Below are 71,268 nucleotides of genomic sequence, written 5' to 3' on the forward strand. Positions count from 1 at the left end.
CCTGGATTTTGTCGATACCAGAATAAATAATTAGCTGAACCTTTGGAGTAACTGCAGGTCAGAGTAACAGAGCTGCCCTCTGAACTGAACTCCTCAGTCTTTGCTGCAGTGAGTTGTTGGCAGTTTACACCTGAAGGAAGAAAGAACTGATGTAAGTGAAGAACAACAAGGATGAGATTATTCTCTGAAAGACTCCAACCAACCTGATCCAGTGATCAGAACCAGCAGAGTGAATCCAGATGTGAGCAGAGACAGCATGTTGAGCAGAGTTAATGTTGGAGAGTTGAGCTGAAGGAGGAAGTTTGAGTCTCTTTAGAGTTCAGGAACAGACCAGCTCCTCCTCTTCATCCTCCTCCCCCTCTTCATCCTCCTCCTCCTCTTCATCCTCTTCCTCCTCCTCCTCTTCCTCTCAGCTTCAGCTACTTTCTGATGGAAATATGTAATGATTTCAGGACATTCAGAACAATAATTTACATAAAATCCTAAATAAAACTTTGTTTTCAGGGTTTCCCCCAGTAAACCTGCTCAGCCTGGTGGTCGGTCTCTGAGGCGAACAATTATTGTTCAGTAGAAGTGTAATTACTGGATAATTATATGTTTCTCCAAAACATCACCAGGGAAACATTATTTAAGTCCACAATTAGTCTTAAAAACAACAAATCAAAAAATACATTTAAAATTAATGTTACTATTTTCCACTTCTCATTAATCTAAATTAATTCAGTGTCCATTAGGCCTACAGGGGCCATAAATAATCCTATTTTAACACAGACCAGATACATAAATGTAGCATTTATTTATTGAGATTTATTCTCTGAGTTCCTGGTGTAAGTTTTAGATCAATAGAATAATATTTAGGAAAATGCAGAGGGCATGCAGATATTGGCAGTCTATAATGGGCTTTGCCAAAAATGCATCCCCCTGCTAACATGGAGAAATGAAGAGTTAAGAGTGAAATAACCTTTTGTACATAATCACACTTGTTCTATGAAGATTTTTATGAATAGAAGAATATTTGGGGAAAATAAAAGCATGCAAATATCGGCAAGATAATATTTTGCTTTGCCAAAAGATGCATCCCCTGCTAACTTGAAGAAATGAAGGGTTAAGAGGCATTTCACCTTCTCTATGTAATGATTCTTATTCTCTGAGCTCTGCTATAAGTTTCATATCAACAGAACAATAGCCGGGATGCAGATATTGGCAGGCTCAGAAATTAAAATGCATCCCCTCCATTAATAGACGAGAGAGTTCAGGATGATGTGAAATGTTCTATTAACACAGAATCTGTTTTCTAGCTTTAAACTATTATGGTGTTGAAAGAAAAATTGGGGCATTTTAAACCATCCGCGGAAAACATTTTCATCAGACACTGAAAAACCTTCAACTCATTCGTCTCAATAAAGGTGTAAAAATCTGATTTATTTATCTGTGAAATAAAACCCACCATTTTAGGGCTTTACATGGTTAAGAAACGTGATAATGTTACCAATATCTTTAAAAGTTTGCTCTCGGTCAGTTTCCTCATCAATATGCGAGAGTTCAGAGCAGGGATGGGCAACTCCAGGGCCGGTCTCCTGCAACTTTTAAATGTGTCTCTACTTCAACACATCTCAGTCAAGTAATGAGGTCATTAGCAGGACTCTGGGGAACCTGGCTGCACTTAGGAGGTGATTCAGCTGTTGGATTCAAGTGTGTTGGACCCGGGAGACGTCTCAGAGTTGCAGGACAGCAGCAGGACCAGGATTGCCCGCCCCTGGTTTAGAGCGATGCATGCTCCTGCAACAGGGCATGCAGTTCTTGACAGGCATACGCTTCTCGTTATATCACCAGGCGCAGGGCAGCGTGTTGAGGTGGAACCATGTACAACAAACAACAAAATCATTCTCACTGCTCCTCAATGCGTCTCTGAAACATGATTACAGGTTAGAATTAGAAGAATTAGAATTAGAATTAGAATAGCATTTATTGTCATTGAACAGGATTCAACGAAATTTCTATTGCAACTCCCGTGCAAAAAGTCAAATATATATAATATTAAATAAACAAACACACAATAATAATAATATATACAACTAAAATTAACTAAAGGCACTCAACCACACCAAAGAAGAAGCAGCAGGTCCAATTATGGTAAAGTGCAGATGATGTGATATTCCAGTGTTTCACATAGAACTGTACTACCAAAGCAACGCGCTGGATTTTAAACGATTACCTTGATTTCTCCAAAGAAACACAATTCCTCACAGGAAGTGATGTAAATATCCACCCTGTGTCCAGTTTGAGTGAAGTTTGCCTGTATGAAGTTTGATAATCTTTCATAGACGTGCAGAAATAAGCTACATGAAACAGGAAAGAAGTCGGCCATATTAGATTGAAGTTTTACCCCGTTTTTGGCCTCCATATTTGATCAGTCATGTAGATAATGGTGACAGGGTGGCAATGCCGAAGTTTCCTTGCTGAGAACGTGGTGGTTGAAGCGCTGAGCTGCAAGTGTTTTCAGTAGGTAACAGCAGAAACATTTACAGAAACAGGCTGGGAGAGGATCAGACTCTTTGGAGCTTTTCAGAATAAAACTACTTCAATTATTTTAAACAAAAACCTTCACAGATGTTTATTATAAAGCAGAAGTAAAGAAACATTCACAGACTGTTGCATCAGTGTAAAAATTATCAGTGGAGTTAAAACAACTAAATCTATGGAAGTTTATCTCTCACCAGTAGGTTTCCTAACTGCTTCCACTGGTTTCCACTGACTTCTCCCAGTTTGAACTGTTGGAGAGAACCAGATGAAGATGCTGCTGCACCTCATGTTAATGTAACATGATGTATGTGGCCCTCTAGTGGCTGCTGTGCAGTACTGCAGGTTTTAGTGGGTTAACAGAGTGAGGCCCTCTAGTGGCTGCTGTGCAGTACTGCAGGTTTTAGTGGGTTAACAGAGTGAGGCCCTCTAGTGGCTGCTGTGCAGTACTGCAGGTTTTTGTTCAGGGTTCTGGTGTTTCCTGTCACTGTGGGCTGCAGAGCGCAGTAGTACACAGCAGAGTCTGACAGACGGAGATCCTGGATCGTCAGGTTGAATGATTTGTTGGTTTTATTGAAGTCAGCATCAAATCTTCTGCTGTCAAAATCTGGAGCTTTATATTTTGTTGATGTTTGTTGCTTCAGCATGTACTGAGGGAAACTGTTTTCCTCCAGCTTGTACCAGAACAGTGTTGGCGTCACAGAGATGGTATCATAAGTACATCCCAGAGTCAGTGATTCTCCTGCTGCAGCAGCAACTTCTCCTCCTGTCTGCTTCACTGAGTCTCCTTTACACTCTGGGAAGAACAGAACATGCAGAGGAAGAGACGGATCAATAAAGATGATTGATTAAAGGAGAACAATCAGCAGCTTTAAAGACTCCATGTAGAGGAAACATCTTTGTATCTTACCAGAGAAAAGAGCAGCCAGAATAATCCACAGCCAATGTTCCATCTGTCCAACAAGGTTTAAATCAGCAGGAGAAAGCAGCTGATGTTCAACATTCAGTCTGATTATTGTTCTCTTCACAGCACCACTTCTTATTGACACAATGCTGGAGCACAGAGCACAAGGAGAGCGCCGCCTACTGGAGCATGGCGACCTCTGGTGGAGGATCAGATGTTGCAGACCCTCCTTGTTACAAACCTTAGGAAAAAGTTACCCAGTCTGCATGTCCTCTGGAGATGGTTAAGATTCTGTGATTTAGTCCAAAAGGATGGATTTAAATTCCCCTTACAGCTGATTGAACCTGGTTTAGTAAAACAATTAATGTTCTGCTGACCACACTTCTTGATTTTCTGTCTGTTTAGATCCCAAAGTGGGTCCTGGAGGGCCGCCATCCTTCATGTTTTAGTCTCTCCCTGGTTTAACGCAGCGGGATCCAGTCATGGCTCGTTAGAAAATGGATCTGCTGAAAAGGTTGATGGTTCCAGGGAGAGAACTGAACATGCAGGATTCCGGCCCTGCAGAACCCCCTTTGGGCCCCCCGGCTATAGATGAACCAAGATAGAAATATGTGGAGTTTGCTGCTGGGGCGTCCCATGAAAGCCATTTTAATGAAACAATAATCGGTTTATGGCAGAGAAACATAAGTCTGCTTGGTGTGAACCGGCAGCAGAACACTGGAGACGCCACAGCTTCCTTTTATTGATGTTCAGATCAGGTACAGTCACAGGTGTGAGAAAACCAAAACCAGAGCTAAACAACCTCAGACATTTCTAAAATCCTCCTCTATAAATGTCTCAGTTGATTCTGAAGTTGCTTTGGCCAAATAATGCCCCTTATCACCTTGAAGGAAACAAAGCAGAGAGACACCATCAGTTTTTCCTTCAATGGTTTTTATGCACATTTCAACAGAAAAGCAACATTCAAATTAGCTCCTCAGTTTCATTGATACTATCATTAACTTCTCTGGAGCTGCTGGCCGTCCTGCAGGTGAGTCTCAGGTTCAAAACACTGGAATGAAACGGCTTCATCAACCTCATTATTCTGTTCAGGTTGTGCAGCAGAGGCTCATCTAAATGTTGCAGGACGCCGGATGGAGTTCAACACCCTGAAGATGGAAACAAGTTTTCAGAATAAGTTCCACTGGTGGGTCTGTGCCTTACCAGAGCCACGACGTGTTTCTGAGATATGTTGTCCAGCTGCCTGAACGTTACAGCTGTTCATAACGTAACTGTTCTCTCTTTGAAAGTTCACATGACGACTGGATGGAAATGAATGAAGAGATCCGGAAACACATTCACACATCTGATGCTCGGAACAGAAATCCAGGTAAATCCGCCCAAACACCATACCAACTTTATTTATAAAGCTCTTTAAAACAACCACAGCTGAAACAAAGTGCTGCACATAAAATAGATAAAAACAAATACAGTTTAAAACAACAAACATACAATATGAAACTAGATCTCACTGGAGTTGAAGGCCAAGTGAAATAAATGGGTTTTAAGATGAGCTTTAAAAGTGGACAGTGAAGGGGCCTCTGACCTGCAGGTCATCCATAACTTAGGACCCCGACAGAGAAAGCTCTGTCCCCTCTGAGCTTCCTTCTAGATCTCGGTTCCTCCAAGAGACCCATAAGGTATGTCAGGGTGAAGAAGCTCAGTGAGGTAAGCCGGGGCAAGATCATGCAGCGATTTAAAAACAAACATAGGAATTTTAAAACGGATCCTAAAATAAACAGGCAGCCAGTGAAGTGAAGCCAAGACAGGGTCACATGCTCTCTTTCCAGTTCCTGTCAAAAGTCTTGCAGCCGCATTCTGAAGCAGTTGCAGACGTGAGAGCAGTGACTGACTGACTCCCAGATATAGAGAGTTACAATAATCCAGTCGAGTCGAAATAAAAGCGTGGATCACTGTTCAAAATGCTGCCTGGAAAGAAAAGATTTTACTGATGCCAATCGCCTTAAGTGATAAAAACTGGACTTAACCACAGCTCTAATGTGGCTGTCCAATTTAAAATCACTGTCCACCTTAAAACCAAGATCTGTAATAACAGGTTTAAAATAAACTGGTTTAAAATAAACTGGTTTAAAATGCACCTCCAAGGGTCAAAGGTCAACAGAGGAGGACTCACAGGAGCCACTGGGTCCGAACACCATCACCTCTGTTTTCTTTTCGTTAAAATGTAAAACGTTCAAAGCCAACCAAGCTTTAACATCATCTAGACATGCCAGGAGATGTTTGATTGGCTGGACATCTTTCTGCTTCAGGGGCAAATAAATCTGGCAATGAAATGAAATCCCATGTTTGCTGAAGATAGAACCCACAGGCAGTAAATAAAGACAGAAAAGCAGTGGGCCCAGAACGGAGCCCTGTGGTACACCATATGGCATTGAAGCAGTAGATGATTCAGAGTCTCTAATATTTACTGAAAATGTTCTGTCCTCCAGGTTGGACCTGAACCAATTAAGAACAGTGTCATCAATACATACAATAAGCTGTAATCACGATATTAAAATGTCGTGGTCGGCTGTATCAAAGGCAGCAGTTTGGTCAAGTAAAATCAGAACATGATTACCAGAATCACATGCTGAAAGGATGTCATTAAAAACTCTTATTAAAGCAGATTCTGTGCTATGAAGAGTTTTAAAACCTGATTGGAAAACCTCCAGAATACCATCCTCATCTAAAAACTGTTTCAGCTGATGGTATACAATTGTTTCTAAAACCTTAGAAAGAAAAGGCAGCTTCGAGATGGGCCGATAATTTGCCAGAACAGAAGGATCAATGTCAGGTTTTTTAAGCAGTGGCTGCACTACTGCATGTTTAAAACTAGCAGGGACCACACCTGAGGACAGACTGCTATTTATAATTGCACAAACAGGCTGCACTATGCTAGATAAAATATCTTTAAAAAGTCGTGGAGGGACAGGATCACGGGGGGAACCTGCTGGCTGAATATGGCCAACCACATCCTCTAAACGTGAGACAGTCAGGCTCAAACTGAGTGAAAGCAGCAGAGCGAGGGACCGAAACGGAGCGAGGGACCGAGGGACCGAAACGGAGCGAGGGACCGAAACGGAGCGAGGGACCGAAACGGAGCGAGGGACCGAAACGGAGCGAGGGACCGAAACGGAGCGAGGGACCGAAACGGAGCGAGGGACCGAAACGGAGCGAGGGACGGAAACGGAGCGAGGGACTGAAACGGAGGGGACCGAAACGGAGCGAGGGACCGAGGGACCGAAACGGAGCGAGGGACCGAAACGGAGCGAGGGACCGAAACGGAGCGAGGGACCGAAACAGGGGGGTCAGAGTCAGGAGCTATGGTAAGAGCCCTGGCACTACCAACCTTCTCAATAAAGAAACACAGAAAATTCTCACACATGTCAGGAGAAGCTTCCAAACAGACATCCTGTGGAGTATTAAGCATAGAGTCAATGGTGTTGAATAAGACACGTGGGTTATGTCTGTTTGAGGAGATAATATTAGCCAAATATTCCCTTTTTGTCTCTGTAACTGTGCTCTGATAGAGTCGCCAACAGTCTGTTAAAATTTGAAAAGTAACCTGCAGTTTATCCTTCTTCCACCTGCGTTCAACACGGCAACATTCCTTTCTTATAGCACGAGTTCTGTCATTAAACCAAGGCTCAGGGTTAATCTTTGGTTGCCTAGTTTTTAATGGAGCAACCGAGTCCAGGATTGTTTGACAGGAGGAACAGAACCAGGACCAGAGCTCTTCAGTATCAAAGTGGAGGAAATCAGATGATCCATGAAGTTGAAGAAAAGCAGTAGAGAACTGAGTGGCCGTGGAGGGGTTAATAATCCGCTGAGCTGCAGCGCGGGTTTTAACTGCAGTAGGTGTCAACTAACCCTGAATAAAACAGGCAGGTGATCTGAGAACACAGAGTCACAGATTTCCAGGTGATCCACAGGCAGACCGCAGGACATAAGCAGGTCCAGTGTGTGTCCGCGCTCATGTGTGGGGCCAGATACGGCCTGTACCAGGTTAAAGGAGTCCAGAAGGTTTAAAAAGTCCTTTACCAGAGGCTTATCAGGACAACACACATGTATATTGAGATCTCCAACAATCAGAACATGATCATAGTTAGTTATAATCCCAGCTAAAAAGTCAGAGATAAAATCCTTATTATATTTGGGGGTCCGGTAAACCACAGCACAGAAGACAGGCTTTCCGTGTCTCATCTCAAATGACGTGAACTCAAAGCTGGGGAATGGCGTCTGTAGAAAACTGCTTACATTTATAGTCCTGTTTGGAAACAGTCGCTGTGCCTCCTCCTCTCCCTGAAGGTGAATTAAAATAAGAACGTTTGCTGGTAGAAGCTCAGACAGAGCACTGGACTCACCAACACTCAGCCACGTCTCAGTCACACACAGGAAATCCAGATTTTGATGAATGAAAAAGTCCCGAAGAATAAAAGTTTTGTTCGTAAGCGACCTGGCGTTTATTAGGCCAAACCTGACAGGAACTGGAGCATGAGCTTCAACAGGTTGGGAGACCTGGCACAGCGGTCTCAGGTTTTGAAGACACCGCCGGCAAATATAGGGGCGGGAGGGGCAATGGCGGCGGTGCAGAGGGGCTTCAACTCCAGCCACAGGCACCAAACAGACATCAACAGGATCCAAAAAACGCAGAGGTATCGAGAGCCTAGAAATAATCCACGTGATGATCGGGTAAAACAAGGACAGTGCGTCAGAAAGAACTTCAGCTTCACCAGCCGGCCGCTTCGTCTACCGCGACAACGATAACGTCTCCGCCGTGTAAGCAGCGCTGGTACCCGAAGCAGGTGACTCGGAATCTCCGACAGAAGGGGGCGAGGATTGTTGGTCACCAACATCAAATAACACCATATCCTGGGCCAAAGGTTGGAGGTCTAGCAGTGTGTTGCGATCATACGCCAGCAGAGATTCAGTTCCGTAGATGATACAAGTCAAACGTAAGAATGACAGACGAGCAGCCATACACACCGGCGCCATCTTGCCATAGTGAGGTCCAACAGAACCAGAACCAGCACTGTGGTTCTTCCACAGTCTGTGTTCATGTCATTGAACACTTTGACTAGGCCAGCCTCAGTACTGTGGTAAGCATGGAAACCTGTCTGTGTTGAGTTGACAGAATGTCTCTTTCCTTAAACGTTGGTTTGTAAGTTGTGTAAATTGGAGTTCAGGTGGTTCCGTCTCTGGACTAGCGATGCTGTTGGGTTTCACCAAACAATGTTTCCCTGCAATGCTTTAGTCATGAACTCAGAGTCGGTGCCAGAAACTCCCTTCACTTTCATGGGGCAAATGAGTCAAATATGACTGGAAAATATTTAGCAGTTCTCTGGTTTCAGGAAGTGAAGGTTAAAAGGTTTTAGCTGTGCTCTCTTTAAAAATGGTTTCTAATGTCTGGAAATGGAAATTGTTTGAAAATAACAAACAGATGAGCCAACTAGGAAATGTTTATAGTGTCTGAAACATGTTTTCCTCTCTGTCTTTTTGAAACATTCATTTAGATGATTCTCAGACTCTGACCCAACAAGTGCAGGAGTCTGAAGATGAGGAGAAAAGTCTACAGAAAGAGAAATCTAACTGGACTGAATGAGGAAGTAGCATTTCTACTGGCGTCTTTATTCTGCCTGTCAGTGATTAGCAGCTGCAACCACAGCGACTCTGATCAAGCAGGATGATCAGAATCCATCTGATATGACGCTGAGCTGTGAATACCACTTCCCTCCTCTTTGAAGAGGAGTCAGATATCTGTGTTCAGGTTTTTGTACAGCCTCTTCTCCACTTTGTATCACTGTGTTTCCAGAGCGCAGTAGCAGAGAGCCGCGTCTGCCGGGGTCAGCTCTCTGATGCTCAGCTCACTGGAGGAAGACGATGCTGCTGATCCAGGATCAGGAACCATGTTGTTTCTAGAGGACAAACAGGAGCCTGAAGGTCAGAACGACGTCTGGCCCAGTGCAGGACAGCAGACCCACATGTTGTCTCCTGCTGGACTGAACCAGAATCCCTGACCTTAAACTGACCTCTACTGAGAGACAGAAGCAACAGGAGGGAGAGCAACATGTCTGGAGTCCTGAGAGCCACACAGCAGATCAACAATGAAGGAAGAACAAATGATGGAGGAGCTGAAGGTCAGTGGGCGGGGCCACTTCAACTCAACCAATCAGAGAGTTTCTGCTTCCTCAGCAGCTCCGTCTCTGATCTTTGCTGCTTCATGTCTCTGTTGTCTTTGTCTTCAGTCCAACGACTCAACAACCAGTGGAGTGAGGCCCTCTAGTGGCTGCTGTGCAGTACTGCAGGTTTTAGTGGCTTAACAGGGAGTGAGGCCCTCTAGTGGCTGCTGTGCAGTACTGCAGGTTTTAGTGGATTAACAGGGAGTGAGGCCCTCTAGTGGCTGCTGTGCAGTACTGCAGGTTTTTGTTCAGGGTTCTGGTGTTTCCTGTCACTGTGGGCCTCACAGCGCAGTAGTACACAGCAGAGTCTGTCACTGCAGCAGAGGAGATCAGCAGATCCAGGTGCTTCTCTCCTCTCAGGTAAGTGGAGAATCTTGTTGATGATTTCAGAGACTCTGCTGATCTTGAGCTGTTGAGCCCTGAGATGTAGTAGATGAACTCTGGAGGTTTTCCAGGATTTTGTTGATACCAAAAGAAATCATCACCAAGAGCTATCTTGTTGGAGTAACTGCAGGTCAGAGTAACAGAGCTGCCCTCTGAACTGAACTCCTCAGTCTTTGCTGCAGTGAGTTGTTGGCAGTTTACACCTGAAGGAAGAAAGAACTGATGTAAGTGAAGAACAACAAGGATGAGATTATTCTCTGAAAGACTCCAACCAACCTGATCCAGTGATCAGAACCAGCAGAGTGAATCCAGATGTGAGCAGAGACAGCATGTTGAGCAGAGTTAATGTTGGAGAGTTGAGCTGAAGGAGGAAGTTTGAGTCTCTTTTAGAGTTCAGGAACAGACCAGCTCCTCCTCCTCCTCCTCCTCCTCCTCCTCTCCTCCTCTTCATCCTCCTCCTCCTCTTCCTCCTCCTCCTCTTCCTCCTCCTCCTCTTCATCCTCCTCCTCTTCATCCCCTTCATCCTCCTCATCCTCTTCCTCCTCCTCCTCCTCCTCCTCTTCATCCTCTTCATCCTCCTCCTCCTCCTCCTCCTCCTCTCAGCTTCAGCTGCTCAGTTCAACAAACTTTGGCTCAATAGATTCTTCTTCCTTGTTCCTTGTGTCCTTCCATTAAGCCTTAATTTTACTTAGTAAAGTTTTTAAGCAGATCAAACCAAGAACATTATCCATCTGTTGTCTTTGCTGTTATTCATACATTATAATTACTAACATATTAGGAGCTAAATGTTGAAGTGTCGTGTGTGAGTTATATTTTCATTAAATCATCAATGCTTACAAATGATTTTTTTCCACGACAAGCACAATAATGCATTTTCAGTTTATAATGCATTTTATTTATGTATTTATCTTGATATTAAGAAAACATATTTAATTTTTTGCTTTTTGCCTGTTGAAAATGTTTTCCCTTGAGGTTACTGACAAAGCCATTACAAAATATCGCTTTATTCATTTAATTATTCAATAATTTACACTGTGTCAGGTCCTGCTTCAATAGTTTATGTACAATAATTCAATCTGTTTTAATAAACATTGAACCAGTCCGGCCCTCGGCTTGCAGCAAATTAGTTGTTTTGGCCCTTTGTGTTTTTGACTTTGACATCCCTGGGCGCAGGTCTTCATGGACGGGCCCTGAAGACGTTTAGGGTCCATGGAGCCAAACCGGGTCCAGGGTCCATGGAGCCATACCGGGTCCAGGGTCCATGGAGCCAAACCAGGTCCAGGGTCCATGGAGCCAAACCGGGTCCAGCCGTGCTGTGACGGGCCGTCACAGCACGGCTGAGTCCAGAAACCTGAATAAATACCTGCAGCTGGCGATGGTGACGGGGAGAGCCTGGCTTCCTGGACTGTCATCGGGCATGTGAGTTTTGCTTCTGTTGACTCTTCTGTTCAATAAAGCAGATTAATATTGTGTCTGAATCTTTTCTGCTCTTCAGGCCAGGAACTTTGATCCGCCATGTCGGGGCCAGACTGTCCACCATGACACCCTCAAGTCAGGTGATTTGAACAGGCCATCTGACCAAAGGCCAAGGAAGGCAAGGATGAGCGATTTGTTTTTCATCCCTCAATATTAAAGCGACAGCAGAAAGACTACATAGAAGACGATGGATGATATTTTATCATATGAAGGTCATATTTTTCAGAAGTAGTTGATCAGATTTCAAGTCAAATTATTTTTTGTTAATTCTTTTTAAATGTCTTTTTACTTTAATGATTCACCAAACTCACTTCCTGGTTTTCATATTTTCATTTCAAACTGATGAACCAAACACACAGAGGTCTGCTTCAGACTGAGTTCAACCAAACAGGGAGTGAGGCCCTCTAGTGGCTGCTGTGGAGTTCTGCAGGTTTTTGTACAGGGTTCTGGTGTTTCCTGTCACTGTGGGCTGCACAGCGCAGTAGTACACAGCAGAGTCTGACGGACGAAGATCCTGGATCGTCAGAGGAACTGATCTAGCAGTGGCATCCAGGCTGGAGGAAAATCTCTTCTCCGTTGTTTTCCCATCGCCAATCTTAAAGCGGCTCAGGATGAATGTGGGACTGCTGCCTCCCTCCAGTCTGTACCAGTAGAGGTAATGGTTGGATCCACTTGTGTCATAGAGACATTGCAGAGTTGCGTTGCCTCCTTCAGTAGCCATCAAGTCTCTCTCTGGTTGCAGCACGCTGTCGGTCTGTGCTCTGCATTCTGTAAAATACCAACAACAGGATCAGTGTCAGCTCAACAGCAATCTGCTCTGATGTTAGATGAAGATAGCTGAGTTCTTACCGAGGCTGACAACAGCCAGCAGCACCAAGAACAACAGAGGAGGCATGTCTGAGGAGAGAGCAGAAACAGAGCTGGCAGCTCTGTGCTCGGTCTTCATGTGCTGACAGGAGCCCTGTGGTACTCCCCCTACTGGCAAGTTTTATTCAACACATCCCTGCTCTGCCTCACTTCTGCAGAGCAGGGATGCAGAGCAGCCTGGACCTCCCATCTTCCCCAGTTCAGCTCAGATCAGCTTCATATCCCCTGCAGAGTCACTGAGGTTCAACTTTTACTCTGTTTTTCACTGTGGTTTTGCATCTTTGAGTTATTGTTGTGTCAATTAATCTGGGATTTTCAAATAATTTAAAATAATTCAGAGGTAACCAAAATCAAATAAAATGTTCACTGATTTCAAAACTTTGGCTGCCTTGGTGCATTTAGCATCAGTCATGCTCTGGATCGACATCAGACCCTTTAGACGTTTAATTAAAGGTTTTGAATCGTTTACAAGTTGATAATCAATTCAGGTATTTACATTACATTCAATAAATTATCATATTATTGATAATTGATCTGGCATTAGCATGGTTCACTAAAACTACATTTCAGAAGTAGTTGATCAACTACAAAAAAAATATTTTTATTCTTCTGATGTAACATTCTAATTTTATGACTTATTTCACTGCAAATCAAAAATCATAAAAGAAGAAAAGGTTTTGAAATATCCACCTGTATAATTAGTCTATATATTTTATCTAAAGTAATATTCTTTATTAAATGGGTTTTGTTTATATTTGGTTATTCACACATGAGATCAATATAAAACCTTCATCAGTGGGTTTATGTCACTGGAGAAAAGGTTTGATTCATCTGATGTTGTCCATTCAGCTTGTTTGGGTTCATTGTTACAGCTTCACCTTTTACCTTTAACTGGAAAAAACCCCATTAATTAGTATTTAGTTACAAGACACAATTAATTCAATCTGCACATAATATTTACCAGCACCAGACATAAAAACAAAACTGACATGATTAGATTGTGTGGTTCCCCACAGCTGCTCCTGTTCTCGTCTCAAACTTGATGTAATAAAGATGTTATAACAAACATCATGGGCGTTTCCTCCATCAACCTCTCCATTAGAGGTTCTGCAGTATTCCTGCTCTGTTTGGACAGATGAGATGAGAACTCTGATTTTCTTTCCTCTTCTGAACGATGAACTAACAGGTGATCAAACTCAACACCACGAAGAACAAACAAGCAGCAGCATTTTGTAATCCTGACATGGAGTAAAACAGACAGTGTAATCACTGATTGTTTGTCAGTTACTCATCTGATGCCATCAGTTGCAATAGTCATATTTTATAAAAATGATTTATAAAATTATTACTGGGTGTCTTTGACCCCATCAGTCAAAACAATGTGGAATATAAACTTTTATGGTGTCCTCTGGCTTTTGCTGACATGGTTTATTGCATATTGTGCAAATTTTACATAGGTCCACCAATCTTGGACTTTATTACATGTGAGGCTGTGCAGTGTATGAATGCTCTGAATGAACTGTCATCATGTCTCTTATGACAGTAATAACAAATCATTTATTTGACTATTTGTGCAATAATTATACAATCTTGCAATTTTTAAATGTGTAAAGCTTTTATTTCATACCTAAATTCAATGTGTTTAGATTTTCTCTTATGTCATACGTTCTTTTAATCTACGGTTATTTTGATTCAGATCCCAGCAGAGAATCATATAAAATGTCCCATAATAAACTTTTCTCTTTTGACTGGATTTGACTGAGGATGGGAAGCTAAATACGTACATTTTAGAGATCTTAACTTCTTGAAAAATAAATTCTTCAGTTTTTTAAATCTGTTTTATTCTGTGAGCTATCTTCTGACTGTTCATGTAATTCTGAAGCACTTTGATCAACTGTTATTTTGAAAGTTGCTATGGAAATAAATTTTGACAGTTTTTTCTTTTTTTCACAGAACAAGCTTCTTAAAATGAACATGACGCTGTTTCAGACTGAATCCCACCGAAACAGGAAGAACAGAGGGAGTGAGGCCCTCTAGTGGCTGCTGTGCAGTACTGCAGGTTTTAGTGGATTAACAGGGAGTGAGGCCCTCTAGTGGCTGCTGTGCAGTACTGCAGGTTTTTGTTCAGGGTTCTGGTGTTTCCTGTCACTGTGGGCTGCAGAGCGCAGTAGTACACAGCAGAGTCTGACAGATGGAGATCCTGGATTGTCAGGTTGAAGGATTTTATGGTGCTGTTGAGGTCAGCATCAAATCTGTTATTGTTGAACTCTGAAGCTTTATCTTTTGTTGATGACAGCTGCTTCAGCATGTACTTTGGGAAACTGTTTTCTTCTTGCTTATACCAGAACAATGTGGGAGTAAAACTGGTCTCATAAGTACATCCCAGAGTCAGTGATTCTCCTGCTGCTGCAGCAACTTCTCCTCCTGTCTGCTTCACTGAGTCTCCTTTACACTCTGGGAAGAACAGAACATGCAGAGGAAGAGACGGATCAATAAAGATGATTGATTAAAGGAGAACAATCAGCAGCTTTAAAGACTCCATGTAGAGGAAACATCTTTGTATCTTACCAGAGAAAAGAGCAGCCAGAATAATCCACAGCCAATGTTCCATCTGTCCAACAAGGTTTAAATCAGCAGGAGAAAGCAGCTGATGTTCAACATTCAGTCTGACTATTGTTCTCTTCACAGCCAGCAGCGGCTCCAGTGTACATGCAGCCCTGAGTAAACACCGCCTTTGTTGAACTCCACCCCCACACACAAACACACTCCTGTTTCAGTGCACGTTTATTCACTTGTACTGACTCCCATCAATTCTATGATCTTGACATTTCCCCTGAGCCACTTAATTCCCTCCTTAATCCCAACACCTAACTCAAAAATTATGTTTTTATTGTCGGGACATGGCAAAATGTCCTCACAGCTATAAATGTCCAACAATGTCAGTTGTTTGACAAGATTAAGTCCTCATAATGATAGATAAACCAGCACACACACACACACCCTTGAAAACCCCCACATGTGCTAAAACAGCAGATTATCCAATGGAGATAATCTGCTATAATGGAGAGTTTCCCAAAGAGCTACAGTCTCTGCATCTCTTCATGGGTCCAGGCAGCATCCTCAGCTCAGCATATGGCTGAGCTTCGTTATCATTTAAAAAGTGATCAGCTGCTTGTTCACAAACAGCCTCATGGTTTATCTATTGGCTGTCCGATATTTGTCCAGAGAGAGACTCTGAGTTCTCCCAGGAATTAACTCATGATGAACGACTGAAATATTGTCAGCATGTTGGTAAGCTGCAGTCAGGTGTAATAAACACCTGGGATAATAAACATGTTCCTATTTTATTCTATTTGTCCATCAGATTAAAAAAAATTCTTAATTTTGTAGTTTAACAGGGAGTGAGGCCCTCTAGTGGCCGCTGTGCAGTACTGCAGGTTTTTGTTCAGGGTTCTGGTGTTTCCTGTCACTGTGGGCTGCAGAGCGCAGTAGTACACAGCAGAGTCTGTCACTGCAGCAGAGGAGATCAGAAGATCCATCTGGGTTTTATCATCATTCACGTTGAAGGAGAAACCAGGAACCGGATCCTGGAGTTCAGCTCCAGATCCTAAATGAGAAATCAGGAACTCTGGAGGTTTTCCAGGATATTGTCGATACCAGAAGAAATAATCACTTCCAGTAGCTTTGCTGGAGTAAGTGTAGGACAGAGTAGCTTTGCTTTTTTCTACAGCGAACTCTTCATTATGAAGCGCGGTGAGTTGTTGGCATCTGACTCCTAGATGAAGAGAAACCTGTTAGTTTCAGTTTCTGTAAATAAATTCACATTTATTAAACTTTGAAAACGTGTTTTTGAAAAACAGAGACATTGTGACCTGTTAGCAGAGAGGCGATGAGCAGAGACAGACCATAATAGTCCATGATGAGCAGAGTTGATGTTGGAGAGTTGAACTGAACTGAAGGAGGAAGTTTGAGTCTCTTTAGAGATCAGGATCAGTTCAGCTCCTCCTCTTCCTCCTTTTCCTCTCAGCAGAAATAACATGAGAATAAAATAATGCATCAAGCAAATTATGTTTCAATGTACATTCAAAACTTTAAAAAGAAAATCACAGATAAAATATCCAGTTTATGAAGACAAATCTAGTCAGTTTAAATGAATCATCCAGATCAAGTCCATTGACAACTGACAATGCATCAAGTTCAGCTTACTATTGAAATTATATTTAAAAGTTTTCTACCATACCAACTTTATTTATAAAGCACTTTAATACAACCACAGCTGAAACAAAGTGCTGCACATAAAATAGATAAAAACAAATACAGTTTAAAACAACAAACATACAATATGAAACTAGATCTCACTGGAGTTGAAGGCCAAGTGAAATAAATGGGTTTTAAGATGAGCTTTAAAAGTGGACAGTGAAGGGGCCTCTGACCTGCAGGTCATCCATAACTTAGGACCCCGACAGAGAAAGCTCTGTCCCCTCTGAGCTTCCTTCTAGATCTCGGTTCCTCCAAGAGACCCATAAGGTATGTCAGGGTGAAGAAGCTCAGTGAGGTAAGCCGGGGCAAGATCATGCAGCGATTTTAAAACAAACATAGAAATTTTAAAACGGATCCTAAAATAAACAGGCAGCCAGTGAAGTGAAGCCAAGACAGGGTCACATGCTCTCTCTTTCCAGTTCCTGTCAAAAGTCTTGCAGCCGCATTCTGAAGCAGTTGCAGACGTGAGAGCAGTGACTGACTGACTCCCAGATATAGAGAGTTACAATAATCCAGTCGAGTCAAAATAAAAGTGGATCACTGTTTCAAAATGCTGCCTGGAAAGAAAAGATTTTACTGATGCCAATCGCCTTAAGTGATAAAAACTGGACTTAACCACAGCTCTAATGTGGCTGTCCAATTTAAAATCACTGTCCACCTTAAAACCAAGATCTGTAATAACAGGTTTAAAATAAACTGGTTTAAAATAAACGGTTTAAAATGCACCTCCAAGGGTCAAAGGTCAACAGAGGAGGACTCACAGGAGCCACTGGGTCTGAGCACCATCACCTCTGTTTTCTTTTCGTTAAAATGTAAAAAGTTCAAAGCCAACCAAGCTTTAACATCATCTAGACATGCCAGGAGATGTTTGATTGACTGGACATCTTTCTGCTTCAGGGGCAAATAAATCTGGCAATGAAATGAAATCCCATGTTTGCTGAAGATAGAACCCACAGGCAGTAAATAAAGACAGAAAAGCAGTGGGCCCAGAACGGAGCCCTGTGGTACACCATATGGCATTGAAGCAGTAGATGATTCAGAGTCTCTAATATTTACTGGAAATGTTCTGTCCTTCAGGTTGGACCTGAACCAATTAAGAACAGTGTCATCAATACATACAATAAGCTGTAATCACGATATTAAAATGTCGTGGTCGACTGTATTAAAGGCAGCAGTGAGGTCAAGTAAACCCAGCAGATTGTATTGAGTCGTTGATTCTTAATTAAGAATGTTTTAAACATAATAAGCTATATAGTAACACATTTATTTATACTTTATCCATAAAGACGAATTACTGCCAGAATCAACATGTATGTTAGTAAAAGCATTCATTCCTTTGACCTCCATGCTTCAGAGCCCAGCAGACAAAACACCTAAAACTTCTCAGAACATCCTTCAAAATCCTCAACAGGAGACTCAGGAGGGGTGTAAGTTTATTCTGCATTAAAATGATCTCAAAGACAGAAGTTTTGGCATTAAAATTGGAATTTCCACCAAAAATGAGAAAGACATCAGAAATCTATTGCACCGCAAATTCCTGAGAACGTACATCACTTCAGGATCAGCTGAGGAGGTGATGGGCTTCATACATGCAGGGTCAGAGGGAAGGTCATGTCTGAGGTCACATATAGGGTCAGATGTCGCGTCGGCCATGAGCCGCAGGGTTTCCTGGGCCTCCATCAAGCCCTGGTTTAGCTCACCTGGTTTAGCTCACCTGGTTTAGCTCACCAGGTTTAGCTCACCAGGTGAGGCGGTAATCTGCCCTCTTTGTCCTTTGAGGTGTGCAGCGCCCCCATCTGTTCTCCCTGTGAAGTTGACACTGTCAGTCCTTTCTTCTGATTGCATGAAATGACTTGACCTTGTTGACTGGTAAGATGAGACCCTTTCCCCACCATTAGCTCAGCTTCCAATCTGCATTGGTTTTGGGAATAATTAAATCTTGAGTGATTTTAAAATGTGGGAAGTGAAGCCAGTCTTAAACAGAAATCCACTGAGATTTCTGTGGAAAAAGGATTTGCTTATAGCTGCTGATGAAGGAGATGAGAGGTGAACAAAGTTCACTGTATCACGAGGTGATCTGGGCTGAGAGTCCATGTCTAGTTAGGATGTGACGTCTCCGGTGATCTGGAGTGGGACAGATCACACAGAGGAATTTCTGTAAGAAGACAGACAAACTGCATCTCAGGCTGCTTCTTTGGGTTGGGAGGCTGCTTTGCTTTGCTAGTGACTGAGCTGTTTGTGGAGCTGATCCAGAACGTCTGCTATTCTGGGTCGCTGTGTGATGTAGAGCTCCCAAACTCACACACAGAGGAACACAGGTTCCCCAATGTGATTTATAATGCAAGCCATGCAGTCAGGAATGAATCATAAGATAATTAGCATTATTTATTTGTCCCACAGTAATTAAAAATATTTCTTACAAGAGAATCTTGGCCAAGACTGGCAGCAGCACACAATTTACTGAACATTCAGACAGCAAAACAGAAACAGTTCACAGTCATAAATGTACATGTTTCCTTCATGTATGTCTGCAACTGGTTCCAAGATGATGCAGCAGAAAACGATTCAATAGCAACTCATAATAACTAAACCTTATTTACCATTATTTAACCATTAATCAAAAGTTTATTAACTTTGAAAACATTCTTAATTAAGAATGTTTTAAATATAATAAGCTATATAGTAACACATTTATTTATACTTTTTCCATAAAGACTAATTACTGCCAAAATCAACATGTATGTTAGTAAGTAAATGCTTAAATATTCTTTCAAACATTCCTCTAGTTACCGCTGTGCAGTACTGCAGGTTTTAGTGGATTAACAGGGAGTGAGGCCCTCTAGTTGCTGTGCTACTGCAGGTTTTAGTGGATTAACAGGGAGTGAGGCCCTCTATGCTGTGCAGTACTGCAGTTTTAGTGGATTAACAGGGAGTGAGGCCCTCTAGTGGCTGCTGTGCAGTACTGCAGGTTTTAGTGGATTAACAGAGTGAGGCCCTCTAGTGGCTGCTGTGCAGTACTGCAGGTTTTTGTTCAGGGTTCTGGTGTTTCCTGTCACTGTGGGCTGCAGAGCGCAGTAGTACACAGCAGAGTCTGACAGACGGAAATCCTGGATCGTCAGATTAAAGGATTTCTTTTCTTTATTGAAGTCAGCATCAAATCTGTTGTTGAACTCTGGATCTTTATATTTTGTTGATGACAGCTGCTTCAGCATGTACTTTGGGAAGCTGTTCTCTTCTTGCCTGTACCAGAACAATGTGACACTCACACTGCTGTCATAAGTACATCCCAGAGTCAGTGATTCTCCTGCTGCTGCAGCAACTTCTCCTCCTGTCTGCTTCACTGAGTCTCCTTTACACTCTGGGAAGAACAGAACATGCAGAGGAAGAGACGGATCAATAAAGATGATTGATTAAAGGAGAACAATCAGCAGCTTTAAAGACTCCATGTAGAGGAAACATCTTTGTATCTTACCAGAGAAAAGAGCAGCCAGAATAATCCACAGCCAATGTTCCATCTGTCCAACAAGGTTTAAATCAGCAGGAGAAAGCAGCTGATGTTCAACATTCAGTCTGACTATTGTTCTCTTCACAGCACCACTTCTTATTGACACAATGCTGGAGCACAGAGCACAAGGAGAGCGCCGCCTACTGGAGCATGGCGCCCTCTGGTGGAGAGGAGAGGTGGAGTCCAGCAGAGAGGAGACGAGGCTTCAGCAGCTGGGCAGATGTTCAGGAGGAACTGGTTCTACTGGATCTACTGGATCTACTGGATATTGTCAGCAGAAGTGATCAGCTTCTCAACTGGACTCTTCATCCTGGATTGCAGTGAGTTTTTCACAGTTAAATACTAAAGGAAGTGAAAAATGTTGCCAAAACAAATTGGTGCTTTTTATTCTTCCTGTGTTGAGAACGATTGTGACGACAGAGGAAACGTGACCCAGAGATGTGGTGACATCTTCCTCAAACTTTCAGTTCTGTCAGCAGGGCTTCTTCAATTCACTGAACAGTGGGAATCGTTTGGTCTTCTGATGTGTTTCTCCTGATCACATGGTTCTTTTTCTCAAATCTAAATGCAACATTTTGTTTTTGCTCCCATTATTCATCAGCTGAACTAAAACATTTTCACAAACACAAAATAACTGTTTGTCTCAAATATTGTCAACAAATGTGTCTCCTCCTTTGCAGATAATCCCTCCCACCTCACAGGTGTGGCATATCAAGATGCTGATTAGACAGCATGATTATTGCACATGTTGTGCAATAAAAGGCAATAAAAGGCCACTGTGAAATGTGTTGTTTTCCCACAGCACCATCTCACAGATGCTGCAGGTTTTCAGGAAGTTGGCCACTGGCATGCTGACTCCTGATGGGCATACACTCAGCAACATATGAAACAATATCTGGTGGAATCACTATTTTCAGACTGATTTCTTTCTGCCAAGACACTCAAAGAAAGTCCCGTCCTGTTGTGAGGCGATCCGTCTCCCATTCAGGTCGGGACTAATGTCCAGGAGAACAGGCCAATGGCTCCAACCGCTGGACGATTGCTGCGATGCAACGTCAACTATGCAGACGCCTGCAAATGATCTTCCATGACATGCTGGACATGGAGGGACAGGTGGTCCAGGTGTCTCCGTTGGACCATTAGGGAACTGAGAAACGGCAGAAGCACAAACAGCAATAAAGTTGATCAAGTTATTCTTTCAAGGTCTTAATGTCCCTTTTCTGTCCAAACGTGAAAGAACAAGTCACACCGACGTCTTCAGGAGGTCGTCTCCAAAAGAAACCCTTACCTCTGCAGAAATGGCTTTATTGTCAAATCTACAAATATGGCTTCCAGAGCAATGAATGCTGGCAGATGTTGCCCAGTCAGCCCATTTGAGTAAACTGGAGCTCCAGCATCCCCTTTAGGTCCCAAGAGTTGGACAGTGTTTGGAGCCTTGAATGTCCATTTGACACGCAAACTGAAAAGTCAATGATCCAAAATGATTTGGCACCTTTTTCCCAGAGTTGCTGCTCGATCTGCATTTTAAAGATTCTAAACTGCAAACTTCCAGGATTAAGATGAAACAAACTCCAGTTGGATTATATGGCGTTTTATTTCAGATCCAAAACTTTTAGAACTACAACTCTGATCACATTAGTCTTATAAAGTCTTAAAGGTTTTCTTTCTATACATCAGAATGATCATTAGAAGGAAGCAGTTCTTCTATCTACTAAGACACTAACTAGTAGTTTAGTGTCTAAAGTCACTTTAGTCTCCAGATTAAACTTTCTGAACGCAGCGATCAGTTATCAGCATCTCATCATACAAAGAGAAGATTCAAACTCAGACACACTTTCAAATAGTTACATGAAAAAATCCAAGAAGAAATAATGAGCTGGTGATTTTAGAAGCTGAAGGGAGAAGATAAAACCTGCAGAAACACAGAATCAGAACGAGCTGCAGAAAATGATCAGAACTGTTGAATTCCTGCAGAGGATGTTTCCAGCTCACCTCTCAAGATTCAGCAGATCAATGAGTCTGATGAACAGGACAGATGATCAGGGCAGATGAGTTTTTACCTCCATCACTAAGACCAGGACTGAAGAACGGGTAGAGTTTCTCCTTGAAGCAGCAGCCAGTAAAGGAGTAAATCACATCTACAGCATCTACATCATAGAAGGAGACCCCCCCTCCTCATAATCCACAAACACCCCCACCTTCTCTGGACCAGGATGGAGATGCAGACGGACTGAAGGTCCAGCACCAACTTTGTACTCATATCCATTTCTCAACCAGAAAGTCCAGAAACCTTTCTGAGGACTGAGGTTGATGGTTCCCTTCCTGTCAACAGATTCTCTAACCACTCCTAAAGCCCAGTTAGTCTTTCCTTTAACCTGAACCTCAAAGTAAAATCTGCCTGAGGAGAAACTCTGCTGTCCTAAAACAGAAACACAGTGAGAAAACCTCTGTGGATTGTCTGGAAGATTCTTCTTCACATCTCCATGTTTGGCCTGTTTTCCATCACCAGACAGGATGAGGTTAGGATGAGCCGCATCGGATCCAGAGTCACATCCACTGCAAACTGCTGGACCCTCTTCAGCTCTTCTGCTAGCAACTTGCTAATCTTCTGCCTGAAGTCTTCCTCAACCAGAGCCACAGCTCTCACCACAGTGCCCTCATATGATGGTGGATGAACTCTGACCTCTACACAGTGCTTGACAGGTGGAGGATCTTCAGGGAGGAGAAGCTCTGCAGGAGGTGGAGGTGATCTTCATCCTGTGAGAGCTGCTTCAGCTCAGAGCTCCTCTTCTCCAGCTCAGAGATCTCCTGTTCCAGGTCTGTGATGAAGCCTTCAGCCTCTTTCTCTGTAGTTTCCTGTTTGCCTTGGATCTCCTTGAGGAGCTCCTTCAGGCGTCTCTCAGCAGACTCCATCAGAGCCGTGAAGACCTGAACAGCTTCTGCTTTCTCTCTGTCTGCAGCATCTCTACTGATCTTCAGCAACTCTCTGATCTCCTGGATCTTCAGTCGTCTCTCCTGGATCGTCTCCTGAACTTCAGCCTCCGTCTTCCTCAGCTTTGCCTTCTTTCCTTCAGATTCTTCTCCCAGAGGAACCAGCTGGTGGTTCTTGTGGTCTGAAACAGAGCAGAGTGAGCAGACGCATGTCTGGTCGGTCCTGCAGAACAGCTCCAGAGGTTTATCGTGCTGCAGACACATCCTGTCCTCCAGGTTCTCCATGGGCTCCATCAGCTGGTGTTTCTGGAGACGTGGAGCGGCCAGGTGAGGCTCCAGGTGAGTCTGGCAGTAGGAGGTCAGACACACCATGCAGGACTTCAGGGCCTTCAGTTTGGGTCCAGTGCAGACGTCACAGGGAACTTCTCCTGGTTTAGCAGCTTGTTGCTCCGAGCTGCTGCTGCTGGCTCCCTGCTGAGCTTCATGTCTGAACTGATCAACCATCTCTTTGATGAAGGTGTTGACTCTCAGCTGAGGTCTGCAGGTGAAACCTTCATTACACAGAGGACATTTGTAGGGGCCGTCTCCGTCCCAGTGCTGGGTGATGCAGGTCTTGCAGAAGTTGTGTCCGCATGGTGTGCTGACTGGATCAGTGAACACATCCAGACAGATGGAGCAGAGAAACTGATCCTCAGACCGCGGGCTGCTGCCAGAAGACATGTCTGAACCTGAGGACAGGAGACACAGATCAGTGATTAGCAGATGATCTGATCGGGAGGTCTGAGATGTTCTGATCAGGTTCCATGAAGGGGGATTTCAGCAGGAGTAACAGAGAGGTCCACACTTCTCTCTCCCAGCTCTTCCAGGGGAATCTCAAGCCGATCCCAGACCAGCAGAGAAACATCGTCCCTGCAGTGTGTCTGAGGTTTTCCTCTGGGCCTCCTCCTAGTGGGACATAAACTCTTTACCAGGGAGCCTCCATCCTAACCAGGTACCCCTCAACTGGCTCCTCTCCATGTGGAGGAGCAGCAGCTCTACTCTGAGTCCCTCCCAGATGACTGAGCTTCTCTCTCAGGGAGCCCAGACAGAGGAAACGCATTTCAGCCGCTTGTATCCGTGACCTTGTTCTTTCAGAAATGGCCCAAAGCTCATGATCATAGATCAGGGTAGTAATGTAGATCAACCGACAAATAGAGCCAGGCCAATCCGCCGGTTAATCTTCCGCTCCATGTTTCCCCCATTTATGAACAAGATCCTGCGATACTTGAACTCCTCGTCTTGGAGCAGGACATCCCCCGACCCGGAGAAGCACTCTTCCTTTTCCGGCTCCAGACCACGGCCTCAGCTCTGGAGGCACTGATCCTCATCCTGGGCGCTTCCCACTCGGCTGTTTACTGCCCCAGTGGAAGCTGTAGGTCACGACCTGGTGAAGCCAACAGGACCACATCATCCGCAAAAAGCAGAGATTCAATCCTTAAGCCATCATGCCAAAAGAGAGGAAAGATGATTTCTCTGGAAATTATCTTTCTGAAAATTCCAGAAAATGAATTATTTTGTTAAAGGCGATTCTAAAATGACAATAATTTGTGGACTATTTTAGTTCTTTAGACTCTTAGTAGGCTGGTCTGACTTCTTTTCCCTGTTTTTATAAATCACAGTCTTTGGACTTTTGTTTTGTTTTTGTTTTTTAATAATTAAACTCGGAGCAATAACTCTGATATGATTTCTATGACTGGCGTCTGTCAGTACCAGTAAAATGATTTGCATAAACAGGAAGTACAGTCCGTAAGAACCTGGACAGGTGGCAGTGCCTCCCGCTGGACTTTGCTCTGATTTATCATAAAATAACATTTTATCTCATCAGAATTATTTACTGTGATTATTCCAACAGGGAGAGTCTTTCTGTAAACTTTAAACTGGGAGGAGTCTTCCTGTTTTCAACTGAAGCTCAATCTGCTTTCTTCTTTTCCTTTTGGCTTTTCCCTGTCAGGGTCGCAGCAGAGACTCATCTCCACCTGAGTCCCTCTCGTTCTGTCTTCATACATCTCACCTTCACTCCTCTCTATCTCTCACCTCAGATCACAACATCATCTGCAAATCACAGTCCATGGAGATTCCTTCATCAACCTGTCCATCACCACAGCAAACAGGAAAGGCTCAGAGCCAAAGTGGAGGTTTCACTGCCACTCTGAACTCCTCTGTCCCTCCGACAGCACACCTCACCACAGTCTCACATCCACATCCTTTACCACTCCATCATGTTTCTCTCCTACTCCAGACTTCCTCATGCAGAACCACAGTTCCTCTCTAGCAATTCTGTCATTTCTAGATCTATAAAAACACAATGCAGCTCCTCTGACGTTCTCTGGACTTCTCTATCAACATGTGCAAAGCAAAGATTGCATCTGTAGAACATTTTCTTGACATGAAACGCGACAGTGCTCACCGATGTCAACCTGAGTCTGGCTGAGGACTCTGTGCATCTTCCTTGCTCTTGATAATTGGCACCAGCTCACTTCTTCTCCATTGTTTTCTCTTTCTCTGATGTTATTGAACAGGTTAGACACCTGCACAGGTACTCCAGGTACCCTCACTGCTCCTCTCCAGCCACACAGTAAGCCCTTAGCTTGACCTCTTAACCTTTTCTTCTTGTGAGCCGCTCACATCACTTCCTTATTCCATCAGCTGAAGATAAATTAAACTGACATTTGAACTGCTGATGGCATAATTCTTTATTTTTAGTTGGAATAAAATCCTAAACCAACATGTTGGTTAAGAACAACACATGGAAAATAAATATTAGATTAAAATCTGAGTTTCTGAAAGCAATGAGAAGATTATTCCCAGATTGCTGCTGATTGAAACAGTGAATATTATCATCTGTACTCACCGCTGTCTGGGGCAGTTACTGAGAAGGAAGAAATGAACACAGACAGAGAAATTAGTCTCGACTGCAGCTCTGCTGTTCTTCACTCATTTTACTTTCATTTCTGGAAACTGGAACTGAAACTTTCCAGTGTGGCTCCTCCTCTCTCTCTCACCGGTTTTCCTCAATGAGCCTCAATTTCCTCAATAAGTATGGAAATAAGTATATCCTAACCCAGTTACATTGTATTTGTATTTCTTAGCATTGCAGAGGAAGCAATATGTATAAACGTAAAGACAGAGTTTAAAGAGTTCATATGAACAGGTTTTCTTGTCAGACTGTATTTCTGTGGAGAAAACGACTGCAGCATTTGATCAGGGCCCATTTCATCACCCAGTGATGTTATCTGAGAAAATAGACTTTCTAAAATTTAAAAATAAAGATTTTTTTCACAATTTTAATTCAATCAAAAAAGCTGATTTACAGATCACACTGAGAAGAGCTCCTCACGAAAGGGGAGAAATCCTCCTTGCAGCAGGCTCTGCATGCTGATGCTGTAAATTCAACTTTGCATCATTTCATCATGACTCAATTTTAAATAATCTGTATATCACTGTGGATATAGTTCTTGTATGTTTTATTTGGATTCATGTATCAACCAATCACAGCCAAACTACATCTGGTGATTAATTTCAGAAAGACTCAAAGAGTAAAAGCTACCGGGTCATTCTCTGTTTAAGACAAACTTCTTACCAGCAGGTGGAGCTAAACTTCGATAACGCTTTATCAGGTCCAGAGAACCAGAGGATTTCGCTCTACATTCATCATCCTGCTTGATGGATCAAACCTCAGTCCGTTTGAAGAAATGGTAACCTGAACTAATAACTAATATTTATGTCAACAAAATGAAACATAATTACAGAATTATCACAGTTTTCTGCCTCCACAGCAGCAGCTGTCCTATCTTTCCTGCTTCATGACTTTGTCTTCAGTCCAAAGACTCAACAACCAGTGGATTATCAGGGAGGAGGCCCTCTAGTGGCTGCTGTGCAGTACTGCAGGTTTTTGTGGATTAACAGGGAGTGAGGCCCTCTAGTGGCTGCTGTGCAGTACTGCAGGTTTTTGTGGATTAACAGGGAGTGAGGCCCTCTAGTGGCTGCTGTGCAGTACTGCAGGTTTTTGTACAGGGTTCCGGTGTTTCCTGTCACTGTGGGCGACACGGCGCAGTAGTACACAGCAGAGTCTGTCACTGCAGCAGAGGAGATCAGCAGATTTGCTTGTTTCTGAGTTTTATCGATGTGAGCGGAGAAATTGGAGCGAGTTGGATGGATCGATCCCGACTCTGTGATGGAGAGCAGGAACTCTGGTCTGGATCTCTGCCGCTGTCGATACCACTGGACATTATAGATGGAACCAGTATAGTCGCAGCTCAAACTGGTGGGTTTTCCCTCTGAAGCGGCGTGTTCCCTCTGCTCCTGTGTGACGGTGTTCATGGAGCCCATGGCTGTAAAATGATGGTTCATGTCAGTCAGTCTGCAGCAGATTCAGGCGTCAGGAGACTCAGAGGCTCTTCCATCCACATGTGGTCGCAGTGAGATCCAGAGAGAAGATCAGAGCTTCTCTCGGTTCTGATACTCACCGATGCAGAGAGAGAAGAGCAGGAGGTGAAGCAACATGTTCCAGGAGTTCAGGTCAGACACGAGATCAACAGAGATGATCCACTGCAGCAGAAGGAAGACTAACAGACCTTCATCGTCATCATCAAGCTGCTTTTAGCTCTGCAGAGACGAGCCTTCTCATTGGCTGAGCTCAGCAGTGGTGGGAGGAGCCAGAGAGAAACTGGTTGTTGCTGAAGGTTCAGCCAGTGAGGAGATTTCTGACTGAGAAACCAGCTGTTAGTGAGTCGGTGCTGCAGCGAACCAGAAACATCTGAGACTGGTTCTGGTGATCAGGTTTCAGCGACTCTGATTGTTTAAGATCCAGCTTTTTGGTGATCCTTCCAGTTTAGGAACCAGTTTGAGAAGGTTCAGCCAGTGAGGAGATTTCTGTTGCAAATGGGGAGGATGTGTGTTTGCATTTTCTGTTTGATCATAAATGGGAGGCGATCCATCACAGAGACAAACACCTGCTCATACATTCGCTGGTCAAAGTTAAAATTAGAAAAGTCAGTTGCTAGTGATTGATTTGGACTTTAAGAGAAACCAACAGCAAAGCTCTGCAGAAAGCAGCTGATAGTCTTTTCCTGACCGCGTTACACAGAGTGAGAGCATCACTTGTTTCTGTAACAGTCGCCTCCCTTCTTCATCTCCATGGTTTAAATGGTGGAGCGAGTTCATCCAGTAATCAATGGGTTGGTTTGAGTCCTCTGACAGGCTTCCAGAGCAGCTGTGGCTACTATTCAATAGCTCACACCAACAGGGTGTGAGTGAATGGATGAATCAGTGATTGTAGGGTGAAAATCCTCTTTATCAGCCATTTTCATCTCCAATCTGTCTGGCATCATCCATGAGTGTAAATCCTCTGCTGACATACTTGATCCAATCCCACCATCCCAACTTCCAACCTCCAGGTTCTTCATTGCTGTCATCATTCACTCCTTACTTTCCTCTAGAACTGACCTTTTTAAAATGCTGCCATTACTGGAAATACTGTAGAAACTAAAGATCCCAACAATTAAAATAATCTTAACCACATCTCTAATTTATCTCCAAACTAATCAGAGAGTCGTCTCTGAACTTCAAATGTAACTCAATAACCTCCATGAACAATTCCAGTCTGGTTCCCATTGATCTTCCTGCCATCTGATCTCAGTGTGACCTTTGACCCTCTGTCCTTCTCCACACTGGCCTCCATCTGGCATCACTCACACTCTCCTCTACAGGTTTCATTCCTTCACTGAATGAAGAATCAGCAATGAACTGGTTAACTCTGCGATAGATCCTGGAGTTTCCAGAAAGCAGGAGATTGAACAGTTCAGATTTGTCATGTTTGCTAATTATGTCTGTTAGTGTCAAACTTCTTCTCCTGCACAGTTTGTGCTATTTTCACCATTCAACTTTTATACCATTCAGCTTGGTCTCCTGATGCCAGCTGTATCTCTTGGTATTCATAACCTCCATACTTTTTATAATATTCAACTTTTTATGAATTCTTGAGAATTACAACATAAAATGTGTGTTGTGTTTTACAGTGGATGTTTCAGGTCCTGCCTGCTAATTGCAATCAATCATCCAGTGGAGGAAACAAAGCAGAGGCCATTTTGAAGTTGGGCAGTTTAACAGCTTTGATGCTGTTTGATTCCTGGGAATAATTTGAAAAATCATCATTTACATAAGTTTTTTGTTTGTTTGTTTACATTGCATGGAATATATAACTTTAGCCCAGCATGCTAGTGCTATCCTAGATGCTATTTTATCTCATTTTGGCTTGTACCTGGGGTTTTCACACTGCATGGACGATTTCTTACCTTTCTCCAGCAGGCGGCTTCAAACGCTTTTATCATTTTCACCAAAAGCTTTGAGCATTCAGCTTTGAGCATACAGCATTCACATTTGCAGTTGCATTTTCATAGGAAATGCACACTTTCTAGTTTGTATTAAATGCTTTTGCAAATCACTCCATGTAATTACAAGGAAATGGTTTGTAAACGAACAATCGTCTCAGCCTGAAGTTGTGCTAGGAGCTGATGTTTCAAAATAAAACGTGAATGAATCTTGTTCAGTCACTTTTCCAGTCTTTATTGAATTTGCCTGCAATTACTTTTTAAATCCTGCAGATGTCACTGTGAGTGACACAGTTTCAACACACAGTTGACTCAGTTTGGGAAAAGCTCCACAGCCTGGTCAGCTCATCAGCCTCATTCTGGTTAAATTCAGAATTCAGATCAAAATCTCCTGCATAGATCCAAACTTAATTCTAACCTTTCTGCTCCTTCACTTTCTGAAGTCCTTCATATTTCTACTTCCTCCTGCAGCCTTACAACTTCCTCCTCTCTTCATTTCACTGTCGCTTCTACTCATCGTTGTAAAACTGATCACTAACTGATCGCCTGATCGTTCTGCATTGACTAGTGTGATTTTAATTTGTGTCTCTTGCTGTGCTGGTAGTTCTAATTTAATGTATTATTAATATGTGAAAACCAATGAATGAAAGACACACTGTTGGAGGCCCTCTAGTGGCCGCTGTGCAGTACTGCAGGTTTTTGTTCAGGGTTCTGGTGTTTCCTGTCACTGTGGGCTGCAGAGCGCAGTAGTACACAGCAGAGTCTGTCAGACGGAGATCCTGGATCGTCAGGTTGAATGTCTTGTTGGTTTTATTGAGGTCTGCATCAAATCTGCTGCTGTTGAACTCTGGAGCTTTCTCTTTGGCTGATAATCGCTGCTTCAGCATGTACTTTGGTAAACTGTTTCCTTCTTGTCTGTACCAGAACAGATATGGATATGTATCACTGGTCTCAAAGGTACATCCCAGAGTCAGTGATTCTCCTGCTGCAGCAGCAACTTCTCCTCCTGTCTGCTTCACTGAGTCTCCTTTACACTCTGGGAAGAACAGAACATGCAGAGGAAGAGACGGATCAATAAAGATGATTGATTAAAGGAGAACAATCAGCAGCTTTAAAGACTCCATGTAGAGGAAACATCTTTGTATCTTACCAGAGAAAAGAGCAGCCAGAATAATCCACAGCCAATGTTCCATCTGTCCAACAAGGTTTAAATCAGCAGGAGAAAGCAGCTGATGTTCAACATTCAGTCTGACTATTGTTCTCTTCACAGCACCACTTCTTATTGACACAATGCTGGAGCACAGAGCACAAGGAGAGCGCCGCCTACTGGAGCATGGCGCCCTCTGGTGGAGAGGAGAGGTGGAGTCCAGCAGAGAGGAGACGAGGCTCCAGCTAATAATCAGATCAATTTACCTCAGATGAGCTCCATCTACTTGGTAGAAACATTTCAAAGATGGCCAGTTTTGAGCTTCACAGAAAGACGTTTGAATACTTTTTTCTTAGTTTCCAATTTTAAGTAATTTTAAAAAAGATAAATACGCTGAACAAGAATATAAAGCCCCGGGTCAAATGTAAGAGTTTTATGAACACATACATAGAGAAACTCAGAGTATATTTTCAGTAATTATTGATCTTCATATTGATGACATCACGGTTCGGCCGTTTGTAGCAGCTTAACGGACCTTTGAACATGATGGAGGCTGAGGAGTCTGGTTCTGACCCAGTGGGCTTCCTGTAGGCGGTTACAGTCTGAGCTCTGATGCGTCTGTTGCTCAGACCAATAGTCTCATCGGCTGCGTGTCGCTGCTCTGAGCCCGTCCTCTGGTGGACGAGCCGATGTGGACATCTGGTGCTGGAGCATCGGAGAGGATGAGGAGGATCTGCTGTGGAGTCATTTGTTGGAAACCGGCTCTTAAAGGGCCGGTGGTCCGATAACGGACACTGAGCCGTGCAGCTGCTGTTCTGGTGGACGTCCCTGCATCCAACATGTCAATAACACGCTACCACATGACTTGAGACTTTATGACTGGTGACAACATTTGACCTTTTGGCCCTTTTATTGTTCAATTCAAAGATTGTCCAGCTGTTGCTCATTTTATCTGATCATCCAGTGGACATGACCCACAATGCACTGAGTAAATAACTCACTGACAGGAAGTTGGATTTAAAATTATACACAGATCAAGAGAAATATACATTTGTAGAATGAAATGTCAGCGATGCTCATTTAGAGTTGTGACCTCCACATGTTAACAGTGTTTGACATGGGCTATTTATATTTCCACATTGTTATAATGTGGTAATAGAAGAAGAAAATGAATTTAAGAGCTGAGTGCTCAGATGTCTGAGGGATACAAAGTCTTCCCTCAGTGCCAGTTTGGGTGACAGGAGTCTGAGAAATCATCAGTTTCTGCAGAATGCTGGTGGATAATGTGCTGCATTATCCACAGGAACCAGTTATGTCATCCTGTGGCCTGAACAACCATTGCAGTGCTGTTGATGCATCGCTTCATCATATAAAACTGAATCTCAAGATGTTAAAGGAGAAGTTGGTTCATCAAGCGACTTGGTCTTGATCCCAGCTGCGCGGTCGAAGACTTCAGGATTGCTCAAACTGATGCAGGGAGATGAAAGAGCAGAGAAAAGCTTTTCCTCATAAATGAGATTAGCATCATGACCCTCAGGTCCAGCAGCTGCTGCAGCAGATCAGTCCTCTGTAGCACATAGCAGTGAGCATGAGGACAGGTGAGCCTCTGCAGATGGAAAAGACCTAAAGTTTAAATGAATTCCTTGTCAGTGACTGAACTGAAAGAATCCTCTGCATTAACTTTGTGTTTGTGTCCATCTTCTGGAGAAAATGTGATGCATCCCCTGCAGTCCACCAGTTCGTTGGTGGCCTTGATGCTGGCTGGCGTTGACCTGCTGCACCGGTCACTCAACCCGTCCTTCACTGCTCAGGAACTGGACTCAGCTGCCACCTGGCAGCATGAACTTCACTGCTGGACCACAGGATGAGAGGCTCTGCCACTGCAGCATGGGGAATCCACAGGGTTCACTGCCCTCTCCTTTCCTTTTCACACATCAGACGTCATCAAGAACTTGACATCGGCCATTGCTGGACGCGTGTCAGGAGAGGTTATCTCTATATTTGCTGCTTGGTGTGAACTGAACCTTCTGCACATCGATGTCAGCAAGACAAGGAGGTGGTGACTGATTGCAGGAGGAGGCCTTCTCAGATTGTACCAGTGAGCATCTGGGCGTACAGCCCAATAACAAACTGCTCACATAACACTGCTGTCTGGTCATCTCTACCTGCTGAGGACATTTATTGAGTTCAGGACATTAGTGAGGACTTTCTATGCTTGTGGGAGCTGGCTCAGTCTGAACTGCTGTCTGGACTCCATTGAGACTTTAGCTAAACTGAAGCAGTTATGATCGACTCTTATCACCCTGAATGAGGCTGTGGGGCCTTCAGGCAGCAGATTGAGCCGCCAACGGTGCAGGAAAGAAAGGAACAGCAGGTCCTACATTCCAGCTGCAGTCAGTCTGCATGACATCTACAACCAGCAACGATAGATTGTTAAACAGATGCATCACTCTGTTATATTTCTACAATACTGGCGTTGTGCAGTACCATGTCTTCCTACCACACGGTGCAATATCACTTTTCTCTAACTATTTTCATGTATAGCATAGATTATATTCATATTTAGACTAAACCAGTGAAAGTGCTGTGAAGGTCTATTTTAATTCAAATGTTCATTTTTCTTGACATAAAAGAAACACTAATTTGGAAGCCTGAACAAAAAGCAAAAATCACCTAAATTTACCCCAAATGAAATGTTTGCATTTTAATAGAATTCAAAATAGGCGTGGCCAAAAACTCTACAGCGCCCCCTAAGGTGAAGCAGGCCAACTGATCATAGAGCTGAAATGGGAGCTTAGACAGAACCTCCATGAACAAGAAATAAATCTCTTGGAAGAACGCCCTAAACACAGCGTTGCTTCGTCAATGTTCAGCTGCGTCCAAGTTGTTCTGAGATAATAACTTCAAACTTGGTCAACTTGATCAAAAGTTAACAAAATAAAAATGACCAAAATCTTGAGTTTTCATGGATGCTGCACCATGAATTGAAAACACTGATCGATCCGAATCCAACTACCAACAGGAATAAGTGAACTAAGCTAACGCTGTATTACTTCATATGGTCTTTTTTCATTCCTGCAGCAGAATGAAATAAGGTGAGAATGAGGAAGTAGCATTTCTACTGGCGTCTTTATTCTGCCTGTCAGTGATTAGCAGCTGCAACCACAGCGACTCTGATCAAGCAGGATGATCAGAATCCATCTGATATGACGCTGAGCTGTGAATACCACTTCCCTCCTCTTTGAAGAGGAGTCAGATATCTGTGTTCAGGTTTTTGTACAGCCTCTTCTCCACTTTGTATCACTGTGTTTCCAGAGCGCAGTAGCAGAGAGCCGCGTCTGCCGGGGTCAGCTCTCTGATGCTCAGCTCACTGGAGGAAGACGATGCTGCTGATCCAGGATCAGGAACCATGTTGTTTCTAGAGGACAAACAGGAGCCTGAAGGTCAGAACGACGTCTGGCCCAGTGCAGGACAGCAGACCCACATGTTGTCTCCTGCTGGACTGAACCAGAATCCCTGACCTTAAACTGACCTCTACTGAGAGACAGAAGCAACAGGAGGGAGAGCAACATGTCTGGAGTCCTGAGAGCCACACAGCAGATCAACAATGAAGGAAGAACAAATGATGGAGGAGCTGAAGGTCAGTGGGCGGGGCCACTACAACTCAACCAATCAGAGAGTTTCTGCTTCCTCAGCAGCTCCGTCTCTGATCTTTGCTGCTTCATGTCTCTGTTGTCTTTGTCTTCAGTCCAACGACTCAACAACCAGTGGGAGTGAGGCCCTCTAGTGGCTGCTGTGCAGTACTGCAGGTTTTAGTGGATAAACAGGGAGTGAGGCCCTCTAGTGGCTTTTGTGCAGTACTGCAGGTTTTAGTGGGTTAACAGGGAGTGAGGCCCTCTAGTGGCTGCTGTGCAGTACTGCAGGTTTTTGTTCAGGGTTCTGGTGTTTCCTGTCACTGTGGGCCGCAGAGCGCAGTAGTACACAGCAGAGTCTGACAGACGGAGATCGTGGATCGTCAGATTCACCGATTTCTCTTTTGCCTCAGTGTTGAGATCAGCATCAAATCTGTCTTCACTGAAATCTGGAGAATTTTCTGCAGTTTCTCCATAACGTTTCAGCATATACTTTGGGAAACTGTTTCCTTCTTGTTTGTACCAGAACAGATATGGATATGTATCACTGGTTTCAAAGGTACATCCCAGAGTCAGTGATTCTCCTGCTGCAGCAGCAACTTCTCCTCCTGTCTGCTTCACTGAGTCTCCTTTACACTCTGGGAAGAACAGAACATGCAGAGGAAGAGACGGATCAATAAAGATGATTGATTAAAGGAGAACAATCAGCAGCTTTAAAGACTCCATGTAGAGGAAACATCTTTGTATCTTACCAGAGAAAAGAGCAGCCAGAATAATCCACAGCCAATGTTCCATCTGTCCAACAAGGTTTAAATCAGCAGGAGAAAGCAGCTGATGTTCAACATTCAGTCTGACTATTGTTCTCTTCACAGCACCACTTCTTATTGACACAATGCTGGAGCACAGAGCACAAGGAGAGCGCCGCCTACTGGAGCATGGCGCCCTCTGGTGGAGAGGAGAGGTGGAGTCCAGCAGAGAGGAGACGATTGTCAAGAGCTGAGAGCCCAGACCTTCTGCATGAAGCAAAATGTAGAACAATGTGCTTATTTATACCAGGCTGTTTTTTCAGGCTGCAGTATGAAAGAAATCTCCTGCTGTCACAACAAAAGGAGCTCAAATAAATAAATTTGCCTCGATGAGAGAAATGGGGTGAAACAGAGGGACAGTCAGCCTGATGGACAATGTTATTCTAATATATTGCTTCTGATTTATTATTGTTTTGTAAAGAAAAGGCTGTTTCATTCCTCAAGAAACCCAACATTGTCACCAATCACTGATGTCTGGACATTCAGGACATAAGGACAAGTCCTGCTGCTACCTCATCACTGGACGCTTGTTCTTTTCAAGCATGAATGAAGAAAAGAATAAAAATGAATCTGCTTTCCTTTCATGCCCACCCTGTGAGTATCTCACTAAATGAGAGTCACTGACCCCACGGCTTCATTTCTACTTCTGCTGGACATGAAGTCAGAGGGACAAGAGGACAGCCTGTCTCACTGCGCTGTAACTATGACGTCGTTCTGACCTTCAGGCTCCTGTTTGTCCTCCAGAAACAACTTGGTTTCTGATCCTGGATCAGCAGCATCGTCTTCACTGAGCCCACCATCGATTCTGCTTTTCTGTAAGTTTCTCACCAATAACTGCCTGTAAATATTGATGAGTTTGATTATTAATAATTTGATTCAAGTTGTTTTTACCCTGATGGAGACAAATCACAGCAGGGGGCTTTTATCCAGTGACTATCAGATGCATCTCTTCTCCAGTAAAACTGAGCCTGAAAACCTTCATCAGGAGGTTTTCAGACCAATCGTTGATATATTGCTCAGGAGTTTATATATACATTTATACAGTATATATAAAATACTAAATGTGAAGGGAAGAGGAGAGCAGCTGCACACGCAGGCTGAGAAATGAGACAGCTGATTGGTTTGGTAATCGGTAATCAGACACTTTCTCCCGGAAATCAGCCGATTATGATCGGTGGCTGATCGATCGGCACACATCAACCAGATAAATGCTTCTAACTTTTCTCTGTAGTGACAAAAACCACTGACTGTGGCTCCAATGACTTATAATAAATGCAATTAAACGACTCAATTTAAATTTCAGTAACTTATCTTGGCAGGGTCTGAACACAGCCTCACTGATTCCTCCTGGTTGCTCTGCAGGTTCATCTTGGATCCGTCTGATCCAAACTCGTCACTTGAGCTCTGCAAGCTTCTAACCTGAGTGTTAGCAGGCAACGTCTTCCGGCTTCACTCGTTAAACCCACAGGCTGAGTTCAGTTTCATTCGTTGCAGTTGCTTTGGTTCTGCATGTTGGGTCTAATTAACTTCTGCACCTTTACTTATTCCTCTAGACAAACTGTTTACACTATATCGTTACTTTCCCTTTAGTTTTCTCTGCTCTGTATGTAATGGAGACTGGAATTATAATCGCGACATTTCTACCAAAGGTTTGGACTGAGCTTCCGAACCAGAAGCTCCAAAGTGTCCGTTCTGACCCACGCCCGGTCAGATGGTACTCGAAACAGATTTTTGTTTTATCGATTGATTTTAGTTGCCTCTGTGATTAACTCCTTGCATAAACTTTATCATATCTGCCCAAGCGTCCCAGTCAAGGTTGTTGATTATAACATCTCAAATGGCCGATGGGCTTCAATATTTTCTGGTTGAAAAAACAGAAAATATTCCATCGATGTGACCCCTGATATATGTATGTGTATATATAATAGCTGAACAAGAATATAAAGCCCCGGGTCAAATGTAAGAGTTTTATGAACACATACATAGAGAAACTCAGAGTATATTTTCAGTAATTATTGATCTTCATATTGATGACATCACGGTTCGGCCGTTTGTAGCAGCTTAACGGACCTTTGAACATGATGGAGGCTGAGGAGTCTGGTTCTGACCCAGTGGGCTTCCTGTAGGCGGTTACAGTCTGAGCTCTGATGCGTCTGTTGCTCAGACCAATAGTCTCATCGGCTGCGTGTCGCTGCTCTGAGCCCGTCCTCTGGTGGACGAGCCGATGTGGACATCTGGTGCTGGAGCATCGGAGAGGATGAGGAGGATCTGCTGTGGAGTCATTTGTTGGAAACCGGCTCTTAAAGGGCCGGTGGTCCGATAACGGACACTGAGCCGTGCAGCTGCTGTTCTGGTGGACGTCCCTGCATCCAACATGTCAATAACACGCTACCACATGACTTGAGACTTTATGACTGGTGACAACATTTGACCTTTTGGCCCTTTTATTGTTCAATTCAAAGATTGTCCAGCTGTTGCTCATTTTATCGGATCATCCAGTGGACATGACCCACAATGCACTGAGTAAATAACTCACTGACAGGAAGTTGGATTAAAAGTCCTTAGAGCCACAGCAGATCAACAATAATCCACTGCAGCAGGAGGACGAAATGATGTCATTAGAGGAGCTGAAGGTCAGTGGGCGGGGCCACTATAACTCAACCAATCAGAGAGTTTCTGCTTCCTCAGCAGCTCCGTCTCTGATCTTTGCTGCTTCATGTCTCTGTTGTCTTTGTCTTCAGTCCAACGACTCAACAACCAGTGGGAGTGTGGCCCTCTAGTGGCTGCTGGCAGTACTGCAGGTTTTAGTGGATTAACAGGGAGTGAGGCCCTCTAGTGGCTGCTGTGCAGTACTGCAGGTTTTTGTTCAGGGTTCTGGTGTTTCCTGTCACTGTGGGCGTCACAGCGCAGTAGTACACAGCAGAGTCTGTCACTGCAGCAGAGGAGATCGTCATGGACATTTCTTCTTTGCTTCCTATAAATGTCATCCTGTCCAGATGTTCTGCTTCACCTGAAGTGAGTGAGACTTCAGGAACTCTGGATGTTTTCCTGGATTTTGTCGATACCAGAATAAATAATAGCTGAACCTTTGGAGTAACTGCAGGTCAGAGTAACAGAGCTGCCCTCTGAACTGAACTCCTCAGTCTTTGCTGCAGTGAGTTGTTGGCAGTTTACACCTGAAGGAAGAAAGAACTGATGTAAGTGAAGAACAACAAGGATGAGATTATTCTCTGAAAGACTCCAACCAACCTGATCCAGTGATCAGAACCAGCAGAGTGAATCCAGATGTGAGCAGAGACAGCATGTTGAGCAGAGTTGATGTTGGAGAGTTGAGCTGAAGGAGGAAGTTTGAGTCTCTTTAGAGTTCAGGAACAGACCAGCTCCTCCTCCTCCTCATCTTCCTCCTCCTCCTCCTCTTCATCCTCCTCCTCATCTTCCTCCTCCTCCTCTTCTTCCTCCTCCTCTTCTTCCTCCTCCTCCTCATCACTGACTCAACTTCCTGTTTACTAACAGACATTTAAAATCTGACAGAAGTTTTATCTTGTCATCTGATCATAAGCTAGAAAATAGTTGGTTTCTGGGTTTGCTTCAATATTTAGTAATAAATCTGGTTTCAATTGGACTAAATTCCTCGGTACCATCTGCAGGAGTTCTGCTAAGGTAGCATAGCATGCTAGCTCTGTCCTGTTGATCCAATATGGCCACTGCTGGACCGCGTTATCGATCACAGCAGGAGCAGGGCGTGTTGCCGGTCGGTTCTGGTTCTGCAGTATTTTTCATGTGGTTCTGACACATCGAAAGAAACAGTACAAACGGACCAGCACCAGTTTCGGTTCTGAAGACGATGGCTGACCTCGTCACCATGGGCTTCAGGGTCTCGTCGATCTTCATCTTCCGTCTAGTCAGGTTCTGGTCCAAACGTCCAACAGAACCGCTGTCCAACATGTCCATCACTCCTCACTGCTTATAGCTAGCCTCAGTATCTCCTGTCGGTCAAGATGACTCTTCCTCCTCCTCTTCCTGGTTAACAGACTCAGGTTCTGCTGCTTTCTGATGGAAATCCAGATATTTCAGAACAATAAATAAGACCTTACTTTATTCTGGTGAAGTCAGCAGTTTCTAGATAAACAGGCCTGTGCTGCTGTGTGTCAGGTCTGTTGGTTTAATTAAGATTTTCTTCTTTTGGTTGGCTATAGCTTGATGACTTTATGACTAATTTAATTTCTAGTTTTAATTTCTAAATCTAAATTTTACCATTATAGTTTGCATGATACATGTGGTTCCTGTTGTGTCCAAAGGATTTGACCTCAGCATTGAAGGAAGAGAGCAGAAAATCATCTGCAGGTCTCTGAGGTCAGCTAAGCTAACCAGAAAAATGTTCTGACCCAAAGCTTCAAATGTTCCCACTTTTTGGTTAATGAATAAAAAATGTGCAAGCTGTTTCCCATTGACCATAAAATTGAGGAAACTGGAATTGCAAATAAATTTGCACAACAGAAAACACATTAATTTTGAAAACGTGTGTTTTTGATGTGCCTTTGCACCGATATGTTTCTTCAGCTGTCAAAATTACTGTGATCATCAACCGGACATTACTACTGGTGGAAAAGATGAACAAGACGACAGGAATTTATTAACTTTTAATTTTAACTGGCCTTCTTATTTCAGTTGGATCAATTTTGACTTTAGTGGAACAAAACACAGCTAATCTGTTCTGTTTCTCATGCAGCTCATGGTAATGCAACCTGATGTATGTGGCCCTCTAGTGGCTGCTGTGCAGTACTGCAGGTTTTAGTGGATTAACAGGGAGTGAGGCCCTCTAGTGGCTGCTGTGCAGTACTGCAGGTTTTTGTTCAGGGTTCTGGTGTTTCCTGCCACTGTGGGCTGCAGAGCGCAGTAGTACACAGCAGAGTCTGACAGACGGAGATCCTGGATCGTCAGTTAAAAGCTGAGTTGTTGACCTTCGCATCAAATCTTTCTTTGCTGAATTCTGGAGCATTGTCTCCATCTGATGACACACGTTTCAGCATGTACTGTGGAGAACTGTTTCCTTCTTGCCTGTACCAGAATAAGGTCCCAGTTCCATAGCTGATCTCAAAGGTACATCCCAGAGTCAGTGATTCTCCTGCTGCTGCAGCAACTTCTCCTCCTGTCTGCTTCACTGAGTCTCCTTTACACTCTGGGAAGAACAGAACATGCAGAGGAAGAGACGGATCAATAAAGATGATTGATTAAAGGAGAACAATCAGCAGCTTTAAAGACTCCATGTAGAGGAAACATCTTTGTATCTTACCAGAGAAAAGAGCAGCCAGAATAATCCACAGCCAATGTTCCATCTGTCCAACAAGGTTTAAATCAGCAGGAGAAAGCAGCTGATGTTCAACATTCAGTCTGACTATTGTTCTCTTCACAGCACCACTTCTTATTGACACAATGCTGGAGCACAGAGCACAAGGAGAGCGCCGCCTACTGGAGCATGGCGCCCTCTGGAGGAGAAGCTCTGGAGGATTTGCTGCATTTGGTGTCAGAAGCGTCTCTAGAACAGACACAAAAACCACAAACTGAATTTACTTTGACACTTTCTGCATTTCTCGCTTTTCCTGCTGACTCACTGCTTTTCTGTCTTTATTTACTGCCTGTGGGTTCTATCTTCAGCAAACATGGGATTTCATTTCATTGCCAGATTTATTTGCCCCTGAAGCAGAAAGATGTCCAGTCAATCAAACATCTCCTGGCATGTCTAGATGATGTTAAAGCTTGGTTGGCTTTGAACTTTTTACATTTTAACGAAAAGAAAACAGAGGTGATGGTGCTCAGACCCAGTGGCTCCTGTGAGTCCTCCTCTGTTGACCTTTGACCCTTGGAGGTGCATTTTAAACCTGTTTATTTTAAACCAGTTTATTTTAAACCAGTTATTACAGATCTTGGTTTTAAGGTGGACAGTGATTTTAAATTGGACAGCCACATTAGAGCTGTGGTTAAGTCTAGTTTTTATCACTTAAGGCGATTGGCATCAGTAAAATCTTTTCTTTCCAGGCAGCATTTTGAAACAGTGATCCACGCTTTTATTTTGACTCGACTGGATTATTGTAACTCTCTATATCTGGGAGTTTGTCAGTCACTGCTCTCACGTCTGCAACTGCTTCAGAATGCGGCTGCAAGACTTTTGACAGGAACTGGAAAGAGAGAGCATGTGACCCTGTCTTGGCTTCACTTCACTGGCTGCCTGTTTATTTTAGGATCCGTTTTAAAATTTCTATGTTTGTTTTAAATCGCTGCATGATCTTGCCCCGGCTTACCTCACTGAGCTTCTTCACCCTGACATACCTTATGGGTCTCTTGGAGGAACCGAGATCTAGAAGGAAGCTCAGAGGGGACAGAGCTTTCTCTGTCGGGGTCCTAAGTTATGGATGACCTGCAGGTCAGAGGCCCCTTCACTGTCCACTTTTAAAGCTCATCTTAAAACCCATTTATTTCACTTGGCCTTCAACTCCAGTGAGATCTAGTTTCATATTGTAAGTTTGTTGTTTTAAACTGTATTTGTTTTTATCTATTTTATGTGCAGCACTTTGTTTCAGCTGTGGTTGTTTTAAAGAGCTTTATAAATAAAGTTGGTATGGTATTGTGACTTTCTGTTGGCTGCCTACAAAAAGAAAGCTATTTTGTAGTAGCTTTCTTCTTACAGGAAGAAATATTGATGGACAAAGCCTAACTTGTATTCAAACATTGTAACATTTTCCAAACTAATGCTAGAAGGAAATCTTTTGATAACTGGACAAAATCAATGAAAAAATTTAGCATTCATCAGCAACTCATAGGAGGAAGTAAGTGCTAGCAGAATAATGTTCAAGTTTGGTCCGTGGAATCTCATTGGCAGACAAAAATGTAGAGTTTCGTCACTCAGCAGGGAACTAATAAGCATCCTTAGAGTGTCTGAAGTGCAGCAGCCTTTGTCCTCCAAAAGCTGCTGCTTACTGGCAGGTTTGGAGCAAATTGCAGGTGTTTGCATACAGGTGGAGCGGAGACATCAGGTGATGTAACACAGCAGGCTGCAGTAGCTCAAGCTTAGCATAGCTTTACAATAGAACCAGATAATAAGTGTGTCTCCATCCCGATGTGTGTGTGGCACAGCGCCTCCTGGTGGTTCATAGCTGGAAGATGTGAGAGTTCATCTGTTGCATTGACTGAAGATGAATACAGAAATGAAACTGGAATAAAAAACATTTCTTAGAAGTGTGAACCCTGTATAATTTGTATAATTTCTTCATGTTCATTTAAAAAGTGAGCTGCTGTTGTTGCAGGTTAAGTTTTTAAACTACAGACAATTTAAAATTGGGAATTCACAAATATGAAAGTTTGGGTTATTGTAATGCTGCTGTTACAACAGTATTTACCAATATTTTATTTTATAAAATGTTTTATTTGATCCATCGTCAGAATAATCGGTGGAATATGTGATGAAACTGAATTTCTGTTCTGCAGTGAAACGAAGGACCTGCTTTCTGATACCAAATAAATATTCTGATACCAAAGAAAAGGAATCAGAATCTAAAGTGGCCTAGTTAAAGCCCTGTGCTGTGGCCATTCTGCAGAAATGAACATCTGCACGGGCATGATGCTGCCTCTACCGGACACCACATTGGTTCAGCTTGCATTTCATTTTGTGAAGCAAGGAGAGATCGTACCAATTTACCTGAGTGTTTTATAATTATAAAGCCAGATTTCCATCACATACAATAATTACAGCTTCACTTATTTCAGGTTGTACATGAATCCAAGCATCGAATCCAGGTGATTTTGTCCATATTGCCTTTCAGGTATTTTCTTTAACTGTCATGAATGATGGGGTGAAGGTGGTGAGGCAGAGGCAAGAGACCCAGGATAATGTTGAAATAAATTATTTAATGTCAGGTAACAGCAAACTCAGTCTAAACTCAGTCTAAACTCAGTCCAAACTCAGTCTAAACTCAGTCCAAACTCAGTCCAAACTCAGTCCAAACTCAGTCCAAACTCAGTCCAAACTCAGTCTAAACTCAGTCCAAACTCAGTCTAAACTCAGTCTAAACTCAGTCCAAACTCAGTCTAAACTCAGTCCAAACTCAGTCTAAACTCAGTCTAAACTCAGTCTAAACTCAGTCCAAACTCAGTCCAAACTCAGTGCAAACTCAGTCTAAACTCAGTCTAAACTCAGTCTAAACTCAGTCTAAACTCAGTCTAAACTCAGTCCAAACTCAGTCTAAACTCAGTCCAAACTCAGTCCAAACTCAGTCCAAACTCAGTCTAAACTCAGTCCAAACTCAGTCCAAACTCAGTCCAAACTCAGTCTAAACTCAGTCCAAACTCAGTCCAAACTCAGTCCAAACTCAGTCCAAACTCAGTCTAAACTCAGTCCAAACTCAGTCTAAACTCAGTCTAAACTCAGTCCAAACTCAGTCTAAACTCAGTCTAAACTCAGTCTAAACTCAGTCCAAACTCAGTCTAAACTCAGTCCAAACTCAGTCCAAACTCAGTCCAAACTCAGTCCAAACTCAGTCCAAACTCAGTCCAAACTCAGTCTAAACTCAGTCCAAACTCAGTCTAAACTCAGTCCAAACTCAGTCTAAACTCAGTCCAAACTCAGTCCAAACTCAGTCTAAACTCAGTCCAAACTCAGTCTAAACTCAGTCCAAACTCAGTCCAAACTCAGTCCAAACTCAGTCCAAACTCAGTCCAAACTCAGTCCAAACTCAGTCCAAACTCAGTCCAAACTCAGTCCAAACTCAGTCTAAACTCAGTCTAAACTCAGTCCAAACTCAGTCCAAACTCAGTCTAAACTCAGTCTAAACTCAGTCCAAACTCAGTCCAAACTCAGTCCAAACTCAGTCCAAACTCAGTCTAAACTCAGTCCAAACTCAGTCCAAACTCAGTCCAAACTCAGTCTAAACTCAGTCCAAACTCAGTCCAAACTCAGTCCAAACTCAGTCCAAACTCAGTCCAAACTCAGTCTAAACTCAGTCCAAACTCAGTCCAAACTCAGTCCAAACTCAGTCCAAACTCAGTCTAAACTCAGTCCAAACTCAGTCCAAACTCAGTCCAAACTCAGTCCAAACTCAGTCCAAACTCAGTCCAAACTCAGTCTAAACTCAGTCCAAACTCAGTCCAAACTCAGTCCAAACTCAGTCTAAACTCAGTCCAAACTCAGTCCAAACTCAGTCCAAACTCAGTCCAAACTCAGTCTAAACTCAGTCTAAACTCAGTCTAAACTCAGTCCAAACTCAGTCTAAACTCAGTCCAAACTCTGTCCAAACTCAGTCCAAACTCAGTCCCAAACTCAGTCCAAACTCAGTCTAAACTCAGTCCAAACTCAGTCCAAACTCAGTCCAAACTCAGTCTAAACTCAGTCCAAACTCAGTCCAAACTCAGTCCAAACTCAGTCTAAACTCAGTCCAAACTCAGTCCAAACTCAGTCCAAACTCAGTCTAAACTCAGTCTAAACTCAGTCCAAACTCAGTCTAAACTCAGTCCAAACTCTGTCCAAACTCAGTCCAAACTCAGTCCAAACTCAGTCTAAACTCAGTCCAAACTCAGTCCAAACTCAGTCTAAACTCAGTCCAAACTCAGTCTAAACTCAGTCCAAACTCTGTCCAAACTCAGTCTAAACTCAGTCCAAACTCAGTCTAAACTCAGTCTAAACTCAGTCTAAACTCTGTCCAAACTCAGTCCAAACTCAGTCCAAACTCAGTCTAAACTCAGTCCAAACTCAGTCCAAACTCAGTCTAAACTCAGTCTAAACTCAGTCCAAACTCAGTCCAAACTCAGTCTAAACTCAGTCTAAACTCAGTCTAAACTCTGTCCAAACTCAGTCCAAACTCAGTCCAAACTCAGTCTAAACTCAGTCCAAACTCAGTCCAAACTCAGTCCAAACTCAGTCCAAACTCAGTCCAAACTCAGTCTAAACTCAGTCCAAACTCAGTCCAAACTCAGTCCAAACTCAGTCTAAACTCAGTCCAAACTCAGTCCAAACTCAGTCCAAACTCAGTCCAAACTCAGTCTAAACTCAGTCTAAACTCAGTCCAAACTCAGTCCAAACTCAGTCCAAACTCAGTCCAAACTCAGTCCAAACTCAGTCCAAACTCTGTCCAAACTCAGTCTAAACTCAGTCCAAACTCAGTCCAAACTCAGTCCAAACTCAGTCTAAACTCAGTCCAAACTCAGTCCAAACTCAGTCCAAACTCAGTCCAAACTCAGTCTAAACTCAGTCTAAACTCAGTCCAAACTCAGTCCAAACTCAGTCCAAACTCAGTCCAAACTCAGTCCAAACTCAGTCCAAACTCAGTCCAAACTCTGTCCAAACTCAGTCCAAACTCAGTCCAAACTCAGTCTAAACTCAGTCCAAACTCAGTCCAAACTCAGTCTAAACTCAGTCCAAACTCAGTCCAAACTCAGTCCAAACTCAGTCCAAACTCAGTCCAAACTCAGTCCAAACTCAGTCCAAACTCAGTCTAAACTCAGTCCAAACTCAGTCTAAACTCAGTCTAAACTCAGTTCCAACACCGGGCAGCACGGCCGAGCGGCAGCCTGGGCTCGAACCGGGAGCACCGGGTCAACGAAGGCCAGGAGAACGGACCGCGGGGAGAAGAGACGCCACGCAAGACGAGGACCAAGAGACACAGACAGGGTTAAACACACTGAGGGCAACCAAGGGACGACAGGACAACACGGACAGCAGAGACAACAGGAAACTCAAAAGTACACACGGAAAAACACAGAACATGACTTTAACAGATTTTTAGTTGTGAATGACAAAATTGAACAAAACTGAACGAAATTGAACAAAACAAAACAAACAAACAGAAAAAAACAAAATAAATGAAATAAGAAATGCAGATTGCACAACTTCAAGCAATAGAAAATCAGGAGAATATAAAAATGCAGCACAAATAATTCACAAGTCGGATCTGTTTGGTTTTACATCATCAGTCCGTTTGGTCCAGATCCTATAAAATTTCCCTTTTTTAAATCCAGACGACTCCCCCTCAGGTTTATAGAAATGTTTATTTGGAGTGTGATAATGGGAATTCAGTCTTTTTTACCACACATTTTAAATTTTTGCATCTGGAGATTTAGGATATTTCACAAATATCAAGTCCAACTCTAAAGAATCCTCAACGTGTCCTTAAGGGAAATATTCACATTGTGTCTCTGGTTAATATGTTGAACAGGGGAAAATGATTGTTTTCTTTTATGGTTGATTATTATTGCTTTTTTTGTTTGCTTTGCATGTATATTGTTTTTGGGTTGTTGCTTTTCTTTTTTCCTTTTCCCCTTTTGACAATCCAAACACCCTGGACTGAAGGTGGTTGTCCCGGGCGGCGGGGCGCACTAACTGGCCACCCGGACAGGTGTCAGCAGAGGCTGATTAGACCCAAAATAAAAGGAGCCTGGCTGGGAAGAAGAGAGAGAACTGGTTCTGCAACCACGGGAACTGACACGCTGAGGGGAGCAGACGGAGCCGCTCATCCGGCACCAGCGATCGAGAGTTGACAGACGGCCCAGTACAGAGGATCAGGGCAGAGGTAACCTCTGCCCGCGCCTGTAAGTAAGTTCCTTTCTGGTCGAGCTGATCCTGCAGAGAGCTGGCAAAAAGCACGTCTTCCGACGGAGTTCTGGTGCGGGGATGCTGGCGCTTTCCTGTTCTTTCCTAGTTGGACCGAAACGTAAGGGGGCGTGGCACGCCGAGGAGTGGAGCGGTGGTGGAGCGCTGTGCGGCCGGCTGTAGTGCGCGCTACACATAGATCACCGCCACAAAGAAAGACCTGTGGCCTTCAACGGGTGACTTTTTATAGAACACTGGATTTTATAGAGAACAGTTTTTATTGTGCCACTACTTGTGACTCTTTGGATTAAAATACCTTGCACCTGACTGCTCCGCTGTTTGGGTTTTTCGAGCTGTTTGCTCCCCCTTGTGTTGAAGACGGACTGTGGGCCAATTTGGCCTAACAAATACAGTAGCATCATGATGGTTTCTTGGACGGTTTGCACTTTTTTTTATCGCTTTTACAAATCAATCATGATCCACAAAATAAAGCCAAAAAGAATTGATGTTGATGGAAAACTAATGGCTACAGAAAAGACAAAAAAAACGTATTTCCGATAAAGTGAGTGAATATTTATGTCCATCCGACTTCAGAAAACGTTAATTTTCAGCAGATCAATGTTTATTACATGTTTCTACTACAATCACTGGAAACACATTTACTCAACTCAGCTGATGTCTGTTCACTCATTAAGAGACGACAAACACTGGACCAGTTCAATCAGGTCAGCCACTTTCAATGGGCTGAATATTTATGCAATCACTTATTTAATGTTACATATTCTCATGTCATTATTTTGTAGAAATTGATGTAAAGGAATGTTTCTAATATATTGTCAATAAGTGAAAAAGAAAAGATTTATATGTAAAAGCTGATAAAATCAATCAGGATGATCAGAATCCATCTGATATGACGCTGAGCTGTGAATACCACTTCCCTCCTCTTTGAAGAGGAGTCAGATATCTGTGTTCAGGTTTTTGTACAGCCTCTTCTCCACTTTGTATCACTGTGTTTCCAGAGCGCAGTAGCAGAGAGCCGCGTCTGCCGGGTCAGCTCTCTGATGCTCAGCTCACTGGAGGAAGACGATGCTGCTGATCCAGGATCAGGAACCATGTTGTTTCTAGAGGACAAACAGGAGCCTGAAGGTCAGAACGACGTCTGGCCCAGTGCAGGACAGCAGACCCACATGTTGTCTCCTGCTGGACTGAACCAGAATCCCTGACCTTAAACTGACCTCTACTGAGAGACAGAAGCAACAGGAGGGAGAGCAACATGTCTGGAGTCCTGAGAGCCACACAGCAGATCAACAATGAAGGAAGAACAAATGATGGAGGAGCTGAAGGTCAGTGGGCGGGGCCACTTCAACTCAACCAATCAGAGAGTTTCTGCTTCCTCAGCAGCTCCGTCTCTGATCTTTGCTGCTTCATGTCTCTGTTGTCTTTGTCTTCAGTCCAACGACTCAACAACCAGTGGGAGTGAGGCCCTCTAGTGGCTGCTGTGCAGTACTGCAGGTTTTAGTGGTTTAACAGGGAGTGAGGCCCTCTAGTGGCTGCTGTGCAGTACTGCAGGTTTTAGTGGGTTAACAGAGAGTGAGGCCCTCTAGTGGCTGCTGTGCAGTACTGCAGGTTTTAGTGGGTTAACAGAGAGTGAGGCCCTCTAGTGGCTGCTGTGCAGTACTGCAGGTTTTAGTGGGTTAACAGGGAGTGAGGCCCTCTAGTGGCTGCTGTGCAGTACTGCAGGTTTTAGTGGATTAACAGGGAGTGAGGCCCTCTAGTGGCTGCTGTGCAGTACTGCAGGTTTTAGTGGGTTAACAGGGAGTGAGGCCCTCTAGTGGCTGCTGTGCAGTACTGCAGGTTTTAGTGGGTTAACAGAGAGTGAGGCCCTCTAGTGGCTGCTGTGCAGTACTGCAGGTTTTAGTGGGTTAACAGAGTGAGGCCCTCTAGTGGCTGCTGTGCAGTACTGCAGGTTTTTGTTCAGGGTTCTGGTGTTTCCTGTCACTGTGGGCCTCACAGCGCAGTAGTACACAGCAGAGTCTGTCACTGCAGCAGAGGAGATCAGCAGATCCATCTGGGTTTCCTTTTTTCGTACTCTACCAGAGAGTCTGGACTGAGATTCTTTCTGCGTTTCTTCAACTTCCGTATTAAATGTCAGGAACTCTGGCGGTTTCCCTGGATGTTGTCGATACCAGAAGAAATAATCTGCTGCACCTTTACTGTAATTGCAGGATAGAGAAACAGAGCTGTCTGCTGCTCCAGACTTCTGATCTGTCGTTGGAGTAACATGTTGACAGATGACACCTGAACAAAGAAAAAATGTTAGTTTTTCATCGTTTTTTTTTCTATTATGATTTGTCATAAACATATTCCTGACCAAACAGCAAGCTGACCTGTTAGCGAGGTAAAGACCAAAAAAAGCTCATAGTCCATGTTGAAGAGAGTTGATGTTGGTGGTTTTTGTGCTGCTCTGCATTAAATGAGGAAGTGTCTCTAAAGTCATTCAGCTCCTCCCTTTTTCTCCTCCTTTTCTTCTTCTTCTCTGCTAAATCTAGAAGAACTAAAACTTGGAAAAATGCATTTGTGCTCTGGTATTTCCTTTGTCACAATAATCCAGTGTTTCTCAATTATTTTCTGCCATCCCTCCTTGGGATCATAATTATTCATATCCCTCACTGTCCTTCCCTCCCAGAACTGAAATGCTATTTTGAATCTGTGCATATTTAATAATTTATCTGTACATTGTACTGGCTGGTTCATTAAGTGAATCAGTAACATTTAATCAGACTACTCAGTTTGAGTGCAAATGATTCACTGTGACAGTAAAACTTTTAGCAACAGTAATTGGTTTCTGCTCAGCTTCTTCAGTTTAGTTTTTCACTACATTCATTTCAATTTGTGGAAAATTTTGAACCAATATTGTTTTATATTCCAGCCTGTCAGATGAGAAGAGATGAAACATTTTGCATTCTCAACAAAAGAGGTTCCGTCTATTTTCAGGCTCTGAGGTTTTCATCTGCCATTTTTATTATGAATAAAGTTGGACAACAATAAAGTCGTAATTTTATGGTAACTTTTCAGCATGCTGAGCTAAACTGCAGAATACTGAGGGTCTTGTTAGAGCACTGGTTTAACAAATGAGTCGATACTAAATGTTTTAGCAAATAAGAGGCGAATTTTCAGCTCCAGGACTTTGAAATGATGTTTGAACAACTTTTTATTTGATATAAAGAACCAGACTCACTGAGCAGGTCACGTTACACATCACTGCCTCGAAGCTTTTAAATTTAACGACCTACTTGTTCCTTTATCGTTTGTCTGACCTGAGTGACTGTAACACTGGCTGTTTGGTGGGGAGCCATTGTAAATGGCAGCTGCTCAGGATCTGCTCCAGCCATGCTGTCCAGTTTGGCTTCCTGGTTCACTTCCTGTCAGGCTGCGATCTTATTGTCCCTCCTGACTAATATTTGCAATCTGAACATTTTGATTTGTTGCAACATTGCTGCAGATTCTAGTGAAGCAGCAAGAAGCAGAACTGAACTTTATTTTATGTTCATTTTAACTTATGGCAAATGTGATTTTCAGATTTCTAAAAACAACAATTCTTGTCAAAGTTGGACTTTTAGGGATTTTATGACGTCCACACAGATCATTGCTGCTGTTTTTACCATGTACTTCACTGGTTTCTAAAATGTTTGCCTTAATTTGAATATAATTATCTTAGTATCATCATCATAACAATCAGACCCAGCCAGCATACCTAGGTGGGCCCCATATGGGATATAAGTGGGCAGGCAATATGGGTCCCAAGAGGGTTTGTCCACGGTTTCCATGGTGGCCCCACATGGGTTTGCCCAGGTTGATTTCAATGGGTGCTGACTGGGTTTTCAGCGGGACCCAGATGCCTTAATCCTGTAGGAACAATTCTCATCTAACCTGGATGTGAATTACATTCATAGATATGCAATCTTGATCAACAATCCAAAGTCTAGCTTAAAACGTGTTCAAATAAAAAATAAAAAAAAAGAGATGAAAAATTTATTTTGCTCAAGGCTTTTATTTAGTAATTTAAAATATTGTCAGGAGTTATTTTTTTACCTCACTACAGCAATTATTAGAACTTCATTAATACTCAGGGAATGGTGCCACAAAAAGAAATCTGCAATTATTCACGACATCTTTGAAAATAACAGAAGCTAGTTTACTATAACAAACTTATAAACAGATCTATAAATATATATCTATAGATGCACACAAATAAAGACACCTACATATTTTCTACAGGTCTATAAATGTATACATCTAAATACTATCTATATAACTTTATACACGTATATTCACATTGATACACACAATGTGAATATACACACCTATATAGATCTTTCACAATACATTTTTGTTAAACATTTTTAAAAATAACCTACATGCCATATGCATGCTTAAATTTGAAATCTCTCATACTTTACTGAAACTGTCCATCTTGAAAGACCTCCCCAACCTGAGTTTGAACTGGCAGTCTCTCTAGTCTATTTCCACTTCCACTCGGGCTCCAGTAAACCACTTCGAGAGTCTTTGCTGTATGCTTGTGTGATTCTGTAGATGGATAATTTCTTTTAAGTCCCCTGAAATAACAAGCAAAGGTAGAAATTGTATTAGTGTTTCATTTTAGCACAATGTAACATTCATGAGATTTGCATCTCCCCCTTCATGGGGCAAAAATGCTTGCAGAGATATGCCATAATCAAAAGGACTCTTGAGTCATCATTATTATGTACAGAAACTATATTCTTACTGTAAATTTAAAATATATCCATCTATATAAATCAACTACTAGGTTCTATCGTGGTTTTGTGGTTATTTTAATATTGTTTGAAATGCAAACAATATTACCTTCAAATTTTTAAGTTCTTAACAACAGTGAAAGAATACTGTTCAAATAAAACCAAAAATTGAAGACTCAATTTTTAACCTAAAAACATTACTAAAAATAACAAACAAAAGCATAAAACAACCAAAATAAATTAACATATGTTTAAGAAAGAAAAGTGAAAAAAAAAAGTTACTCTGACAATAAAAACTGATATTTACCATACAAAACATCAAAGAGACGCAGGTCCAAGAGCTTGTTTCCAATGTTGGCCAAAAAGGTTGAACTGGACTTCCAGTTCATGGGACATGAGGAATCGCACAGCTGGTTGTATTGTGTCATCTAAGGATGCTCCTCCAATTTCTGCAGCCATGGCAACCTTAAGTACAATGACAATAACAGGACAACATTTTGTTTTTGTTCATCAGTTTGTTATTATATCACTCTTATGTGCTTAATTTCACTAACATATTAATCTACCTTTTTCAAATCATTATAAAGTGATCTTCACACGCTGATCCTCTTGAAGCCTGCAAAAATATATATTTTATTAGTGCAATATAACATTTAGACTTTTCAAAAAAATAAAAAAATTAAGGCAAAACAGCCTTTGTATAGATTAACTACTGAAGCCTTATATTGTAAACACTGAACAGTTTTGCAATTATCCTAATTTCTTTGTTAACGTGACAGGACTAAGACAGTAGTATTACTCTTAAGAGAAGTTTAGAAAATCACTATAAATGTAACTAATAAAGCCTAAAACATTGTACATATAAAAAATTAGAGCTACAATTAAATATAAGTACATTTCACATAACTGCTAGCTAAATATTGCAAAAATATCAAAAAGAATTTCTTCATCTTTCAATATTTGTTTCAGGCTTGGCCACTGATTGACATGATGGGTTTCAATTTACGGACCCACATGCAGTAACCACACGTTGGATAGGGATGAGTGAGTGATTTATTTACAACAGGACAAATAAAATCTATTTCCCGGACATCAGCGGAAGGGTGAGGACCACTCGACCAGGTTGGCCTGAAACGAGAACTTAGTTATGACGGGCTTAGAATGAGTGATCGGAGGGGAAACAGGAACAGGCTTACTTCGGTGCGGGTCTTTCGAGGCGTGTGTGAGATGCCAGGTTCCTGAGAGAGGGTGTGCAGCGGTTCCGAAGGTAAATGCGAGGTGGGAATGGAAGAGAGCTGGAAGCTTGAAGGGTGGAGTGGAGGCAGTGGAATCGGCGGAGCGAACAGGCAGGTATTCACTGGTGAGTTCTCGAATGAGGCGACAAAACCCCTAGGATCGAACAAACACAGAGACCAGGTGACTTCTAGTAGACACAGAAACGTTCTCAGAAAACTGTTCACAACAGGAGAGGCCAGAGTGACTACCGGTGTATGCAACCATCTAGCATACACCAGTAGAATCTTCAGTCAATCTAGCGTAGACTGAAGATTCTGCTGCTCCTGGTTTGGCCCACAACGCTGCGTTTGAAATCGGTCTGCACTAAAATCTGCTTATTGTGTGTAGCTGTGTGTGTTAGCAATATCAGAAAAAGTATCACCCTAAAAAAAGCAAAAATAACAATAACAATTAAGTCTCTTTTGGGATACTGTCGTCCGATTTGTTACGAGCAAAATTTTTTTAACAAGCGATTTAAACTCTCTCCCTAAAATTTGGTACTAGGTAAAACAGAAGAAATGTACTTACAGATTCTTTCGTAGATCAGCCAACAGGCAGACTCCGCGCCAACGGACTGATGAAGAGAACAGGCTTGATTTTGAAACCGCATATCCATCCGCGGGTCATTTTACGTTTTCCAAGAAACACAAGATTAATTTTTGAGAGTGCTACATCGGTTTAACAAATGTAAAACCGATGTAGCAAAAGTTCTCAATGTAAATAAATACATTTCGTTGTCCTCCTTATTCAAATATGTTTTGGAACTATTTTCTTCAGTGGATGTGTAAAGTGCCTACCGGTACTTCAATTCACCAACCTTTATTGGCAACGGTGCCTCAGAGCAAACAATGAACAAAAAGGTAATTGGAACCAAATGAATCATTAACAGAAATGTTACGTTTTTTTATTTTTTATTTTATTTATACTGATGACTTGGAAAATGTTTGCAAATATATGAAAAAACAGATGCTCAAAATTTTACTCTTGTCTCTCACTTGCTAATGAGTTTTGTTTATTTTCTAAACATTTTGTGATATTTTTCACAATGGTCTGATCTGAACTATTTGTCCAAATAAAAATTTAAATCTTGCTGCGAACAGGCTGCAGTAAACTCTATGGATGTCTAAACATCCAATTGATAAAAAATAATAATAAAAATAAAATAAAAAGTTATTATTATTAAAAATAAAACAAGGACTAAAGCTCAACCATGACCACTCTGTGCTTAATTTTGAGTAAGCACCAGAATATGAGTTTACGTATATATTTCAAACAGATTATTTCAAAAAAATGTTTTAAGACATTCAGACTGCAATAATAAAATGAAAAAAAAGTTAGGGGTTCAAAGTGTAGCAAGAGCAATACTGAACTGGCTTTTGCTTTGACATACAGTGAAAAGTTTGAAAGTGACAGGGTAACCACATTGTCGATTAAAATGTTCTACAATTTTGTCCCATTTAGACCATGAAAAAAAGTACTAGGGGCTACATTTTCCTGCCCAGGTCCAACCCATGTATGGTTAGCCCATGCTCATGTCATGTTAGTTTAATGTGGACAGCCCACATTGGGCTTCTCATGTGGGGCCCATGATACTGAAACCACATGGGCCCCAAATAGTGTTGCCCATTTCTGTCCCATTTCCAGTTAGCCCACATTGTTGCTGAATAGGGCCCATACATTTAGCCAAATGGGCCAGCCCATACGGGTCCCATTTTAGTTAACCATATGTGTCCCATGAGGTTTGCCCAGATAAAACCCATGACCACTCATTACCCATATGGCCTACTACAAACCCAAGGGGGGCCCACTCATGCGTACTGGCTTGGAGACTGGACTGGACTGTTCTAGCATAAAATAATAACATGAAAAAAATGTTAAGGGTTCAAAGTGTGGCTAGAGCAATACTGAACTGGTTTAAAAAAATAAAGCATTGTAGAATTATTTTTAATGTTTTAATATCCTGGTCCTCTGGAAGCCTAGTGTTTGTAAATGAGCCAGGCATAGATATCACACAGTGAACATGTTTTAGGTTCAAACATTAGGAAGACATGGATGTTCTGTTCTATCAGCAAAATATATCCTTGGGTGATCTCCAAGACGAGGTCACCTTCGTCCTGGAGACCTCGACAATGGTCAAGGTCACCAACCTTTACTATCGTCGAGGTTTCCTACAAGGAAAAAATTAAATTCTACAATTTACCTTACATCAACTCCATTAGAGGCCAGCTGAGTAACAATTGCCTTGGCAAAGACTATAAAGCTGACATCTCGGGTAATTCTTTCCAAGTTTTGAGAATCTTGCTCTTGCAGCTTTTGCTTTGACATACAGTCAAAATTTTGAAAGTGACAGGTTAACTACAGGGGTTGGACAATGAAACTGAAACACCTGGTTTTAGACCACAATAACTTATTAGCGTGGTGTAGGGCCTCCTTTTGAGGCCAATACAGCATCAATTCGTCTTGGACAAGTATGGGGCCAAGGGAATGCCATGATATGGCAGCCCACACCATCAATGATCCACCCCCATGCTTCACTCTGGCATACAACACTCTGGCTGGAATGCATCTTTGGGGCTTCTCCACACCGTAACTCTCCCGGATGTGGGGAAAACAGTAAAGGTAGACTCATCAGAGAACAATACATGTTTCACATTGTCCACAGCACAAAATTTTCGCTCCTTGCACCATTGAACCGACGTTTGGCATTGATACGAGTGACCAAAAGTTTGGCTATAGCAGCCCGGCTGTGTATATTGACCATGTGGAGCTCCCGACGGACAGTATTGGTGGAAACAGGAGAGTTGAGGTGCACATTTAATTCTACCGTGATTTGGGCACCGTGGTTTTATGTTTTTGGGATACAATCCGGGTTAGCACCCAAACATCTCTTTAAGACAGCTTCGTCTTGCATCCACAGTTAATCCTGTTAGATGTGGTTCGTCATTCTTGGTGGTATGCTGACATTACCCTGGATACTGTGGCTCTTGATAATCACAAAGACTTGCTGTCTTGGTGAACAATTTGCCCTCTTTTGAACTCCAGTATGTCCCAAATAATGTTATGTGCATTGCAATATTTTGAGCAAAACTGTGCTCTTACCCTGCTAATTGGACCTTCACACTCTGCTCTTACTGTTGCAATGTGCAATTCATGAAGATTGGCCACCAGGCTAGTCCAATTCAGGCATGAAACCTCCCACACTAAAATGAGAGGTGTTTCAGTTTCATTGTCCAACCCCTGTACATTGTTCTACAATTTTGTCTCATTTAGCCCACTTAAAAAAGGACTGGGGTCTACATATCCACACTCAGGTCCAACCTGGGCGTGGATATGTACTGACCACACTGAACCCACAGTGGGTTCAGTGTGGTCAGCCCACATGGTCTCCCCATGTTGGGCCCATGACATGAGCCCATGCTCATGTCATGTGGGTTCAATGTGGTCAGCCCACATGGGCTCCCCATGTTGGGCCCATGATACTGAAACCACATGGGCCCCACAGTTTTGCCCAGTTCTATCCCATTCCCAGTTAGCCCACTTAAAAAAGGACTGGGGCCTACATATCCACACCAGGTCTAACCCATATATGGTCAGCCCATGCTGATGTCATGTGGGTTCATGTGGTCTGCCCACATGGGCTTCCCATGTTGGGCCCATAATACTGAAACCACATGGGCCCCATATAGTGTTGCCCGTTTCTGTCCCATTCCCAGATAGCCCACTTAAAAAAGGACTGGGGCCTCCATATCCACACCCAGGTCTAACCCATATATGGTCAGCCCATGCTGATGTCATGTGGGTTCAATGTGGTCTGCCCACATGGGCTTCCCATGTTGGGCCCATGATACTGAAACCACATGGGCCCCATATACTGTTGCCCAGTACTATCCCATTCCCAGATAGCCCACTTAAAAAAGGACTGGGGCCCACATATCCACACCAGGTCTAACCCATATATGGTCAGCCCATGCTGATGTCATGTGGGTTCAATGTGGTCTGCCCACATGGGCTTCCCATGTTGGGCCCATAATACTGAAACCACATGGGCCCCATATAGTGTTGCCCGTTTCTGTCCCATTCCCAGATAGCCCACTTAAAAAGGACTGGGGCCTACATATCCACACCCAGGTCTAACCCATATGGTCAGCCCATGCTGATGTCATGTGGGTTCAATGTGGTCTGCCCACATGGGCTTCCCATGTTGGGCCCATGATACTGAAACCACATGGGCCCCATATACTGTTGCCCAGTACTATCCCATTCCCAGATAGCCCACTTAAAAAAGGACTGGGGCCTCCATATCCACACCCAGGTCTAACCCATATAAGGTCAGCCCATGCTGATGTCATGTGGGTTCAATGTGGTCAGCCCACATGGGCTTCCCATGTTGGGCTCATGATACTGAACCACATGGGCCCCATATAGTGTTGCCCAGTACTATCCCATTCCCAGATAGCCCACCTAGTTGCTGAATAGGGCCCATGCATTTAGCCCATATGGGCCAGCCATATGGGTCTCATTTTAGGTTAACCATATGTGTCCCATGCAGTTCGCCCAGATAAAACCCATGCCCACTCATTACCCATGTAGCCCACATCAAACACAAGTGGGGCCCACTCATGCGTGCTGGCTGGGTCAGACTGAACCCTAACAAACCATAAAAAACGCCCTCTAGTGGCGACGCGCTGCAGCGCATGCGCCGCTGCTGGTTCGACTCAGTAATAACCGGAGCTTCAGCTGCTGCTCGCCGCTCCAGAGTTAAAGTGTCCAAAGGATCCAAACCCATCCGCGGTTCTGAACTGATTTGAATTTGTTGTTTCATCATCAGCGACCAGCAGCCTGATGTTTCTGCTCTCCTGGTTTGTTGACCACAGAGTCTCTCTGTAAACTCTGCTGTTGCATGTTTATGTTGTAACATAAATTATCACTTCTTTATTTGGGTATAAATAAGTAGAATAGTTTTTAAAATGGTGACTGAAAAACCTGAAGTCAATCTGTCATTGTCATGGATTATGATTCACACCCCGGCCCACCTGTTTCTGAGAAGATACATTATGGAGATATTAAATCTTCCAATTACATATCCATCTCTCTTTCTGCAATCAGAGAGTATTCACTGATTCCAAAACTTTGTCTGGAGTGTCTCTTATAATTTCAGTCGACAGTGTGACAGCAGAGCAGGAAATCAGCCAGAAGTTTCCTGAGGCAAAAGTCCAAAACGTCAGGAGCCACTGAAGCCCTGAAGCCCTGAAGCAATCCTCCCTGAAGCAATCCCCCTGAGATCAGCAGTGAGAGACCGCGCATTCAGGCAACAGTATAATTAATTAGAATCATTTCATTGTTTGTATGTAGTTACAGTTATTCGTCTGTTTAGTGTGTGATGGCACCATGTGACTCTTCAGCTTGTTGGTAATTAAACTGAATGAAATGAAAATCCATCTGTCATTATTTTTAAAAACAGAAAAGGACGCGATGTTAAAACAATAAACATTGAGAAAGTCAAGCACAAAGTGACAGGAACATCAGAACAAGATAAGATTTGGCTTCTTCAGATGTTAAACAACTGTACATGTGAGTGAGGCCCTCTAGTGGCTGCTGTGCAGTACTGCAGGTTTTAGTGGATAAACAGGGAGTGAGGCCCTCTAGTGGCTGCTGTGCAGCACTGCAGGTTTTAGTGGATAAACAGGGAGTGAGGCCCTCTAGTGGCTGCTGTGCAGTACTGCAGGTTTTAGTGGTTTGCTTCCACTTGGCTGCATACTAAACAAGCGTTTCCACTCTTATGATGAGATATTTTACTCCTGAGAATAAAGATGGCAGCTGCACTAAGTCATTATATTGTGTCTCAAAAGACTCTGAGTTTTCCTCCAGTCTTGCTGCCTGCCCAGTTTCTCTCTCAGCATATCAGGATCTGCAGAGAAATTAACCTTTTTTAAATAAAAGCCTTATTAGATCTTCTGTTTGAACAGAGATGAGTGTCTTCAATTAATCTGATAGTTTACTTTGTCAATCTCTGGATTTTTATTTATCTTCTCATCCCAACTGATACCTTTATTATATTAAATCATTAAAATCGTTTCTAACTCATCTCAATTCTGGCTTCAGTTAGAAAATGGAAAGGAAAAAAATTATCTCATTAAGAGGTGAACTTAATGACTGCTATGAGCATGATGTCCTGCAGTGGATAATGTGGGGTACTATGTAGTTGTTGCTCTGCAGGTTTTTGTTCAGGGTTCTGGTGTTTCCTGCCACTGTGGGCTGCAGAGCGCAGTAGTACACAGCAGAGTCTGACAGATGCAGATCCTGGATCGTCAGACCAAACTCTGAGTTGTTGACCTTCGCATCAAATCTGGTGCTGCTGAACTCTGGAGCTTTATCTCTTATTTTAGCATATTCTTTCAGCATGTACTTTGGGAAACTGTTTTCTTCTTGTTTGTACCAGAACAAGGCATAATTAGTACCACTGGGTTTAAAGGTACATCCCAGAGTCAGTGATTCTCCTGCTGCAGCAGCAACTTCTCCTCCTGTCTGCTTCACTGAGTCTCCTTTACACTCTGGGAAGAACAGAACATGCAGAGGAAGAGACGGATCAATAAAGATGATTGATTAAAGGAGAACAATCAGCAGCTTTAAAGACTCCATGTAGAGGAAACATCTTTGTATCTTACCAGAGAAAAGAGCAGCCAGAATAATCCACAGCCAATGTTCCATCTGTCCAACAGGTTTAAATCAGCAGGAGAAAGCAGCTGATGTTCAACATTCAGTCTGACTATTGTTCTCTTCACAGCACCACTTCTTATTGACACAATGCTGGAGCACAGAGCACAAGGAGAGCGCCGCCTACTGGAGCATGGCGCCCTCTGGTGGAGAGGAGAGGTGGAGTCCAGCAGAGAGGAGACGAGGCTTCATCAGCTGGGCAGATGTTCAGTAGGAACTGGTTCTACTGGTTCTACTGGTTCTACTGGATCTACTGGTTCTACTGGTTCTACTGGATCTACTGGTTCTACTGGTTCTACTGGATACTGACAGAGTAAATGACCACAGACACCAGACGTTCAGCTACAGTTGCTGCTGTTAACAAAAGGCACTTGTTAAAATCTCCTGTAGGATTCATTCAGTTTAGTGATTTTTCTCAGTAAGTCTCATTCCAACAGAAATCTTCCTGATTTGTCACAAGAAGCCAGAAAGGAGCAGCGGTTGTGATTCCTAGTCTGGATTCCTCCAAGCTTGTCCGATGTTTTATCTCGTGTTGCAGCCTGGGGATTATTTATTTACTGTTCTCATCACTGCCTATAAGTTGCTGCAAAGTGCTAGCAGCAAGTTGGGACTGCAGGATTTTATTTATTGAGAATAATGTCTCTGTTTTTATCGATTTTCGGGGAACTAATTCCTAAAATAACAGGCGCGATGCTGACAACATTGCTGCCGAGTGCATGGTGGGTGTTTCCATTCGCCATGAGGCTCTGAGTGAATTTTGGACTCGCTAACCGGATTTCTTCACAGGTGCTTCAGCACCTGCTGCCGCTGCACCTGCTGCCGCTGCACCTGCTGCCGCTGCACCTGCTGCCGCTGCACCTGCTGCCGCTGCACCTGCTGCCGCTGCACCTGCTGCCGCTGCACCTGCTGCCGCTGCACCTGCTGCCACAGGTTCAGTTTGGTCTGATTATTAGAGCACAGCCCGACCAGCAGCAGGGTTAGTTCGGCTCGGGTCCAGCCCAGTTCTGATCTTCTCGCTATCATGGATCAGAGCAGCTGTGGTTAAGTTTGCAGTGACACTTGGGAACAGAGAACCCTGAAGTTCTGGTTCTGATGGACTCAAATAAACCCTCTTTCATGGAGACCTGGGTTTATAGAATGTATTGCTGCCCCAAACATAATGATAAAGACTCAGATATCAGCTGTTTGCTGTGAAATGTGTTTCATAAGACTTTAGGACATGAGGCTTAAACCTGCAGCTCAGACAGGAAGAGGAGCAGCTGAGATGTTCCTGTCTTCAGACGAGCTGCTGAATCAGTCAGGATTCAGTTTCTGCCGCTGATCATCATTTAACTCAGTTGCGCTCCACTGTGCTGAGCAGCTGTGATACGACTGCATGTCCCTCTGCTGTTACTGCTTAATATCGTACAACAACCGAAAGAGGCAAAACGTTTTCCATGAATATAGATTAGCATGAAAACTGAATTACAGTGAATTAAATTCGGTGGGCGCTGGAAGTCATTTCTACAGTCCCAGGAGGAGAGGGACTGAACAGCTGGTCCATGTGCAGCAGGATGGATCCAGGATTTTATCTTGTTTCCACCAAAGTCTGACCTGAAGGTTTGGAGTTTGCAGCTTCGGCTGATCAGAAACGACTGGTGATCCGTGTGTTTCAGCTCTGCATGTTTTACACATTTGTTCACACGGTTTGGTTTGAGTTAACAGGCTGCAGGCATGTGAATGTTGAACCAGGGAACATCTGGAACATGCAGGAGGCTCCTGGTCTGGTCTCCTGCTGCTGTAGCCCATTTGCTCAATATTTCACACATTCTGAGTTCAGATATGGTTTTGTGCTTCCTAGCTTAGCTTAGCACTATGTAAATGAAATGACTATTGATCTTGATCAGTCTCTTTTGTTTCACTGTTAATTAAACATCTAGTAATCTGATGTTGGTTATTTCCGACCTTCTGAACCTTCTAACCCAGAAGAGAAAGTTCTTCTGTTTCTTGCAGATGTAATTTGTCTCTATCTGGTGTGAAAATGACGTGAGATTCATCCCATCATTTCAAGCTGAAGATTCTTCACTTTCACAGTAAAGAGTAAAATTTGAATGTCCTGCAGATTTATCTCAACTGACTTCAGCAGGAGAAAGAGATGAAACAGTGTCACAATTAAATAACCTGGTGTCTCGAGTCAAAGGCTCCTTTGCAGAACCAGCCCAACAACTGACACCTGAAGCTGCTGATGTTCCTCCTGAACCGACCACTGGGTTCAGGCCTCTGGGTTCAGGCTCTGGGTTCAGGACTCTGGGTTCAGGCTCTGGGTTCAGGACTCTGGGTTCAGGCTCTGGGTTCAGGCTCTGGGTTCAGGACTCTGGGTTCAGGACTCTGGGTTCAGGCCTCTGGGTTCAGACTCTGGGTTCAGGACTCTGGGTTCAGGCCTCTGGGTTCAGGCTCTGGGTTCAGGCTCTGGGTTCAGGCTCTGGGTTCAGACTCTGGGTTCAGGACTCTGGGTTCAGGCTCTGGGTTCAGGACTCTGGGTTCAGGCTCTGGTTCAGGCTCTGGGTTCAGGACTCTGGGTTCAGGCCTCTGGGTTCAGGCCTCTGGTTCAGGCTCTGGGTTCAGGCTCTGGGTTCAGGCTCTGGGTTCAGGACTCTGGGTTCAGGCCTCTGGTTCAGACTCTGGGTTCAGGCTCTGGGTTCAGGACTCTGGGTTCAGGCTCTGGGTTCTGGACTCTGGGTTCAGACTCTGGGTTCAGGACTCTGGGTTCAGGCTCTGGGTTCTGGACTCTGGGTTCAGGTTCTGGGTTCAGGCTCTGGGTTCAGACTCTGGGTTCAGGACTCTGGGTTCAGGACTCTGGGTTCAGGCTCTGGGTTCAGGACTCTGGGTTCAGACTCTGGGTTCAGGACTCTGGGTTCAGGCTCTGGGTTCAGGACTCTGGGTTCAGGACTCTGGGTTCAGGCTCTGGGTTCAGGACTCTGGGTTCAGGCTCTGGGTTCAGGCCTCTGGGTTCAGGACTCTGGGTTCAGGCTCTGGGTTCAGGCTCTGGGTTCAGGACTCTGGGTTCAGGACTCTGGGTTCAGGCCTCTGGGTTCAGGCTCTGGGTTCAGGACTCTGGGTTCAGGACTCTGGGTTCAGGCCTCTGGGTTCAGGCTCTGGGTTCAGGACTCTGGGTTCAGGCTCTGGGTTCAGGACTCTGGGTTCAGGACTCTGGGTTCAGGCTCTGGGTTCAGGCCTTTGGGTTCAGGACTCTGGGTTCAGACTCTGGGTTCAGGACTCTGGGTTCAGACTCTGCTCTCCGTTCAGGAAGCCGGTTTCCTTTACGCAGAACTCAGTGATGCTGGTGGAGCGTTTCTCCTGAAGGCGGAGAGGATGGAGCTGTTCATGTTTTCCTGCAGCTGTTAAGGACAGCGAGGCCGTCTTCATCACTGCTGAACTCATTTATTTTCTAGTAACTCATTAGAACTACAGAAGAATCAAATGATTAAAAATATTTGATATTCCTGTAACTGTAATGCTTTTGTTGGTAGTTATTGCAAATGTCTCTTAAAATCTACCTGCTGTAAAAACAAGCTGTGATAGAAAAAGGATCATTTGGAGAGCAGATTAGAGGCGGAGCTTAAGATTGAAAAGAGATTAAAAACCAGAGCTCTGTCTGCGTCACATGAGGACAATCTAATATCTATATTTCTTTGTTATATCACAATATATATCATCAGAACATTTTCAGGAAGGACTGGTGATGCATTCAGAGCCTGTCAGAAAAATCACATGCACACTTAATTAGAGACTTATTATTTCAACAACAATTTCTATTCGATGGTGATGAAATGCCACTTTTACCATCGTAAATTTAAAATCTCGGGACCATTGAGTATAATCGATACATCGCCTAGCCATACTCCAAAACTGTCAACAGATAATGCGTCCCTCCTGGGCTGCGGCTCAAACGCAGCAGACAAACAGAAACTTTGGTCAGAGAAAAACCGTCAGAGCAAAGCAACTTCTGACTGCAGCTGCTTTCTGTCCAAGAAACTTTCAAGTCTTTTTCCAGAAGATGCAGTTTGTTGGGAGTATGAATAGATACGTCTGTCTCCACTTTAGTGTCAGCGTTAGAGAAAGACAGGTTAGGTTGAATGAGGAAGTAGCATTTCTACTGGCGTCTTTATTCTGCCTGTCAGTGATTAGCAGCTGCAACCACAGCGACTCTGATCAAGCAGGATGATCAGAATCCATCTGATATGACGCTGAGCTGTGAATACCACTTCCCTCCTCTTTGAAGAGGAGTCATATCTGTGTTCAGGTTTTTGTACAGCCTCTTCTCCACTTTGTATCACTGTGTTTCCAGAGCGCAGTAGCAGAGAGCCGCGTCTGCCGGGTCAGCTCTCTGATGCTCAGCTCACTGGAGGAAGACGATGCTGCTGATCCAGGATCAGGAACCATGTTGTTTCTAGAGGACAAACAGGAGCCTGAAGGTCAGAACGACGTCTGGCCCAGTGCAGGACAGCAGACCCACATGTTGTCTCCTGCTGGACTGAACCAGAATCCCTGACCTTAAACTGACCTCTACTGAGAGACAGAAGCAACAGGAGGGAGAGCAACATGTCTGGAGTCCTGAGAGCCACACAGCAGATCAACAATGAAGGAAGAACAAATGATGGAGGAGCTGAAGGTCAGTGGGCGGGGCCACTACAACTCAACCAATCAGAGAGTTTTCTGCTTCCTCAGCAGCTCCGTCTCTGATCTTTGCTGCTTCATGTCTCTGTTGTCTTTGTCTTCAGGCCAACGACTCAACAACCAGTGGGAGTGAGGCCCTCTAGTGGCTTTTGTGCAGTACTGCAGGTTTTAGTGGGTTAACAGGGAGTGAGGCCCTCTAGTGGCTGCTGTGCAGTACTGCAGGTTTTAGTGGGTTAACAGAGAGTGAGGCCCTCTAGTGGCTGCTGTGCAGTACTGCAGGTTTAGTGGTTTAACAGGGAGTGAGGCCCTCTAGTGGCTTTTGTGCAGTACTGCAGGTTTTAGTGGTTAACAGGGAGGGAGGCCTCTAGTGGCTGCTGTGCAGTACTGCAGGTTTTAGTGGGTTAACAGAGAGTGAGGCCCTCTAGTGGCTGCTGTGCAGTACTGCAGGTTTTAGTGGTTTAACAGGGAGTGAGGCCCTCTAGTGGCTTTTGTGCAGTACTGCAGGTTTTAGTGGGTTAACAGGGAGTGAGGCCCTCTAGTGGCTGCTGTGCAGTACTGCAGGTTTTAGTGGGTTAACAGAGAGTGAGGCCCTCTAGTGGCTGCTGTGCAGTACTGCAGGTTTTAGTGGTTTAACAGGGAGTGAGGCCCTCTAGTGGCTTTTGTGCAGTACTGCAGGTTTTAGTGGGTTAACAGAGAGTGAGGCCCTCTAGTGGCTTTTGTGCAGTACTGCAGGTTTTAGTGGTTTAACAGGGAGTGAGGCCCTCTAGTGGCTTTTGTGCAGTACTGCAGGTTTTAGTGGGTTAACAGGGAGTGAGGCCCTCTAGTGGCTGCTGTGCAGTACTGCAGGTTTTAGTGGGTTAACAGAGAGTGAGGCCCTCTAGTGGCTTTTGTGCAGTACTGCAGGTTTTAGTGGGTTAACAGGGAGTGAGGCCCTCTAGTGGCTGCTGTGCAGTACTGCAGGTTTTAGTGGGTTAAACAGAGAGTGAGGCCCTCTAGGCTGCTGTGCAGTACTGCAGGTTTTAGTGGGTTAACAGAGAGTGAGGCCCTCTAGTGGCTTTTGTGCAGTACTGCAGGTTTAGTGGTTTAACAGGGAGTGAGGCCCTCTAGTGGCTGCTGTGCAGTACTGCAGGTTTTAGTGGGTTAACAGAGAGTGAGGCCGTCTAGTGGCTGCTGTGCAGTACTGCAGGTTTTAGTGGGTTAACAGAGAGTGAGGCCCTAGTGGCTGCTGTGCAGTACTGCAGGTTTTAGTGGTTAACAGAGAGTGAGGCCCTCTAGTGGCTGCTGTGCAGTACTGCAGGTTTTTGTTCAGGGTTCTGGTGTTTCCTGTCACTGTGGGCCTCACAGCGCAGTAGTACACAGCAGAGTCTGTCACTGCAGCAGAGGAGATCAGCAGATGAACTTGATTTAAGTCACTCACTTTAAAATCCATTTGAGATTCTGACTTTAAGATTAGCGTTCCAGCTCCAGAGCGAGAGATCAGAAACTCTGGCTTTTCTCCTGGATTTTGTCGATACCAGAAAAAATAGTCATCTGCAGCTGTTTTTTTGGAGTAATTGTAGGACAGCGTAACAGAGCTGCCTTCCAGGCTGAACTTTTCATCCACATGTGCATTAAGATGTTGGCAGTTGACACCTATAAGGAAAATAATTGTTCCTTTAATTTAGTACAATGAAAGGAAATCATAATCCTCTGAATGCAACATTTGTATATCAGAATCAACCTGACCTGTTAGCAGAGAGGCGATGAGCAGAGACAGACCATAATAGTCCATGATGAGCAGAGTTGATGTGGAGAGTTGAACTGAACTGAAGGAGGAAGTTTGAGTCTCTTTAGAGATCAGGATCAGATCAGCTCCTCCCTGAAGCTCTCTGTCTCGCTCTCAGCATTTCACTGCCAGATGTTTCGTAATGTTGAAAATGAAGTGAAAGGTTGATGGAGACGACATCTGCAGCTTTCTGTGTGTCCACATGCGCTCCTCTATCATGTGGAGGCACAAGGCTCAGTTCCATCTTAGATCTGCTCTGTATTTGCTTCCACTTGGCTGCATACTAAACAAGCGTTTCCACTCTTATGATGAGAGATATTTTACTCCTGAGAATAAAGATGGCAGCTGCACTAAGTCATTATATTGTGTCTCAAAAGACTCTGAGTTTTCCTCCAGTCTTGCTGCCTGCCCAGTTTCTCTCTCAGCATATCAGGATCTGCAGAGAAATTAACCTTTTTAAATAAAAGCCTTATTAGATCTTCTGTTTGAACAGAGATGAGTGTCTTCAATTAATCTGATAGTTTACTTTGTCAATCTCTGGATTTTTTTATCTTCTCATCCCAACTGATACCTTTATATATTAGATCATTAAAATCGTTTCTAACTCATCTCAAGATTCTGGCTTCAGTTAGAAAATGGAAAGGAAAAAAAATTATCTCATTAAGAGGTGAACTTAATGACTGCTATGAGCATGATGTCCTGCAGTGGATAATGTGGGGTACTATGTAGTTGTTGCTCTGCAGGTTTTTGTTCAGGGTTCTGGTGTTTCCTGCCACTGTGGCTGCAGAGCGCAGTAGTACACAGCAGAGTCTGACAGATGCAGATCCTGGATCGTCAGACCAAACTCTGAGTTGTTGACCTTCGCATCAAATCTGGTGCTGCTGAACTCTGGAGCTTTATCTCTTATTTTAGCATATTCTTTCAGCATGTACTTTGGGAAACTGTTTTCTTCTTGTTTGTACCAGAACAAGGCATCAGTTCCTCCACTGGGTTTAAAGGTACATCCCAGAGTCAGTGATTCTCCTGCTGCAGCAGCAACTTCTCCTCCTGTCTGCTTCACTGAGTCTCCTTTACACTCTGGGAAGAACAGAACATGCAGAGGAAGAGACGGATCAATAAAGATGATTGATTAAAGGAGAACAATCAGCAGCTTTAAAGACTCCATGTAGAGGAAACATCTTTGTATCTTACCAGAGAAAAGAGCAGCCAGAATAATCCACAGCCAATGTTCCATCTGTCCAACAAGGTTTAAATCAGCAGGAGAAAGCAGCTGATGTTCAACATTCAGTCTGACTATTGTTCTCTTCACAGCACCACTTCTTATTGACACAATGCTGGAGCACAGAGCACAAGGAGAGCGCCGCCTACTGGAGCATGGCGCCCTCTAGTGGCTGCTGTGCAGTACTGCAGGTTTTTGTGGATTAACAGGGAGTGAGGCCCTCTAGTGGCTGCTGTGCAGTACTGCAGGTTTTAGTGGGTTAACAGGGAGTGAGGCCCTCTAGTGGCTGCTGTGCAGTACTGCAGGTTTTAGTGGGTTAACAGGGAGTGAGGCCCTCTAGTGGCCGCTGTGCAGTACTGCAGGTTTTTGTTCAGGGTTCTGGTGTTTCCTGTCACTGTGGGCCTCACAGCGCAGTAGTACACAGCAGAGTCTGTCACTGCAGAGGAGATCAGCAGATCCATCTGGGTTTTATCATCATTCATGTTGAAGTAGAAACCAGGAAACGGCTGAGATGTTTGTGTTCCTGTTCCTGAGTGGGAGATCAGGAACTGTGGAGGTTTTCCAGGATATTGACGATACCAGAAGAAATAATCAGTTGGCTTGTTTTGAATATTTATAGGCGATTTTAGCAGAGTTGTCGTCTAATCTGAAGATTTCCTCGTCAAGAGGAGTAAGTTGATCACAGCCGACACCTTAAAGAAAAATATTTTTCCGTCTTTAAGTTTCAACGGTTTTTATAGGGAAACATTTAAACCTTAACAGTTCAAAGCGCATCGAACCAATCTGACCTGTTAGCAGAGAGGCGATGAGCAGAGACAGACCATAATAGTCCATGATGAGCAGAGTTGATGTTGGAGAGTTGAACTGAACTGAAGGAGGAAGTTTGAGTCTCTTTAGAGATCAGGATCAGATCAGCTCCTCCTCTTCCTCCTTTTCCTCCTCTTCCTCCTCCTCCTCTTCCTCCTCCTCTTCCTCCTCTTCCTCCTCTCCCTGCTCTTCCTCCTCTCCTCCTCTCCCTCCTCTTCCTCCTCTTCCTCAGGAAGTAGAAAATCTTCAGACCAACATGTTGGACTGATCTGCAGCTCAGGATTCTGTTGAACACCATAGCGACTGCAGGAAGCCGCATCATGCAAGTTTGGCCTGTGATCAAACTCTTGATCAAGACCAGCTGGTGGGATCAGACCGAAGTCACTGTTAGAAGTTACGCTGCTGCTGGCGCTCTGACTAAAACCAGGAAGCTCGAGCTCATCGGGATCATTGGTAAGTTTAACTGATCCAGGTTCAGTTCTGTGGTTTGTTCCAAATACAGACTGAAAGGCTTCTCATACGTCCTTCTATAGATGGAAACATCTCAGGTCAGTTTACACGATTGTACAGAAACAGATACTGGAATCGTCTCACCATCTCATGATGAGAACTGAGTCTTCATCGTTCTCATTGGTCAGGTTGAGCAACTTGACGCCACATCGTTGTGTTTCTGTCTAAATTTGCTCTGTTCTGATCAATTCTCTGTCTCCTGCTGTGATGGGATTTTCAGTGTTTCTCATGCAGCTATTCTTAATCTTAGCGCCACGGCCAACAGCGCCTCCTAGAGGGAATCAGAGAAATCGCCAAGTTTCTACCTGGCAATTTAATTTGTGGATTATAAGGCTATGTTTTTATTTGCATTTTAAATTATTTTCTAAAAGATACAATTTTAAAATAATTTTTTTACCACATTTATTTTTGAGCACATAATTTAATTTAAGCAATATTCACATTTTCTCCAGGTTTTTAGAGTCTTACGCCTTTGGTAGTCATTAAAAGTAGTCTACCAAAAATATTCTAGAAAAATTATGTTGATGTAAAAGTCAAACATTTTTATACATTTTTGTAAATATCAGAAACTTAGGGTTTCCAGAGTCAGAACTTTTGTCTCCAAACTCATAAATTGTCCTGATTTGCGGTTGTAATGGTAGGATGGAAGCGGAGGACTCAGGCTGCTGAACAGTGATGATGGTTTTTATGAAGGGAATAAAGGCAGGAGGCTTGGAGCTCAGAACTGGTAGCAACTGGAGTAACACAGACGACGACAATAAAGGCGAAGAAACAAGACAGCTGGTATCAATGAGGGGCAACACGGCGACACAAACCCAAATGAACACAGAACGACCAAATCCTCACAGAAATCTGTTTTAGAACTTTTCTGGGAGTAATCTCAAAATGTAAGAGTTTTTTCTTCCTTTTTTAATCTTTCAGCTCTAATACGCTGGAATATCAGAGGCCAAACAATTTTACTCTTGCAGTTTGATCCACTTCATGCCCTGTTCAGGAAGTTGATTTATGTGCAGACGATACATAAATTAATTAGGAGCATCACTTTAAAATGCAATTAAGTTTAATGTTTATGTTTCGTAAACATTAAATATAATGATTACTTTAATTAGATTTTTACATTGATCATAAGTCAAGTCAGTTGTCACTAAACCAAATCCTGGATCAGTTGGAGGCTTCAGAGCAGCACTGGTAACTCTCAGCAAATGGGTAACAAGGGAGAGGATTGGAGGAGCTGAAGGTCAGTGGCGGGGCCACTACAACTCAACCAATCAGAGAGTTTCTGCTTCCTCAGCAGCTCCGTCTCTTCTTTGCTGCTTCATGTCTGTTGTCTTTGTCTTCAGTCCAACGACTCAACAACCAGTGGGAGTGAGGCCCTCTAGTGGCTGCTGTGCAGTACTGCAGGTTTTAGTGGTTTAACAGGGAGTGAGGCCCTCTAGTGGCTGCTGTGCAGTACTGCAGGTTTTAGTGGTTTAACAGGGAGTGAGGCCCTCTGGTGGCTGCTGTGCAGTACTGCAGGTTTTAGTGGTTTAACAGGGAGTGAGGCCCTCTAGTGGCTGCTGTGCAGTACTGCAGGTTTTAGTGGTTTAACAGGGAGTGAGGCCCCTCTAGTGGCTGCTGTGCAGCACTGCAGGTTTTGTTCAGGGTTCTGGTGTTTCCTGTCACTGTGGGCCTCACAGCGCAGTAGTACACAGCAGAGTCTGTCACTGCAGCAGAGGAGATCAGCAGATTTATATTTCTTCCCTTCACATCAATGTCCAGTCCAGCCGTTTCTCCTTCAGTATTTTTCCTGATCCCAGGTGGTAGAGCAGGAACTCTGGAGGTTTCCCTGCATGTTGGCGATACCAGTAGAACTCATCGCTTCCAGATGCTTCTTTAGAAAATGTGTAGTCAGAGAAGCGGAAGCCGCCCTCTGATAGTTGTTGAGACTCGACACCTGAAGGCAGAGAAACCTGTTAGTTATCAAACTAAACTGAGTCACAATCATGAGGTGTAGAATAAGATTATCACATATTTATAATCTGACCTGTTAGCAGAGAGGCGATGAGCAGAGACAGACATAATAGGCCATGATGAGCAGAGTTGATGTTGGAGAATTGAACTGAACTGAAGGAGGAAGTTTGAGTCTCTTTAGAGATCAGGATCAGATCAGCTCCTCCTCTCCTCCTCCTCCTCCTCCTCTCTTCCTCCTCTTCCTCTCAGCTTCAGCTGATCTCTGGTGGAAATTTAAAGTTTTTCCCTCTGAACTTTCAGAACTATCAATTATGTAAAAAGACATTTGAGACGTGAGCTTAACAGAGTTTGTAGATAAACAGTTTTATTTTAACTGTTCTGCTGCAGATGGCCGGTTGGTTTGAAACTGCCAATAATATAACAATGATATAGTTTATTGATTGATACATTTTTACAAAACAATGTAATCAGATTCAGTTAAACAGCCATAAACTGCAGCCCCTGCTCCATCATCATCCTTTATTTATCCAAAATTTCTGAACACAATCAGTTCATTGATGCAGAAACTTTCTGTTTTATTCTCACTTTAACATAAAGTAACAATCAGTATTGAACTTGACATATTTCACTCTTTACCAGGATTAGATTAGGACTTGATCACATCCAATCAGGTTACTGCCGCAGTTTTATTTATTAAATATGGCTGCAAGATTTCTGCGAATTTATGAAAATGTTCATCTTGATATTAGATTTAGATAAAGATGAACAATAACAGGTTAATCCAAAATCACATCATATTATCAGTTTGTTGGTTTGGAAATACGTTTTAGTTTGAAAAGCAGTGATGCAGCTTTACATCTCAGATTTTTATAAACAGACAGAATCCTGACAAACATTACAGGGAGTGAGGCCCTCTAGTGGCTGCTGTGCAGTACTGCAGGTTTTTGTTCAGGGTTCTGGTGTTTCCTGTCACTGTGGGCTGCAGAGCGCAGTAGTACACAGCA

At 43.4% G+C, this 71,268-nt stretch overlaps 1 protein-coding gene, 1 long non-coding RNA gene, 1 pseudogene and 4 gene segments (V, D, J or C); all 7 read right to left on the reverse strand.

Annotated features, from left to right (window-relative positions):
• Positions 1 to 9,924: 9,924 nt before the first annotated feature.
• LOC129352678 (T cell receptor delta variable 3-like) lies at positions 9,925 to 10,367 on the reverse strand (the record flags this gene model as incomplete). The annotated part of the segment is given in 2 exon segments: positions 9,925 to 10,229; positions 10,303 to 10,367. Coding segments are annotated over 2 exon segments (360 nt in total), but the record flags the coding sequence as incomplete, so codon positions are not given.
• An 836-nt stretch (positions 10,368 to 11,203) lies between these two features.
• LOC129352749 (T cell receptor alpha variable 38-1-like) lies at positions 11,204 to 12,448 on the reverse strand. The segment is given in 4 exon segments: positions 11,204 to 11,339; positions 11,390 to 11,470; positions 11,943 to 12,270; positions 12,352 to 12,448. Coding segments are annotated over 4 exon segments (642 nt in total).
• Positions 12,449 to 21,714: 9,266 nt separating this feature from the next.
• LOC129352672 (E3 ubiquitin-protein ligase TRIM21-like) lies at positions 21,715 to 26,024 on the reverse strand (annotated as a pseudogene).
• LOC129352750 (T cell receptor alpha variable 12-3-like) lies at positions 24,429 to 27,652 on the reverse strand. The segment is given in 3 exon segments: positions 24,429 to 24,488; positions 27,140 to 27,435; positions 27,571 to 27,652. Coding segments are annotated over 3 exon segments (393 nt in total).
• A 2,518-nt stretch (positions 27,653 to 30,170) lies between these two features.
• Positions 30,171 to 30,799, reverse strand: LOC129352679 (T cell receptor alpha variable 18-like; the record flags this gene model as incomplete). The annotated part of the segment is given in 2 exon segments: positions 30,171 to 30,469; positions 30,584 to 30,799. Coding segments are annotated over 2 exon segments (342 nt in total), but the record flags the coding sequence as incomplete, so codon positions are not given.
• Positions 30,800 to 50,873: 20,074 nt separating this feature from the next.
• On the reverse strand, positions 50,874 to 52,215 carry LOC129352668 (uncharacterized). Its single transcript, XR_008604911.1, has 3 exons — positions 51,935 to 52,215; positions 51,676 to 51,833; positions 50,874 to 51,209 (listed from the first exon to the last, which is right to left on the reverse strand). It is a non-coding gene; the product is annotated as an uncharacterized LOC129352668 (long non-coding RNA).
• Positions 52,216 to 70,056: 17,841 nt separating this feature from the next.
• Positions 70,057 to 71,268, reverse strand: part of LOC129352751 (uncharacterized) — a 1,939-nt gene continuing 727 nt past the window's right edge. The window contains exons 2-4 of the mRNA XM_055021853.1: positions 71,164 to 71,268; positions 70,338 to 70,417; positions 70,057 to 70,247 (exon numbers count right to left, since the gene is read on the reverse strand). The exon at positions 71,164 to 71,268 is cut by the window's right edge and continues 271 nt beyond it. Of these exons, the coding sequence (XP_054877828.1) occupies positions 70,057 to 70,247; positions 70,338 to 70,417; positions 71,164 to 71,268 (376 nt within the window). The remainder of the gene's footprint in view (positions 70,248 to 70,337; positions 70,418 to 71,163) is intronic.

Source organism: Poeciliopsis prolifica, unplaced genomic scaffold, assembly GCF_027474105.1.
Source record: "Poeciliopsis prolifica strain line A6 unplaced genomic scaffold, Auburn_PproV2 SCAFFOLD079, whole genome shotgun sequence".
Lineage (NCBI taxonomy): Eukaryota > Metazoa > Chordata > Actinopteri > Cyprinodontiformes > Poeciliidae > Poeciliopsis > Poeciliopsis prolifica.